Below are 72,089 nucleotides of genomic sequence, written 5' to 3'. Positions count from 1 at the left end.
CATTCAGTTCCTGCCTTTTTTTTATTTTTATGTAAATTGAAGAAACTTTACTATTTAGGTTAATGACCTCTGTCTCTGCTGTGACGTGCAGGTGAGCGATTGTACCCAATGATCCATGCCCATCACCCAAACTTGGCTGGAAAAATCACTGGGATGCTCCTGGAGATTGACAACTCAGAGCTGCTGCACATGCTGGAGTCGCCCGAGTCTCTGCACTCCAAGGTATAATGATGATTATATTTTTGCGGGCTGGTTAATATCCTGCTATCGCACGGTAACAGTCGTAGCAGTTGATCTCAAGCAACCCAATGGGAGGTGGTGATAAAACAGTTGCTACACATAATGGTTTGCACAGTTTTCTGTTAGTTATATCACCACGGTAACTACAGAGTTGAGTGTAAAAGTCAAGTTTTGCTTGACCTTGAAAATGGTAGTTTGACAAAAAAAAAAAAAAATCTTAACTTACCAGTAATTTTAACTACATCCTATGGCCTTCAACTTTGGCTTGTTCAGTTGACGAGGAGAAAGTGAGGACTGTTGACAGTCTTGACAAAAATTTAAGTTTAAAAAAAATGTAGATGGTATTGCAGTGTTCCTCCAGAGGATAATGATCAATTCTTAATGATTGATGTAATTGGGGAAATGCAAGAATATTCTAACAAAATGAGAATTGTTTAAAGTGTTTGAAACTTGGCTAATGGCTAAGAGAATACCACCCTCACCTGTGTGGCTAAGAAATAGTCTAGCATAATAAAACCCATATCATAACCCTTTTATAAAATTGTACTTGTTTTCACTCTTTGGTTTCAAGATTTAACTTGTTGAACAGTGAGCTTTAGCTGTTTCTTTCTTTGTGCAAAGTGAACTGTCGCCTGGATGTAGCTTCATATTTAACATAAACACATAAGAGTAATGTCAATAATGAGAGTGGCGTTAGCTTTCTCAACATTGTCTCTATCCTCTACTCTGGGCAGGTGGACGAGGCGATTGCTGTCCTGCAGGCCCATCAGGCGAAGGAATGCTCTCCTAAGAAGTGAAGGGCCCTTTCAGGTCAGCAGCCACTTGTGTTCCTATGTTCAGAGACCTTACAGCAGTGGATGGATCATTACAGCACATGCGATATTCAAGGTTTAGAGTTACTATAAATTCAAGTTGAAAGTGTCTTTTTTAGCATTATTGGTACTGATCATTTTGACTTAATCAGGCGGCTGGTGATTGTTGTGGAAAACCCTGTGCTGAGCTCCCTCGTGGTTTTGCAAATATCTGCATCAAGTTATAGTATTGGCTTATTTGGTTAAATGAAACAATTCTTGTTTTTTACTCTGTCAAGTCAATTCAGTTTGACATGCACAGCTGTGTTTCAGACATTAAATGCTAACATGTCATTTTTTTCCCAGATGTGAACGACTTTCTGCAGGAGGAAAAATATATTTACAGTAAAATTTTGAGAAAAAGAGAAAAATGTACCATGTGGTTTAAATAAGGGGTAGAGAGATTTGTGAAGTTTAAGCAATTTTGTTGTTGCTATATCTTTTGTTAGAAGATAAAGTTTACAGTATATGCATTAAACCTGTCTTGTGTCATTTGTTAATCACAAAATGTCACTGTTGCATTACATCTACTTCAGGTTTAAAATTCTTGGTCCCACAGAAAAGCTGCTGTGCGTTGCCGTTTAGTGGAGGTGGCTTAACCAGATGTACATTTGCCAGACCAACCAGTGAGTCTTTATCCTTCAATTCTTCTCTTTAACTGAAAAATAGGTCAATACAACCCCTGCAGCAAACTACATTAAAAAGTGTAACTTGTGAACAGCGACCTGTACATCTAAGTCTCTAACTCTGCAACTAAGATACTGGTCAAATCACGTGAGGGTGTAGTTTTGTTTGGCTCATAAAGTCAACTTTTTTTTATCGGTAGTTGAATGACAGCACTTTGATTTGTACCGCTCCAAAGTACCCAAGACTTTTTCATGCTGAATGAGGTGAGAAATTTCAGCAGCAAGACAAGCTTTAATAAACCCAATTTGCTGGGGGACAAAAAAAAAAAAAATAGATCAGAGAAACATGGGGTCCTTTTAATCACAAAGTAATTTATTTGAACCTGGAATTGACAAACTCCCAAAAAGGAGACAAAAACATAGAATGAATTGTCAAATTTGCCAAAGTTTATTGGGAGCCTTCATACAAAAAATGAAATTATGGCTGTAAAAAGTTACAAAGGATTATTGTTGACATTGATATACTTTTGGCATTAAGGCCTATTAACCTAACACATTTGTGTGATTCTTTGCAATTTATTTTAAATCTAAAACTGGATTTAAACAAGCAGATAAGACAGTAATATTTAAAAGCATACAGACCGATAGATACCAGGAGATTACTCCTCAATGGTAGTTTACAACACAAACCCACAAAAAATTTGAAAAGCAACTAAAAAAAAAAGCCTAATTTTCAATGGTGAACTTGTGAAATTGAGGCAACTTTTATTACACACAGCCAACTAATTTCAATGTGTCGGTTTCAATCACATCTCCATGAATGCAAACAAATGTATTTACACTGCCTTTCATTAGCACATCTCTGACTATCGACGTGCTGGCATTAGAAGTTGCTTTGCCGTTACTGAATCAGGGAAAAGGTTGTGGTAGGTGGGTAAGGGAACGTAGGCAGCCGTGATCATTTTGCCTGGGAGAGAAAGTGGAAAAAAAGTTAAAACCTGGAGAATGCTCTCCACATTGTTTTATTAATGATTCAAAACCAAATGGCAACATTACATACCTGCAAACCAGCGTCCATGAAGTGCATTTACAGTTGCCATCGCTGCTGGAATCGAGGGACACTTCACGTACACGTTACCCTGTGTGAACAAGAGTCGAGGAAAAGAAAAACTCTTTAGATTTAAGCAGTTCACAGCTTTGAAAAATGTCTGAACAGAAAGTCACAAAAGTTTTCCCCTCTGAGATTCACATTTGTTTAATGAATCCATCTATACTTGCTCATTGCTGCTTAGTCTCACTACTTGATTGATGATATAACTGTCTTATTGTTATACACAGCTGAGAAATGTCAAATTCATGATATGGCTCTCTATTGTGTCAACTGGTCAAAGTAAAGGCTTAAAGTGGCAATGTCAAAGATCTGTTTTGTCTTTGGTGACACCTATCACCATACATGGTAATTACAGGCTTGTTCTTGAGCTACACATCATTATGTTTCTTGACATGAACTGACACTCTATGCTTCAACTTACTTGAGCCGAGTTCTTATCAACATAAATGTGAACAATTCCTCCATGTTTGTTGCACTCTTCAATCACGTCATCTTGGATCTCAGAGGCCCAGCTGGGATCGTTTTCCCTGAAACACATTCAATAATGTTAGTATACCTCAGACAAATGGGACAATTTTCAAGACATCTTAAAACAATGTCGACATCTCCATATTTACACATTGAAAGGATTCTTGTTTCCTGTAACTTGCTTTGTCTAACTCAGGCTGCTAAAGCATCATATCAGCTTTGTGATGCATTTCTACTCAAAGATCCAGACACATTTTGTCCCCATCACTCACACTGAAATCTTCACAGCTAGTGTGGAGAGGAGCAATGATTAGAGACCAAAAACTCTTCTTTCAATGGGCATGCGAGTAAATTTAAGACAATAAAAGTGAACCCTAAATCTAAGTGATAATATCCTTACGCTTGTGGGTTGAACAGGTTGGACAGCTGAAGGCAGTGTGTGGCCAGTGGCTGTGATGGGAGGTTCAAGGCTTGGCTTGGAGCTGGAGTTGGAACAGCTGAAACAAAAAGAATGATTGATTGATTGATGTCAATGTCACTGAATTTTCTAAAAACAAACACACGCAAAGACACACAAAATGTTTTCCATCATCTAGCGCCTCACCTGCTGGAGCCCCGATGTTTCCAAACGGTATGGAGCCGGTCATCTGTAGAGCCTGCTGAGCAGCAGGAGGAATCTTCAGACCAGTTCCTGTGGAGGGAGAGAGAGAAATGAAAAATTGTTTTGCATAGGTACAACATATAAGACACCAAATCAGATGGTAGCTTCATGACACTGACAGAGATGGTGACATTTTCAGAAAAGTCCTTTAGGTGTGTCATGTCTACCACTGGACTTGTTTCTTTATAAAAATGGAAACATTTGTTAGTGTTTTGAGCTCTGTATGTGAGACGCCTCATACACATTCAGGCCAGTGGATTTCCACGACTTAACAGCAATTCCTATGTCCAAACTTTTTGTGATTTCTGTGTGTACATGGAAAAGTAGGTAAAATAAATTAAATTAACCACAATAGTTCCAAGACCATTTGTAGACAGTAGGAACTAGTGATAATTATTTCTATTAAGAGTATTGTTGTGATATGCTCATATCATTTTATACCCTTCTGCTATGAAGGTTAATAATTCAAATTGTAACTAAAAACTTAACTATGAAATAGATATTCAAGATTTCATTTTACTCACTTTAAGAGTTTCTGAATTCTATGACTTTTCCAGGTTTTTCATGACTGTACGAACCCTGCTTCAACAATGACAAGGTAGAAATACATTTATCAACCACCATTTCCTAAATTCTTTGCAGCACAAGTTTTCTTTGTCAGTTAGTAAATTGATTCTGGACTTTTAGTGGGCGAATCAAGTATATTGAGGATATTACACGACTGAGATTGTGAAAGCCCCTTTTCACTTTTTACTAACATTTATTAGACCAAGCTATAAAGACAATAATTTGCAGATCAATCATTACAAGCCTACCCCCTGATTAACAATTGTATTTCTCAAAATTGTGGATTAGACCTTTAAAGTAATACGCACCACAGCACAATTTTACTCAGTCTAATGAATAATTTCCTCTCCTGTCAGGTGTGATATGTATGCCAGTGATTTCGCTCAATAGAGTATTTGGTTAAATATCTGATGTAACATGAAGCCAACGCTTATTTTGACAATTTTTCAGTCCAAGTGAATAATTCATTTTCATTTAGTCCCCCTGTACTGTTGGTAGAAACACGACACAGGTTATTACAAACCTTCTGCTAGTCGAGCCATAAGCTGTAGACGCCCCGTGGTGCCGAGGTCGATGCCGGTTCTCTCTAGTTCATCATTGTCCAGGAACGAACTGGCCGTCGATGAATCTGAGCGCTCTGTAACATGCCCCACCTTCATTGGACGTCCAGCCAGTTCAAACCCATTCAGTTGCTCCAAGGCCTTTTTTGCACATTCTGCATCTGCAAACTTGAAAAGGCAAGGAGTTTAGAGTCAAACTAGCTGCTGGCACTACTGCACTGTTAATGAAATACAGAGGCTTTAATTACCGATATGAAGCCGTATCCTTTGGATCGTCCAGTCTCGCTGTCCATCATAAGCTGGATTCCCTCAATCTTTGGAAACAAAAAACACCAATGCACAAGATTGTAACAAATGCATCTGGATAACAGTAAAAATTCCCATGTATTTGTGAAACTTATTTCTGACCTTTCCAAAAGGCTCAAAGATCCCTCGAAGCATTTCTTCAGTAATGTTGAAATGCAGCGAGCCCACATACAGCCGCATCGGACCCGAACTGCCCTTCTGTAGATTATTGGCAGCGGCTGCTGCTCTGTTTTTCTCAGCCTGTAATTACATGTGGAAAGTGTAACAATTATTATTGTTCAAAATATATTAAACATTAGGAACTTTCATATAGAAATACCCCATTTATCCCAAACCACTGTAATCTGAGCTAAATTAGTTCATTTGAAAAATGAAGGGTGTTGGGGAACAAGATTTTTGTTAACAATTTAAGCTCTTTGCTGCATTTCTAGAACAGTTTTGTTTGATATTTAGAAACATTTCATAACATCACGGGCATGCTGACAGTAAGACTGGTCAGTGTTTGGGGCACAGACAGGCCTCTGCTGCTGAAGCACAGAGCTTTCTATTAATAAATTCAGTCACATTGGATGGAAATAATCCAGCCGCACTTTATTTAGATGAAGTTAACATTAGGTCAAGACACCCACCTGAGAGGCCTGGACGATGATGGGAACTCCTAAAAGCCTCTGGCCGGTCAATCCAATCGCCAATGGTACAGAAGAAGCCTCCACAAACTCTATGTATGCAATACCCTTTGATCTCCTTGAGTTCCTGTCTGAGATCATCCTCACGTCTCTGACCTTCAGAGAGAAATAGTGACAGTTTAACAGATAATTTATACATACAGGCTTGCTGGATTATACATGACAACATGAAAATCAACTGACTTTTCCGACAGCTGAGAAAAAATCTTCCAGGTCTCGAGCTCTGATTCTCGCAGCGAGCTGCATACAGAAGACTGTGCGGGCATCCCTCTCCTCTGGTGTTAGATTGTCAATTGGTTGCCTTAAAAAGACAAAAACACCCTAATTTAAACAATGAATACAACAAGCTGTTTAATGAATAACAGATGAAATTATTAATATGTATGGCACATTAAGTCATATTATAGACACCTTGATTTTGTTGTGGTGCCATATAGCACCCTCATAATCTAAATTTCTAAAATCCTAAACTGTGTAAACATGTTTGGTCAACCATGGTGTAATGTTTGTTTCCTGATGATAGAAATAAATCATTAAAAAAGACCTGTAAAAACCTCAAGAGTAGGTTGGGAGGACATCTTTTTGATTTGGCGGTGCTTTAACAACATAAGTGTACACAGCAATGTTCAAAATGTGAATATTCATCTCACCTGATGGGACTCTTGTCTTTTTTGAAGGGGCTCCGGCTTTTGGAACGTTTCCGGCTGAAATATTAGCAGAATTATTACTTTTTGTGGGCAAAATATGACAATGTGTCAAAAAAATTTGTCCTGTTAACCCTAACGTCCACAGCAGCATGTGAGCAACTACTAATCAATTAATTTCCTGCTCCAGCATGACAAATCGCTTTGCCTCTCCCAAACAGAAGAGCAACTTATAACAAGCAATATATGTACAGTATTTTTCAAACAAAAAGGAAATTCATTTTAGTGTTTTCTGAACTGTCTGAACCAGAAAGTTAAAAAGACAACATTCTGTGATTGAAAATACTCAAAAACAGCAGATGGATTGGTTAGTTATTGGTAACTACATGCACCCATTGGCCACTTTATGAGGTATACCTATACAATCCGGTGCAATCCAGCACAGCAATTCTGCCACATATCTCTCCTTTATGAAGCTTATAATGGTCAGTATTTGTTTAAGCTTTGGGAGAGATTAATTCAACACGGCTGTATGCAAAAGTTTGTACCCTGGGCTATTTAGATATTTGGTTGATTTCTGAGGAGAAAAAAAATAATAAATATGTTTATATGTTATATGCCCTGCAGCAAAAAATAATTCAAATGTTAATGCAACAAATGAAACCAACTGTAGCCTCTGCAAAGGTTTGGGAACTCTACTGGCAATCCTTTGGCAGATATCACAGCAATGTTTGATGCCAGCTAAAAGTCTATTCTTGATTTAGTCATTTTCACAAACTCTTTCTGCAGATCCCTTCAAGTACTGAGATATTTTTAGGCTGTCTTGCATGCACAGCATGTTTAAGATCTACCCACAGAGTTTAAATGATGTTCAAGTCAGTTAAGATCGTGAGGGCTGTTCCAAAAGTATCAGCTTGTGTTTCTTGATGTAGCATATGGTGGATTTTGAAATCTGCTTTGGATCATTGCTCTGTTGTAGAGGCCAGCCTCTTTTCAGTTTCACTTTCTTGACTGATGGCATGATATCTACATCCAGTATTTGCTGATATTTAATGGAATCCATTGTTTCCTGTGTCACTGGCTGCCACACAACCCAAAAGCAGAATATTTCCACCCCTATACTTAACAGCTACAAAAGGGGGTTACCTAAGTACTGACATAGTAGGGTGCCAAACTTTTGCACATGCCACAAATAGTTCATTTTTTTGTCTACCTCTATTATTTTAAGTTTATTAAAAAAAAAAGCAGCAGTGTAGTAGCATTTGAAGAGAGGCTAATATTTCATGTCCATTTGCTGCAGAGGTTGTATTTACTTCTTTTCACTTCAAAAATCAACAAAAGATGCAATTTGCATGTAACTTTTGCATACACTGTTCTTACTGTGGTTGTAGTTAGAGGTTGTGTTGTACTGCACAACATTATATTGAATGCCTTTCTCATATTCTTCCCTCATGTTTGTAAATAGTGTGGGCAAAACTTTACAAACCCCTCTCAGAATAACAGTCCAGTTCAACACCACTGCAAACTACAACCTCATGAAGAAACATATAGTTAAAGAAGGTGGAATGTTTGGCTGAATAGTTGTAGGGAATTGGATAATGTTGTACCTAACAAAGTGGCCTATTTGTATATCTCATTAAGGTTAACAAGGTCACATACATGGGGCTCCTGCGTGCTCTGTATCGCCCAGATCGTTCCTTGCTGCGGGAGCGGCTGCGATGACGCTCTCTGCTGCGGCTTCTTTTTCTGTCTCGGCTCCGGCTCCTCTTCTTACCCTTCTTTTTGTCTTTGCTTCTGCTTCTTCTTTTCCTAGAGCCTGGGCTCCGGCTCTTGCTTCGGCTCCTCCTTTTCCTAGAAAAAAACATGTTACAGCACTGCTATTGTGGTGCAAAGTGAACAGTTTTAAATTAAATGGATGAGTCCCCGTGGTTCAGTGAAGTAAAACTAATGCGAGAAATTTAAAACTTACTTCTTGTTCTGGTCGTCATGTCCGTTTGCATGAGAGGACTTGATCTCATCCTAAGCAAGGTTGATAGAAGAACATCATGAGGACGTAGATGAAACATTTCAAGTCGTCAAGGTAAAGGGGGTGGGGTGGGACAAGAGAAAATGCAAAATATTTTCAATTAATAATAATAATACTTCAAACTTTCTACTGTCATGTCTGGACAGTGTCCTTCCACCACCCCAATAGCTTCCCATCCCACTCCTGTTTTTTTATTTTTCTTTTTTTTTAACAAGACTGCACAATACTTAAAGCAAAGATAAAGATAAGGGAGGGAGTCCAACATATTAGCTGAGTTCAGGAAGCTTTGACAATTGTCAGGTCATCTCCACCATTCCCCTTCTAATAGATCGTACCAATGCCACTATTTGTGCCTAATCATGTGACCACGAATGGCCCACAGCCACTAAAAGAGATCCTGTGTAGTTGGTGTCAGTCCAGTGATCTTCACCCATTTTCGTTCTTGGACTGTAAGAGCTCGATGCCACCTCTGTCACACATCTTGCCCTGAAGCAAACAGGGATTCACACTTCTTAGTAATATTGACGCCCAAGAAAATAAATGAATAAAAAAAATAAAAAAAAATTAGAAAATCCATTAATTCAGCCACGTGTTACACTACCATTATTTAGTTTGCATTATGAAGTAATACTCATAACCTTTTGACTTGAGAAGGAATTATGAACTACTGAAAAGTAACTTACTTTATAATACAATGATGCTAGATAGAAGTATCTATTTACAGTCATTGTAGTAATATATCAATATCTGTGGTGTTGTGTAGCATGCAAAATCAAGATGCTGATTCACATTACAGTTGGCTATGGCAAAGAGGCAGTATTCATATTTACGAAAAATAGGAAATTATTCACCTGTAATTAGCCATAAAATTGTGCAATGGGTCATGTGTTTACACAGCCAAACTGTGCAACTGCAATCTTGTTATAAAACTACAACTTTTGAAATGACAACAGTTATAGTTTGATACAAACACGATTCAGAATTCCTTATTTTACAACTTCACACGTAATGGTTTTTGCGAAAGAGCAATTTGGTGAAAGTTGAATGACTTAAAAGGTGCTTGAGAGATCCATTCTTATCAAAGCCACACAAAGCAGGACATGTATTTTTCGATTTCAGAACAAAGGTTTAGATCTGCCTGCACATCCAGAGACAGTAACAGCATGCAGACTGTAAATCTGAATACTGCCTCCTTTGCTGGACAGGTAAAGATGGGCTTATCAACCATTGGCATTCACCTTGTTGCAACCGAATAGGGATTGGATGTTCTAGGTTGAATCTCTTTTAGTCCTAAGGTGAACCACAGTACATCAGTATATGCGCAATAACTACCTTCCTTTTTTTCACAGTTCACAGTGGAATCAAAGATGAATTCATGGGAGTAGAGGTGAGATATCATTAGGGAAGTCTATAAAGAGAGATAGATGTGGATTTATTTATAATTCTGTATTGCGTTTTAAATACTCAATCACACACCACACAACATTCAAGTAAACTTTGTCACAGTAGCAAATATAAAGGACTCAAGAGTAAATCATAACAGTGAAACAGGCCTCATCTCTGTAGTCCTGAACCCACCTTTCTGTATGGAGCCTCCAGCATGGCCTCAACGTCAAAATCATCAGCCATGATGATCCTGTGAAAAGGAAGCAACAATAAGTACCTCACAAGAAACTGTATTACTGTGCATAATCACATTAAAGCAAAAAACTGGATAATTTGTTTTGATGCAGTTGGTCACGAGGTTCCCTCCCTTCTACACAGAAATGTTTGGTAACTATTTTTGATCAATTAGTTCTTTAAGCCATATTAAGTAAAAACAAAAAAAAGTCAAACATCCCCACGTTACAGCTTGTCATTTGTGAGGGGGTGCTGATGTTCTTAGTCTTGTGTGATAGAAACATTTTTTGTTTTTTCTTCACATACACATACTTCAGACTGTTAGTTAGGCAAAAGAGGAACTTTGATGACAAAACGTTTAAGCAATTGACTCAGTAAATAATCTACAAATTAATTCATAATAATCATCAATTGCAGTCCTACATAGCATAAAGATTACACCCTGATACTTCTCCTATGTCTGAAATCCAGTGAATGGAATCTAGATTACAGCCTCGACTAACGGTTATCATCATTACTGATTAATCTGCAGATTATTTTCTTCATTACTCATTTGGTTTATATGTCTCTATAATATCCATCCCAGTTACTCAGAGTTCAATTTGACCTCTTCAGATTTTGTATTTTGTTGCAGCTCTAATCTAGATGAACATCATCTGAAAATAAATTACATGGTAACAATGTGCTTCAAGGAGTTTGCCTTAACTTCCTTCATCTTTCCCTCAATATCACAATTTTTTACATAGTATTTGATAAATTTAACTGGATATTAACCAATTAATATAACAATCTTAAGGTTACAGATTCAAAAGAGTTCAACGACCAACATATATTTAATGTTAAGAGCTATCATAAAGGATAAACATGCGTTGCACTTAACACGAAGCTAAATGCTAACTAGCCACATCCGTGGTTCAACGTTAGCTAATTTCAGTGACCCTTATTATTATTTAAGCCCCACATTTCACTTGATTGATAATACAGATATCAATAAACACGTACACCGGTGCGACAAGACTGCAACCATCCTTACTCAAAAATGTTTACAGTAAAACAAATAATGTTTACTTTGGAAAAACAGGCGCTAAGTTGTCAGTGAAGTGCCAATATGGCGGCAGCGAGCTAACTGCATTAGCAAACATCGACGTTACCGTTTGAAATTGACGAAATGGCGTGCCAAAGTCAAAATATCGCAGAAAATGTGCAGCTGAAGAGACTCCTCTCGACGTCTCCGTCTCGGCAGGTCACACAAAGCTAAGAAGAAATTAAAATTTTCTAAGTTATGTAACCTTTTTTCAGTAGCAGGTCGCGGCCTGGTATCAAAACGCTCTTTCCTTCCTTCCTTCTTCTTCGTCGTCTTCTTCTTCTGAGAGGTTTTTACGGCAGCTGTGGTATTTGGTGTCGCATCACTGCCCCCTACTGGAGCTAAGAAGCACTTCACCAGCTCCACCCCCACATGCAAACTATATGCCACATTTACTCAAGTAGTCTGCTTACGTACAATTCCTTGCATTTCACTCAAGTAGGCCCATTTTTGCTTCTTTATAGCCTACTTTTATACCACCACACTACAGAGAGAAATACTGTATTTTCGCTGCACTATCTACTACTTATGAGGAAGATTTTCCTTCTCATTGTCAAAGATTAACACAGTGTTTCCAAACCTTTTTGGCTTGTATCCCATTATAAAATAGCAGTGTCTACTTAGAGCCACTTGTCATGTGTCAGATGTCTATGAGTTGTAAGCAATGCCTGATTTCCCCTCTAAATGTGGGATTTATATTTATATTGTGAGCTACACCAGATTTGTTGAAAAATCGTGTAATGTTTTTGGTGCAAATTATAGGTACACATCATCTTTTGTCAGGGGGCTGGATTTGACCCATGGGCCAATATTTGCCTACCACTGGCCTACAGTAACGCAGCAGCAACCACTGATAAAACATGCATGAGACCAACACCATGGAAATATGTAAAATAATGTAACGTCCCCTGGTTTGCCTATGAAACACTACTGAGGGAACAAATACCCTAAATGTGTTTCATGGCTCTGTGTCACCATCTAGTGACTCTTCAAAAGAAAAGTCAACTTGTGCATTCATATCCCATGAATATCAAGAATTTGCGTCCCTGTTTCTATTTCCTGTTTAATATGTCCAGATTAATATGTTATGTTAATATTGTATATTTGTTACATATAATATTTGTGAATTTGTTTTGAGGTGTCTTTATTGCATGCACCACGCTTTCATGTATGATACAGTTAAGTGGTTAATATAATACTGAACTCTGGTAGAAATTTTCATTAGTTGCTTCATGTTTTTAAATGCATTTGTTTTAACTCTTTCAAATGCAAAACAGCCTTAAGCTTAGTTCAGCCCCAAACATCAACAATTTGTGAGACAAGCTTAGCTTTTAACTTAAAATTGAACCAATTATTGTATGTAGTATGTAGCCTAAGTTTCATTTCCCAGTGCTAATTCATTTTATTCAGTCAGTTTCATGCTGATACTGCTTGTAATAGAGATTTGAGCCCTGTTTGTGTACGGTATGAGTTTTTATGTTATTGCACTGATTGAAGTTCTTTTGTGAGATGCTTCATCTCATGTGGCTTATTCTCAAATTTAAATGTTGAAACTTCGAAGCTGCGGTTGATTATCTCCCTCTGTACTTGAATTATAGACATAATTACTATAGAAAAAATGCATACAGCTTAAAAAGAGTTTATTTCACATCACAAACTTGTGACTTGTTTGCCAAGAGAGCTACAACATTCAATTTCCTTTAATGCTTGCATGTATGACAATAAATAAACAGTGTTGGACAGTGTTACTGCATTGCTCGTCATTATCATCTATAATCACTAGTGCTTATTTACAATGTAATGGATATCAGCATTTGATTAATAGTCACTATAACGTACTGTTGATGAATGATAAATTCCATTACTTATAAAGACAAATACAAACACATTCTCATCTTCAGTCAGATTCATTGACAGCACTTGGCAGTTGCATATCAGGCAACAGAATCTTCAGTGGTAGTTGTGTCATTGAGTTTAAGTGGTGCATCATAGTCTGGGGGAACATCAAAAAATGGCTCATCGTCGAAACAGAAATCATCAGATGGTGGTGCGAGGTATTGCAGCTTTAAGATGAAGCCTGTGAGGACGCCTCCCAGTGCTGACACTCCTATGGTGGAGAACACAGCTGCGACCTGGAAGAGAGCCTGTTCCCGGGCAGTCCTCCCCAGACCTGGCTGTAAACCGGGGATCAACATCTGCAGCTCTTGTAGTTTAGGGTCCCCTTCCACTGGTGCTCTATGTGTAAAGATTTCGTACAAACTGGGGCCATAAACCTCCTCGTCAGCCATCAGTATAGCACAGATCCCTGCAGTACAGGATATGAGTCCTGTTAGACCGTGTAGGTTATGTATTCCACATTGATCCTGGATTCTCATGCGCCGTGCTAAGAAGGGGCTCAAGTACTTATAGCCCAGCATACATGCAGTGCAGCCCATTATACCCAGAGCGTATGCAGCAGCAGGCGATATCATCATATCAACAGATGCCCCTACTGTCACACCTCCAGCCAGGGTGACGTTCTGAACATCAGCCATGGTGAGCTTACCGTTTTTGTTCAGCATCGCAGAGAGAGCGAAGGCTGTGAGCGTGGAGGCACTGAGGCCGATGAAGGTGTGGAGGATGGCTCTGTGCTGGTCGTCTCCTTTCAGTGTTAATGCTGAGTTGAAGGAGGGCCAGAACACCCAGAGGAACAAGGTCCCCATCACGGACAGGATGTCAGAATGGTAGCTGGTGGTCTCCTTTGCATGACCTTCATTTAGACGAGGCCTGTACAGCACAAAGGTGACACCCAAGCCAAAATAGCAGGCAAAGAGGTGAATGAGAATAGATCCTCCTGCATCGTTGATCCTCAGATACTTCAGCACGGCCCATTCTGTGACTGCAAACATTGGCACTTCCAGCAGAGCCATGACCAGCAGCTGCAACGGACTGGTCTTCCCCAGCACTGCCCCAAAAGATATCAACACCACAGCACAGGCAAATTCTGCATTTATGAGGTTGATCACTCCAAGGTGTATCTTACCGTCATGGCTGAATTGGAAGTACCCCTGCACCAGAATGGCCCATTGGATTGCAAAAGTAGCCGTGAGGAAGTTAAAAACCATCCCCCCAAAGCCATACAGGCGGAAGAATGCCAGCAAGCATCCAAAGCCGAGAAATATCATGACCTGTATGTCTGTAAAAAAAGGGTAGTCCTTGTAAACTGCATTGTCCATGGGGTCAGTTTGGTTGGTCTGAAATCTTGCATCAGTGTGTTCATCATAAGTGACAAAGGCAGCATACAGGATAACAATAACCACCTCAATGACAAACACAAACACAGGTAACTTAAAGCGAAGGCTGGTCGACTGTGTCTTCATCTTGACGGTTCTTCGGAGCAAATGACAATCATTTTTTTTGCAGGCTGGATTATCTCTGTGTAGATAAGACAGATCATTGGTCAAGCCTGTTCTCTCTCAAACAAACACAAGCAATATTCCCCTCAGAGAGAAATACTGCTGTATGGACTTTGGCCGCTGTAATAAGACATGCAACATTTCTGATACATCAGCGTTTTTGTGGTTATTTAACAGCACAATACACCATGCACATGGAATCTATAAATTCACAGTAGCTTGTCTCATAAAGTATATATGCATCTGACATCAGAATACATTTTTATGCTGATAAAGCTTATGTCATGCTGTGATTGTGTAGTCAGTGCATGTCACTATCAGTGCAGTTCAGCAAGTTTTGTCCAGATCAATCACTTTGACTGAAACCTTTTTCAAGAAGTAGGTTAAAGTGACTGATGTAACAGTACTATGCATCAGCTTCTTTGATGTCAGCCGATGCTGACAGTCCTCTTACCATTTGACATACTGTGCAATGAAACTAGATACACCCCCAAAAATATGGGGGTCTGGTCATGTTAGACCAGTTTCTTTCTGGAGTAGCTTTAAGCTACTCATTTGTGATCTCAGTGGTTCTGGTCAGAATTTGATATGATCTTTTGTGACTGTACATCAGAGTACACAGAAAAAGAGTGAAAATTACTATTGAGCAAATTATTTTTGTTTTGTGAACTATTTTTATTTATGTCTCCTCTAAAATAGTAGCAGATGATCAATATTTTTTGATGTGAAATATGGAATACCTCAATACCTCTCAAATGATCAAATTAAAGGCCTGCTTGTCTGCTTTGAAAAGATGGATGTCGCACATTTCCTACTCCTACATTCTGATAAAACTAAGATGCTATTTATTGGTCCGGCTCAACATAGATATTTGATAAATTAACAAAATTTTCATCAATGCAACTTGCATGCAGAGACCTTAATTCATGCCTTTATGTCATCCAGAATCCATTTTGTTTTGAGGCCTGCCACATGTGGCCAAATGGTTCAATGCTAGTTACAATTTTAACAAAAACTAGAAAATTTAATCACATGACACCAGTTTTAGCTTCTTTTCATTGGCTCCCCATCCATGTCAGTTAAAGTGCTTTTGAGGATTTTGAAAATGCTCAATGGGCTTGCCCCTTCATACATGTCTGATCTTCTTAAAGCTTATATTCTATCCACTTTCAGTATACAATACTACATCATTCCTGTTTTTTTCTTAAAACTTGAAGCAGAGCAGAATACCAACTTGCATAGGTCTTTATTGGAAATATCCAACTAATTTTTAGGTAAATATTGGCACTTTTTCTTTTAAGAAATTAGCTGGAAACTAGTTACCAGTTAACCTGTTAGCAGACACTAAGAAAAGATGACACACAGATGCTTGAACTGTTACTGTTGTATTAAAATTATTTTAATTTATTGCATTTTGTGCCGACATAAAATGGTTTCTTTAAACCATTACTCGTACATAATTGCATAAGACATGGTAGAACATAAAACCATTACCATTTAAAAGACAATACAAACGGCCTATTTTATATCTATAAAAGCTGTATCGACACACATATTACACGTTATCTCTAAGCCTAAAATCACAGATCTATTTACAAATGCCCCATCTTCACTTGATAACCATGTTTAACTGCACACAATGTCCTCACTTAAACAAGTGTGCCCATGTCAGGTTCACACACACACATACATGCACAGCATAAGGGCATGTAATCATAACTTTTACACATACACTCTGGTTGAGGGAGTTTAAGAATTGTGACTAAACTTCTGCAGACCAATGACTGATATACAGTGCATTACGTTAATGTGATATTTGTTTTCCCCTTTTAATAAATTTGCAAAATTTCTAAAATTCAGTTTTCACTTCGTCATTATACAGTATTGAGTCTAGATTGATGAAGGAAAATACTTTTTTTTTTTTTTAATTTTCGCATAAGGCTGCAACATAATAAAATGTGAAAAACGGTCTGAACACTTTCTAAATGCACTGGATGTACCTGCAGATGTACACCATTGTCGTAAGAATTAAGAGTAAATGCAGAACTATTCAGATTTAGAAATTGCTGATGTAATCCACCTGCACGTTTCAGAATTGTGAGGGAAACACTGAGGGCTGTACATATATTTACCAAAAAGAAGACCTATTGATGTATGTATGATGAGGTCAGGATAGGTCAAGTCAAGCATTAAAAACACTACATGTAAATCAACAGGAAACATAGTATTAGAAGTCTTATGATTTCCTGGAAAAGATACTGAAGGCTAATGATTTTCTTTTTGCTAGAAATTGATTCAGAATTTCCTAAAAAAAAAAAAAAAAAACTTTATTGCACTAATAGGCCAAGGAGAAGAGGGAAATACAATCATATGACTGTATAATTACATGTTTGGATTAAAACTTCCATCATGACAAAACTAAATGCTTTGTTTGATAATGTACCGTGACCCGACTCTTACGCCTACAAAATGTCTACAGAATCAGTTGATTTTGAAGAACGTGAATGTCTATGACAAAACAGCAAGTGTGCATGAATTAATGTAAGTTCGAAAATTACTAAACCATACACAAATAGAAACTAAACATCCATTGTATACACACACACACACACTCACACACACAAAAACAAATAACAGAGAGGTACTCTACAGGTTAATCTGACTTGATGCATTCACCATGCGAAAACAGCTTAAAGGTCACATATTGTAGAAAGATTTCGATGTCTGTTTTGATAATAAAGAAGGTCTAGGTGCTGTATAAATAGCGTGAAACTATCAAAATGCTCAATCCACAAAGAAACACACACAGCCCGTATTCAGAAAGTGTGCATAAAAGCAAGCTTTGAGTTGACTTCCGTAATTTTGTGATGTCACAACTATACAGTCACTGCCAAAATGTAAAATATAGGACCTTTAATATGCACCTTACGATTCCTCTAAAATTCTTTGTAGTTATTAGTCTGTGCCTGTATTTTCCACATATGTCCGTCAACATCAAAACGAATTCCATCACATTTTAAAATGTACATTAGTGTAGCAGCAAATGGAAATAATGAACATTGAACATGAATAATTCAACAATTGGCAGGTACGCTGATTCGCTTACTCGCCTATAACTGATATCACTCTCATGTCTGCAGGATAATCATGAAGCTACAGCCAGAAGCAGATAGGTGGATTTTCTTTACCTTTAAAAAGAGCCAGACTAACTGTTTCCCCCTGATTGCAGTCTTTATGCAAATGTGAAAGTAATAGAAGGTTAGATGGTTGGGTTATCATTGTTAATACCAAAATATGGTTAAGTAAATTCATTAGTTGACCACTCACTCAGTTTCTCTTGTGATATGTATTATGAGAGGTGAATGTGCTCTTGTGATATGTTAAACAAACCCACTGTTCTCATCTTGTTTATGTAGGCCAAAGGGCTACATGTGGTTTAAGTCTTTATGTACCCTGTTCATTTGTTTGCCCCTTGTTCTTGTTCTATAAAAAGGTTGGTTTGACTTGGGTTGTTGGGAGAAGGAATGTTTATACTTGCCAGCTTTGTGTGAGCCTTGTCCCCTTATTGATCAATAATAATAATCAATAATATTCTTTTAAAAATTAATCTTTGGGTTGATCAGTGATTTCATTTCTGTGTTTGTGTCCAGTGTTTCAGAAGAAAATCCACCACACTAAGCTAAGCTAGCCGTCTCCTAGCTACAGCTACATATATAGCATGTGAACATGAGCGTATCTTTTCATTTAACTCTCAGTAAGAAAGTGCATTTCCCAAAATGTCAAATTATTTCTGTAATACTGTGCACTTACCATGCATTAATTACAGCATTTTTAAATTATTTAAATAAATGACATTTGTACACCTTTTTATCTGAACCATACCATAAGAAAAATTAATTATCTGCGATAAAATTTATGACGTACAGCTGACGTAAAACACAATATATTTTAGTGCCTCTAACACCTATAAACATCTTACACTGGTTCATATTGTATAATATCTTTTTACAACCATAACATAAATAAAATCCTAAGGTCTATTAACTTTCTCCTGAATAATTTACATTACATCGTACAAGTGGAGAGATGTCTGGTCTAAAATGTGTTTAAATTTCAAATTTAATTTATAAACAGATAAATCCCTGCCATAACAACAAGGACGATAAATGCAAAATAGTGGCAAATCTATTTTATCCAATTGGGTTTTGTCTGTTTCGAAAATGTATGGACATATTGACACACAGCTCCCACCTCTGCATTTTTAATTCTACAGTTAATTCATGTGAATGTTTTGCATGACCATAAGAAGATCCTCATCTAAGCTTTTTCCAATATGAATTAAAGACATTACTAGTGCTCTAATATTATTACTTGTGTGCTTCCAACCATATGATTTAATGCAAAAAACAGACCAGGACAAAGACAGACAGGATTAGATGAACAAATACATAAATAACATCTATAATAAATAATAGAAAATAAGAAAAATGGTAAAGAAAAAACATTCCTCTTTTACAAATAACCAGCAACAAAGCAAAAGGACAGAATGATGATTAAACATATAAGACGGGGAAAGAAATGTTCGACTGCCCTCCATTTTCTTTTTTTCCAATTCTTCTCTTATTAACCCTGTATTCTTAATTTAGTTTATTGCTCCACATTTGTATCATCGATTGTTACTCAGCTTTACTATCTATTGTTGCGGCAGTTTTCTGTGGATAAATTCAGTTTTTGGAGTCAAGTCTTGTTTTTCAATTCAGCTGTCAAAACTAACCACAACCTCATCTGCTGTTATCAGCTGACAAGCTGGGAACAGAAAGTATAACTGTTGCATAATTCTTGGTGTATCCTGCTGGTTAGAATGTAACAGATACAGCTAGGTCTATTAGATGTCACCTGTAAACACTGAAGTCTGAGCACAACATGTGGTGGCAGGTGACTGGACGGTTATGCGGGTATTTTCCTGGAATGATAGGGAGGCAGGAGAGGGCAGAGTCCATATAGGCGGCCATATTAAAAGCCTTTCAGGAATAGATGGTGATGACCTCACGTCCACCTCCACGCACTAGGAGGACCCGATTGAGACCGTCAGTGAGCACCTCAAGGAACTCCATGTCTGACATTCACAGTGAAGGAATCTAGTTTTTTACTTGACATATAAATGGAAAACCAAGCGATAGGTTAATACTGTTCACCATGTTGGTGAAAACTTTTTTGTTTGATGTACCTTCACAGGCCTGGCAGACGAACTCAAGTAACCTGACACATCATGACTCAAATGTGTGCATTTGAACTGATTTTAAGCTGGATGTTATTCAACACTATAAATTACATAAAAGGGGATATTGTTGGATTTTTTTTTTTCATTCTGTTGAAATGTTAGTATCTTTCAGTCAAGTCTTTTAGCAATCAAACATTCATCAACTACTTTAAACTAATTACTTCATCCAATTTTGACTATTATCCATTTCTTTTGGCAAATTCAACCTTTAAGCTAAAAAATTCATCCACTTGGTTTGGCATTAACTAACTTACAGATACTTCAACTAGCATACTTTCTGTTGCAGTAGCTGTTTCTATGATGAAGATTTTTAAGCACACTGATGCTAACTTAATAGGAAAGTGATGAAGGATCTTATGTAATTAACATTATTTACATATTTCACCAATAATCACTTAACCAGCTGATGTTGAATTTTTAAAAGTCTTTCCAACGGTTATATAAGTTATATTTTACCGATAATGTAATTTGGAATATTTAGTTTATTACAATCAATAATAAGCCCAAAATTGACAGTGCGTAATAGTGTGACTGACCAATTGAATCTCCACTGTGACTCTGTTTGGAGGAAATTGTATTAACACACATTTTTAATGGTGGCTTAGTCAACTTCTGTTACGACATCAGATTCTTATAAACACATAATAAAACACAAACAGTCACCATGAGTTTAGTAACAGTGAGATGAGCAGCTGATCCCAGAGCTGTGGAGGAGAACTGTTATTTAATCAAATGTAGGGGCAATGTGATCACAAGCAGCAGATGTCAATCGACACAATGCAACACATTCCCACTTTCGGTGTAGACAGGAAGTTTACAGACAAAACAGCGGGGCTGGAGACCTTCCTTGTTGTCAAAACACATAGAGTTAGAAGTACCAGCACTTTTCATCAGTTGTTAATGTGTATTTATTGTTTCGTGTTTAATGTTTTTACGCTGTCTTGCTGTGAAAAGAATTTCCTCTTACACTGACAATAATGATGTGAATTGATCTCAACACACAAAGAGAAATAAAATACAGCATGTAAGATGTAGGATACAGTTTTCAATGCCCACACGGTTCTTTGGTGGTCCAGGCATGTTGAGCAGCACAAGTTTCGCCTCCTTGGACTTCTTCATGATAACTTCATTGAGCCGCAGCGCTGTATGCATGCGCCTCACGTCAATCTGGTTCCTGATGCAGGAAACATTATGTCACGTTGGGTTTGGTTTACATATGAGTCTGTTAGCAGCTTGACTCAATTAGTTTAGTATGTCTCGCTACAATATGTTATTACTTACAGGTTTTCCCATTCCCTGCAGCAGCATGTTGGGAGGGAAATCATAATAATAATGATAATAAGTGAATTACATCTAGGACATGTGCTCATATAGGAAGCTGCATTTGTTAGTGGTTTAGGTTCAAAGTTTTGTTTGACACGTGCGCAGGAACAACGCGTATCTCTTCAAACCCAGGAACACGGGTCGATACATACAAATATTTACCCCTGACCTATGTCCTTGTGGGTATGTCATGAGTCAGGAGTCTGCTTCCTGTGCACATGCTGAGTGAGGCAAGGGAAACTGACAGGTTACTCACGGCTTCATGTTGAAGAGGTCTTTGCCCGGCTCTGGGTGTGCTGCTAGAAGGGTCTTCCCCTTGTCTGCACCCTTATTGTCTGTCCAGGCGGTAGCGCCCCCTGCAGGCGCAGCAGGGGACATGGGGCTCGTGGGGCTGGTCGGTGTGGAGGCGTTCTTACTGTGGATCAGCTGAACCTGTTTTGGGTTGGAGACAGCCACAGACTGAGAGGGACACCATGACATGACAGTGTGACAGGGTGAAAGAGAGGACAGAGACAGCTGTCAGCAAAGGTGAAACCTTGGAAGCCAGTGGCCAGCGGGAAACCACTGAGCAGCCACTGGGGAGAGTGAAAAATTGCTGTGATGGCTGCTTTTGTGATGCTTACTGCCACATAAAAAGTAAAAACAGAAGGTTCTGTCCAAGCTGGAGAACAGAGAGACAACAGGTATGGAGGGAACAAGGACAGATGTGCTACAAATAAACAGGCAATTGCTCCTAAAGGGGCAACAGCAGCATTACCTCCTCTTCTGGTTTCTCTGCCACGCTGGTTCCCTCCTCAGCACTGTGCTGGGAGCGCAAGGTAGATGGGTTTTTACGTCGAATGGACCCACGGGATGAATCTGTGATGCTCTGGATCTATAGTTATAAAAAAATAAATAAAGAAATTGATTATATTCAATTTGTAATTTCCCTCCAGACTTTATTCTCCTCCCTCAAATCAAGTCCAGACACAAACATCTTATTATGAACCAATTCTCTGCTCCAGAGCTGATATTCACACAATAATGTGATAATGAAAACATCAAAATTAATATCACATTCTGCAGTGGGCCTGTGTTGACTAAAATTTCTGTTTATCCTAAAACTCTCGGTCTTACTTCTCTCTCCATCTCATTCTTGGTCAGATGCATTTGTTTGAGGATCTGTGATCGTTGCTCCATTATCAGTGTCTTCTCATAGGTGTAGGCTGAGATGTCACCATCATGCTTTTAAAGAGAAAAAGAACATTTCTTCTGTGTTATACAGGTGTCATGTACTGAAACAGGTGTCATATAACAAGAGGGCAGGCTCTATAGATAGAAGACCAAACTATTTTTAAACAAAATTTCCATGCAGGATGTGTTAGTGAACTCAGATAATGTGGCAGACAAGTCTCTCACCATCTCGACCACTTCCACTTCAGCATCGATGCGCAGGTGATAGAGGAAGGTGATGAGGTCTTTCTTCATCTGGATACTATTATCATCCATCTGAGCTACAGTGAAAATGCGCATCTTGCACTTCCTCCAGACCTTCAGGACAAAACAGGAACACTCACAGATAATGAACAAAATGTTCTCAATGTTCTTTTAAACACACTGTCCCAGAGTTTCTTCAGACAAAGTCATATCAAACCTTCTCAAACATAAGAATTTCAGAGTCTTGTTTCCCACCTTATGTTGGCGCAGCAGGAAGGGCAGAAGCATGAGCATGCCTCCGTCGTGGACAATCCACCACACATCTATGTGACCTTCAGTGAAGCGCTCTCCGTTGGACGGGTAGCTGGAGATGTTCTTAGGAACCAACAAGGCCAGACTGGCCACAGTTGTCTCTCTGACCACCTCTGCAAAGGGACAGAAGAAATTGATTTCTTATAAAAAAATAGAGAAAGGCCTGAGACAGCATAGATGCTCTTCTTTTAATCAATTGGTTTAATTTGTCCTATTAAACAGGAGGGGAAAAATGAGTAGAACAAATTTCTCTGGTGATGGTGTTAACTATCAGCATTCATAATATCCGGAGCCTGACTGATGCTGGATTAATGAGGCCAGCAATGAAACAGTTTGAGGGTTAAAAAAAATCTGCTAATGATATATCAGCTGATATTTATTCTTTAACAGAAACACATAAATATCATAAGAAAATATTTCTTCTGAAGATCCATTAAATTTGGATATTAAAGAATTATTACAAAGAAATGAACTGAGCAGGACATTTAATAGTGGAAAAATTAACTTTGTTACTTACTTTTCTTACTCTGCTTTCTGCTGGACAAACTGTGTACCTCAAACATATCTTGTTACTCACTGAAACATGAATCATATATATTCTGATACTGATATATCTGAGGTAAGATAATACTGGCAGATAAAATTGACCGTACCAATGTTTTGGTTTGGCTCGAACAAGATTAAATTAAGTTCTCTAACTTGCTGCTATTGTATAGAGGCTTTCACAAGGCTTCATGTGGTAGGTTAGGTTATTAACATTCAATAATTAACATCAAAGATATCCTTCCTTTCACCCGGGACTGAAGACTTACCAATAAAGTTCCTAAATTGCTGGTGGTACTCGGGCTGTTTCCAGTTACGGGGCCAGCTGACCATCACAGTGTTGTGCTTCAGACCCCCCAGTCCTCCAACTTGGATCAGGTGGGACGTCCCATCTCGCAGGTTGGAGGAGATGACCACCTGAGAGAAACCTTTCACCTTCTCTGTCTCCATCAACTTACGCAACGACTGCAGAGACACAGAGAGGGGAAGACAGCTGTCAGTGGGTCTGTGATTACATAAGTGGTAATTGTGGCAATGTGCACTGTGTTGGGAGATTAATTAACATTGGACGGACCTGGTCTGCCCTCTGCGCGTCACTATGGTTGTCGAGGAAGGTTCCTTGAACCGCAGTACCAACGATGGTTAGACCTTTCCCTGCTTTCAGCTGATTGGTCAGAGACAACAGACGAGGCTGCTCTACGTTCTGCTCGTCATCCACATTCACCAGAACCAGGATCTGAGGCCTGACAAAAAAAAACAAAGCAGCAGGACACTGAAACAGGACAGTGTGAAAGAAGAAGAAGTGAAAGCCCACTGGTGATTAACTGTTTTAATATTATGACTCAAAATGTTCATCTCAAAATATAAACTTATGTCATAAGTAAACATATGTCAATCTGTTTTTCAAATGTGTGTTTTATTATGAAAAGAAAGAAAAAATGTCTTTGGGGAAATATTAGAAATACTTTTTTCATCTCAAGGTCTGTTTGATTGACAGCTGTACCATGTCAGTGTGTTGTTAGCTGTGATTTTGAAGCATCTAAAAGGACCTAAGTAATATTTGAAGGTAATTTTACGTGCTGTTTAATGTGCTGCAGCCAGGCAGCTAAATAGTTATCTAGCCTGCAAACTGACATTAGCAGTGCACTTATTCCCAGTGAATGTTTGTTTGGTCGCTTATTCATCAAGCTGAGGTGCAGGACACGATGTGTTTGTGTTTGTAAATTAGATAAGAAGAAGAGACTTTGGGCAGGAAAGTAATCTGCTAAGTCTGTGGTTTTTGTGTTGTGCAGACGGTCACAGTGACCGACCTGCTCTTTGAATCAAAGTGACTTTATTCAAATTAATGCAAAACTACAGGGTGCCATCATGAAACCTAAAAATATAATATAGAAATTTCTCCCATTTGATTTCTGATTTTTTGGTCAAAGGAGAACACAGGACAACAGAGAGGATTAACAGAGCAGATATGTATGTTGAAGCAGACAAACTGTGACTGTTTAAAAGTTGAAAATTGAGCTGACTAACCTCCAGTTCTTGGTGTGTGGTGGTCCCTCCTCCAGCCTCATGAGAGCGAAGCGAGCAGCGCTCAGCGAGATGCCGCGTATCCCATCACCCCACTCCTTCTCTGCTCTGTTATACAACACATTCATGAGTCAGCACAAGATGTATATATGTACTTGAAATGTATGAATATATGCTTATTAAAAATGTGAAAATAAAGCAAGCCCAATCCATCACTGTCATAAACTAAAACAATGACCACCGGCAGAAAAATTGGATTTATTGCAAAAACTGACAAGGACAAACAGGGTGACAACTCAAGGTGGAAGCTGCAATACGATCTTATGCTTGCTTCTGGTCCTATGCCGTCATGATGATTACTTACCCACAGAACTCAATGTATTTGTAGATGCAGGTGGCGATGCCCATGGCAACTATGGCGTAATACCAGGAACAGATGAACATGAGCGACAGGCACAAACTCATACCCAGGAAAGACAGAGCCCTGTGGGGGACAGGACGTCACATGAAATTGGGAATTTCGGCTAGCTTCACACCACTGGTTGAAACACAGCAGTGGCCACAGCTTGTAAATAGGAGGTTTTATATGTGTTGAACTGCTGCTGAGGTAAAACAGGTGTCTGCAGTTCCTGAGACTGATGCTGCACATTTTCACTTGTTGGAATTTGTGTCAAATGCAGGTAAGAGAGCATGTCTTTCCGCAGAGTTAAAACCAGAAAACCTTCATTCTGCTAAAAAAAACATACTTTGGTATTATTTAGTAAAAGTTTAACTTCTAGGTTTGTCTGCTAAATCAGGACTGTGCGGGTGGGGTTTAATCAGATTTTTATTGTGATTCAAATTTGCTAATTCTAATTTTCTCATGTGAAATAACCAAGATGGTTCAGAAAATTGTGTTTTACTGTTGGATCCTATCACTCATTGTATTAGTTTGTATTAGTGCTCCTCTATTTTGTTTGTCTCATTCATCTGCACAAGGACACACACATACATATGCAGGTGCCAGTGGTTTCACACAATTACAATGATCAAAAGGTGGAGATAGTGCGCCAAAAAAAAAAATGTGCCGATAAAACTTGCTAAAGCTAGTAAACATGGATGTAAACAATACAGGATTTAAAATACTTTTAAAAAATCAGCTTTCCAATGATCTATGACATGCATTCAACATACAGTACAGTATGTGTTAGACCTCAAGGATACTCCTCAGAGCTTATTTAAATGGAATACACTATATGGTCGGACACTGACACACTAACTCACCAGTGGTAGAACTTAAAGCGCGGCCTCCAGTTTGGCGTCCTCAGCAAAGTCTGCAGGGCACAGGCAAGATTGACAAACATGTAGCACATCAAGAAGAACCTGAAGAAAGACAGAACAGATGAAGGGAGAGAGAAACAGAGAAAGACATTAAAGAGAAAAAGAAAGAGGTAAGACAGTGAGAAGTCTCTTAACTAAAATGAGTGTTGATTAGCAATGAACATACAGTGTTGTACTCACATGGAGAGGATGGGTGCCACTGCATCCAGGGAGGCGATGATGATGCCAATCTCACAGATGCTGGCTGTGAGCAGGAGGGCCCAGGTGGGCTCCCCATTGGCTTTGCCATGCCCAAACACCTGCAGCAACATGAAAGCATTAAATCAAATCAGACCTTACAGTAATAGCTTATGTCATGCGTGCATTTTGTGTTATGCATACAAATACAAAAGGAATTCAACAACATTCAAAAATCACTCATGTATTGTATAATTAAAAAAACATAATGAAAAGTAATTAATTAGTCCATCTTGTCTTCTTTTCAGACTTTTGAGACAAAGTTAGAAAACTTCAAAATATCAAGATTGAACAAACATTTAATTTTTTGATCATCTGTGCATCAGAATACAATATGTCAGTGTGAAATCACTTTGAAATCATCATAGTATGTACAGTACAAAAGTAAACTGGACTTGCTTTCCTCTTATCTCAAATCACACAGCTAATTTCTGAGCCTGCCAACATCAGTAGCCAGATGAAGAACACCAGGTCCTAACTGTGTAAATGCTAGACAAGCGAGATGCAACATACTGTACGATTTATAGCCATACTTTTATTTAATATGCAAATATGTCCTTAGCTTGGCTTTAAAAAAAGATATTTTCAAAGCATTTGTCTTCAAAATTGAATGAAGCTCTTTAGACCATTGAGACCTGATGTACTCCACATAAACACGTAACTTATTCTATTCTCTGCCATTTAAGAATAATGTTTGTTTCTGCAGCTTTTGGTGCAGTTGTCTGACTTTGATAAAACACTTTTCTGCTGTTGTGATAGAGATGAATTTGAATGGTACATGCTGCATGTGTACTCACTCTAAGAAATGGGATGATGCCGTCCCTTGAGATGGCCTGTAGGAGACGTGGAGCTCCTGTCAGACTCTGAAGCCCAGCTCCGCAGGTGGAAAAGAAGGAGCCAAACACAATGACCCACGGAGACGGCCATGCCAGTGTACCAATCACCAGGTTACCATTGACCCCTTCACCAAACCTGTGGAGAGAGAGGTGAAGATAAAACAACTTAAGCTGTAATAACACACACTAACTTGACTGTTGACAAAAGTAGCCTAGTCTAGAAACTAATCTTAATTGAAGTTGCCCAAATTCTAATTTTCATTAAGGCAAGGTATAATTAAATTATTTCTTTCTACAAAGTCTTTTAGATAATGTTATACTAAATGTTAAGGATTCACTAATATGAACAGATGGAAACCGTTCCAAGAAATGGAAAGTATAAAGTTGAAGTGGACTACAATTTCCCTGTTTTTAGTCATACTTGTTTATATTTTGGAAAATTATGTACACCAAATTCACTATTAAGAATCATTATTTGCTATGTATCACTGAATGCACAAAAAGCTATCAATGAATTACTTTAACTTTTTACTTGCTGAAGAAAAATCAAAAACGTGATGATTCCCAGGCAAGTTCTGGAGTTACATAAGTTTCTTTTTTCTGATTTCTAAGCAGATTTATGGATGTTTATTGGCGATGGACATCGGAGATAATGATATCCTTGTAAAGAGTAAGTCACACTGAATCTATACATAAAGGTATCATGTTGTGACTCCAATTTTTGACTTAGTAAAAAGGTTTTCTGTGCTGGTTGCAGTTAGTGAATAAAGCTATCATTAGTTATAAAATTTGGTTATAAACGCTATCATCATATAAATTCATTTTATTTTAACAACCCTATAAAGAGGTCTTAAATATGCACATAATGGCTGTATACATGATATGATGCTAAAAAAGTGCATATCCCAGGCAAACGGTCAAGCATCAAAAATGTTCTAAGTAGTAAAGGTGATGCTATTTTTTTTTTGAAACTTAAGTTTTTATTGAACTTTTACAGGCATGGCACAAGACAATCTCAACATGGTACTCCACACATGGACAGATAGAATAGGTGACAGACAGACACTCGATACAAGAAAAATAACCACACACATCCAAGTACAAGCATCCAGAAATCCATGGTGATGCTAATTTTAACTATTTTTCATTAATGATGAATCTGAAAATTAATTGGTAACTAAAGCTGTCAAATAAATGTAGTTAGGTAAAGACTGTCCTCAAAAATCACATTTAAATTTACAATCAGACTTACTTGTCCCTGAGGACTACTCCTTCTATACAGGCACCGAACAGCACCACACAAGACATGTCTAGGGTGAAAATGATTAAGGAATACATCGTTCAGAATAGTTGACCCAATCACGACGATAACATGAGAAAGATAAACTCATAGTCATCATCCAGCACTGTCAGAGCCACACCATTTCTCTCTATCGACCTTGGCTCATTGAAGGATACACACAGTAGATGTGGTGGTGATGGCTGCAATGGTGCCGATGGGGATCGACTTCTGAGCGTCACGCAGGTCTCCGGAGCGGTTGGAGCCGGCCATGATACCTGTGAGTGGAGCAAGATGAAATAATTAAGATGTTTTATGCTTTTACACCTGCATGGGAGGGTGATATCTCTTTTTCTTATCCTCCTCTCTGTCCACTGACGTCATATCACCAGAAACAAAACACTGAATCAAGACAGCTTGATGAACTTCAGTAACTGCTCTGTCTAATCAAGTTAAATTTATGGAGGATTCACAAAATACACAGGAAGATCTTATAGAGAGCTGAAGCAAAAACTGGAAGTCTTACTTTGTCTGCTGTTCGGTGCTGAGCAGATAATAAAAAGTTTTCCACTGACAAAATGACTGAGTGATAGTGAACAAAAAAAAAAGTAAAGCTTTGGGCCGAACTTAAAAGACACTGATATGCTCAGCAGATCTGAGGGGGACTGCCAGATCTATTGTTGATGTAAAAATATTGATTAGAGCAGCTTTAAAGATAGTTTTGATATGGACTGCCCCTCATCCATGTGAGGACCTCCTCTGTTCCCTTCAGATGTCTCTTCACTGGGCCTGTCTGATGCCAACCTGTGACAGATGGGAAGTATATCCCCACCAGCAGGGTGAAGAAGCTCGTGATATCAGCCAGGACGTAGCGGTTGGAGCTGGTTATGGGACTGTCTGGATCCATGTCTGATGCAAGTCCACGCTTCTCCACGACCACCCCTTTTTCCAGATAGTTACCAAACAGGTTCTCTGAAAGACAGACGAGCATGTGATCCTTTTGTCACATTGAGTGATAGTGGGTATCGTCATTTACACTGCAAGGCATCTCTTACCTGCCAGGATGCCACTAGTGACCCCTGGGATGCCCTGTATCTCTGTGATGTTGTTGTTAGTGAAGTAATCATCACAGGTGGCATTGAGGTACTCAGAATCACAGAAGGACCTCCACAGTTTGGTGGTGACAGTTTCGTTGTCTATTTCAATGACCTTTGCACACACATCGTATCCTTTGGAGAGAAGAGTTCGATTCCCCAGGATGCATACGCTGCAGAGAAAGTCAACAAAAGCCTCACTGTCACACACACGGATTTGACATCACCGAAGACTTTGACCAGTGATTCAACGAGTCACCTACGGGAAGACAGGGGGTTCAATGGCGGTCTTGATAACTCCAGCATAAACAGCCAGAATGGAGAGGATGACGCAGGCCAGGAAGACCAGTGCCAACTTGTTAACATATTTGACCCCCACAAACACCACCAGTGCCATGAAGCTCAGTACGATGGTGCCGTACACCCGCATGTTGTTGAGGAGAGCCGCTTCTGCCTCTGGCCCCTCTAGGCCCTCGATCTTGAAGATGGCTGCCTGAGGAACAATGTAAATCTGAAAGAATGGAAAGATGGAGGGATGAATGTGGATGAAGGTCAGGTAGAGGGAAGAGAATAAGATGAGGTGTGGTTGAGTATGGCGGAGAAGAAAAGAAAATTAAACTTGTAAATTAAACTCAGTACACTCGTATCATAGAAAACTGTGAAACTTTTTTTCCAATTGCTAGTTGCCAAATAATTTTCTGTTAATTGACTAATTGATTGATCAACCAATCATTTCCGCCTGAGAGTAGTCATTAGTTTCTGGGTTCCTGAGTTCCTGAGGCTAATGATGATTTAATTAAGAGAGTTTCACAGCAGACATTTTGACGTTTTCACAGGATGATCACCAATGTAAAAGCAAAACAACTAATAATGCATCTGTTACATTTAAGTATCTCTGTAGTCATAACAGTGACACAGCAACAAACACAATAACAGTTTTTGTGTTATTGTCTGTCATGTCTTATCAAAATATCTGCAGGGAATGAGGCCTATACAGACCAGGACAGCATGCAACACAATTAACATGTGAGTTGTTTGATAATTAAGGCGACTTACCAGCAGAATTTCAATGCAGCCAAGAATGTACATAGCACCTGCAAAAGTAGTTCCTAAGTAGAAGCAGATCCCAACAGCTCCACCAAACTCAGGCCCCAGCGAGCGAGAGATCATGTAGTATGAACCTCCAGCTGTGAGACACAAACACACAGAAAAGTCACCGCTCTGTCACACACAAACACACCTGTACGTCCCCTTCGACATCCACTCACCTGGCACAACTCCATTTGTTGCAATGGCACTCATGGAGATGGCTGTGAGCATGGTCTGGAGAAAAACAGCACACAAGAGAGGAGGGTTACAGGACCATGAGAGGCAGCAGGTGGACACCTCACATTAAATATGGCTGACAGAGAGGTTTTGATGAACTCAGGGACGAAGCAAAGAAAAACATCCACAGTCTGAATCATTTGGTCATGAAAAATTGATCATCGTGGGGATAACTACAGCTGGTTAAGCACATACTGTCACTTCAATGACACTGTCTGCTACAACCAGAGGTGGAAAGGGACTGATTACATTTAACTAATAATTAATCTAATTTATTTAATAACAAGTACTGCATTTAAGTACAATTTCCATTTTGAGATTTTGATTCCACCTCTTTGGTTCAGACTGAAGTATCTCAACAACTATTGGATGGATTGACATGATATTTTCTACAGACATTCATTGTCCCAAGAAGATGACATCCACAGACTTTAGTGATCCCCTGACTTTTCCTCTGGTGCCACAATGAGGTTCACATTTGTGGTTTTCAGTTAAACAACTACTGGATGGATTCCCATGAAATTTCAATATGAACATTCATGTTTCTGTCTTTGTGAAATCTAATGACTTTGACGATCCCCTGACTTTTCATCTAGCATCATCATCAGGTCAAACTTAAAATTTTTTAATTTCTTCAGTTTATGATCGAACACCTGCAAAATGAAGGACATTCCCATCCAAAACTTATATGTTATGAATATGTAAGCAGCAGTGCTGGGGTGTTAGTAGGTTTATTGGCAGTGTGCCTCATGCCAGGATTTACTATGTCACCTTCACCATCTGCGCAATTCAAATTATAACTAGAGACAGTCTTGTGATGGGATCACATGTTTCCGTGAGTGCTCAGTAGTCATTATTACATGTGTACTCAAGCACTCACGTGTTGGACCACACCCATCTTTGAACTGAGCCTTCATTTTGATCTCAATTACAAATGTGAAAGGTTTTATGACTGTATCTCTCTGGGTTGCAAAGTCTGTCCACAGACAGAAACACAGACATAGAAACACCTGCCACTATAGTAGTTGTCTCCAGGACCACATTTTGCCATGATGACACACACACACAGACACACAGACTCACGCAAGGTGGAAACAATAGCAGACATGCTGTTGCTGCTAATTACACACTATGTTCTATATTATAACAGCCTGTAGCTTAATCACAATTGGTTATGTTTGTGCTAAATAAGCACTTTACACAGATATAATCGTGTAGATTGAAGTTTGCAGGTCTGTGGTACTGTATTAAATTTGACAGGCATAATTTAATTTAATGTAACTGGCTGTTTTCTGAGTGGACAGGGGTCACATTACACAGAAGATCTAAGATAGCAGGGACATCTGCAGTTTTACTCACCGTGGAGCAACACATGAAGACGATTATGAAGGAACCTAAAACGCCTCCAATTCCAACCATCCAGGTCATCCGCAGGAAGAGAATCACCCCAAAAATGTTCTGGATACATGGCAAGTATACCCCCATCAGAGTGCCCAGCTGTGGTGCCTGGAAAAAGTAAAACAAAGCGTCAAACCTGATTTCAGATTCTCAGTTTTCCAAATTGCTCATCTTACTTTTCATGTGAATGAATGGAAATGGGGGTTATAATCTGTTATTTTGCACTTTGTTGTTCAGTCCTTGTCTCTTTAAATCTATTCTGCCTTTTAAATTCATGGAACGAGGTCCAACTCTGTCATTAGAGACATAGGGGTTTATTCTTTTAAAACAAAGAGAGATGGTAATCTTGTTGAAAAGATGAAGACGAGCTTCCTCTTTGACACGAATGTATTGGCAGCAGCAAATTCAACCATTTCCCAGTGATAAATATCTACACACATTGATCCATAAATCCAGTGCTGTAAAACAATGAACTACAAACTATAAACACACTTGACTTTTGTTTGTGTAAGATGAATGTCTCTTTTCAATTATTCATTAATCACTGTATTTAGTTACACTTAATAAATTGTTTCTATCAATATCATGTGATTGTGCTTGTGTCATTGTGTCTGTTTTAGATCCTCAGGGCCCATCAGTTTACATTTGGCCCTTTGGCTTTGAAGAAGCAAGCAGGACAGAGCAGCCAAAGTAAACAATAGTGGAGAAACTAGAGTAAAACCCAGAGAGGATGCAGGTTATTGTGTGGTTAACCCTGTCTTATGCTCCACTGAACAAATGCAGGATAACCAATATAAGCCCTGATAAGGCCCAATGAATAATAAGCCTGGAAAAAAAAGGGAAGTACTGACAGGTGTAAAAACAGGATTTGATACAACTATGTTAAAAGGTCTTCAAAGTCAAATCATGATCTATTGTTTAATTTATTTGCTCAGTTCCCCAAATTCTCTCTGGAAATCAGATGTGTGAAAATAAAAATAAAATGCAGACTCAGATCCATTTCCCATCAGTACGTGATGACCCATTACGTGAGATCTCCATAATAAATGATTGCTTTCTGGATGTCTGGGGAAATAATTAAACTGCCATGTAAATTGAGGGTCAATAGGTGCCCAAGAACAAGTTTTCGCCCTGGGTTCTCCTAGGAGGTTAATCCGGTCATGCAGAGAACAACCACTTTACTCCAGACTGCAATATCTCAACAGCTACTAAATAGATTATCATAAATTGTGGTATAGATGTCCAGGATGAATACCATTAACTTTGGTGACCCCTTAACGTTTCCTCTGGTGCTATCACCAGGTCAAAATTTTAAATTTGGTTTAGGACCAAACACACTATGTCACAACTGCTGGTACACACGTTGAATAATTTAACACAAAATGTATAAGTATTTTTAAACTGCCAGAAAGTCAATATTAATTCACAGTGTTACTGTATGTATTACTGGATAGTATTGATTTGGTATACAGTGATCACTCTCCTACCTCTTCCAATTACAAATCCTCCTACATGATGTTGAAACTTTGCAGACATAAACATTAAACACATGTAACCTTTCCTCTTTTATGCCTGTAAGTTTCATGATTTTGTTTTTATACACTCAATTATACATAAAGCTGATCCTCTGGTTAAAATTGCTGCAGGCTAGGTATGAACCCATCGCACGCAGTACTATACCTTGACAGGTTTTTTAGACGGACGTGCCCCCTCCTCGTTATTCTCTTCCTCTTCATGCTCTTTGCTGCCTGTGGGTAAGTTGGAGTAATTGGCCAGAGTACTGAGCAGAGAGGAGACCATTGGACTGGTATCCATCTCCTCCTGCATCACACACACAGAAACAGAGTCATAACGGATCTGGACATTTACTCAGGACAGCAGTAAGAACTGGTTTCACACTGATTATCCCAGTATGTTTGTTACTGGCTATTGAAAGCTGTGCCCACCTCAAACAGAGCCATGTTCTTGCCGTCATACTGCTGGCTCTTCTCCACATCGCTGGCTGCACTGCTGTTGATGAAAGGACTGCTCTCTTTGGGGTTCCCATCCCCTGAAACACGTAAACACCAGGTTTATAACCGTTAATACATTATGTCCAAAAATTATTATTATAATTATTATGTCCAAAGTCATTTGGTTTTTATTTGGATCGAATAGTGCTGTGAACTCTTCACTGGAACAAAGAAGAATTCAGACAAAACTACCTTAACAACCTTGACTGTTGCAGAACTTTTGACCGTATCACAGTCTTTATCTGCATGAAGCCACATGAAGCTTGAAAGCAAGCAGGCAACTTTATTTATACAGTACTTGTTAAAACAGAAATTACAAAGTGCTTTACATAAGAATAAAAAGGAACGAGGGCATAGGACAGAAGGAAAGGACAATAAAAACAAAAAGGAGAAATAGGTATATGTTGTAATAAAACAAGGAGAAACTTTGTTGAAGTTTGTGACCTGTCTATGTTTCATTCAGGCTCATGATGCTCAACGAATGTGTCTGATCCCTGCTGTGGTTGTGCTGCCTGCTACATACACTCAGTGTTGGTGTGTTAATTTGCAGCAGCAGAGATGGGCTCGGCCTGCTTTTCCTCCACATGAGTCCCAGGAAAAACTTTCCTTTGAAGAGCTGCTACAGTGCTTCAGAGCCACTTCACAGGCGTTGGTAAGCTAAAAGGTCAAGGTTACGCTTAACCTGAGCTAGATACGGTTAACATTCATCCAGCATTTGTTTAAATAACTTCATACTCATACATTTTTGCATGCTTTGTAGTATATTCATCAGAAGTGGAGAACGATAGCAATAATCCAGTCTTGTCTTTTTCCTATATATCAGGAAAATTACAGCTGGAGTTGAATGAGTCAAACAAGATTAATCTTTTTGTTGCAACCTGTATAACAGACAAAGTAAGTGATTTAACTGAACAGCTGAACACCAAAAAACTTTATTTATTTATTTTTTTTTAAACACAAATATATATATATATATATATATATATATATATAATAATATATATATTATATATATATATATTATATATATATATATATATATATTATATATTAAATATATATATTATATATATATATATATATATACTATATATATATATATATATATATATATATATATATATATATTTAGGCCACTGGGGGGCAGTACAACAACTTGTAAACACAACACTTACATCTTGTACCTAACTTGTAAAGACGATACAACGGACATTTTAGTACACAGGCAACCTGGTGAATGTAAATCCAGTATTCGCTCTTTTTTAGCTCTGTGTTTGGTCTCTACCGACTCCTGAGGGAAATAAAAAATACTAAATGCTCTACTGTGTTCACCAGCTAGTTGTGCCTGTCTGCTGTTTGCTGCTGAGCGGGTAGTATACAGTGGGTTTTTAGAGCATCTTCACTGACATCTCCCTCCTGCTTCTGAAAACGATGTGAATGGTGAAAGTGAACCAAAGCAGTAAAGTACTTAGACACTGTTTCCTCACCCCTCTGACCTTTAACCATGGGACATCCTTCCCTCTTCTTTACTTTACCTCTAAATCACTGAGTGCAAAACCTGAAGAATCTTGTTCCTCCTGTAGAATAATGGAAACATTAAAGTTTCTTCTAATATCTGAGAGTACACTGGCATTTAAAAGCCAGTCATGAAAAGAGCCACATGAGGCGACGTCCTACAGCACAGTAGCTCCTGGTTGTTAAAAGCAACACAATCAAGTCGCCTCTTCTGATTCCCCAAGCTGCCACAGTATTACACACTAATCTTTAAAGCAAAGAGGAGAGTCAAATGGCAGCCAAACTGCTCTCACACAGCACATAATCCTTTGAACGACGGACTGCTCTTCTAAAGATGCATTGCCTGTAAAATTGGATTAGAAAGCATTTCAATTTTATGTCCTTTAGAGTTTGCATGAAGGATAAGACTTTTTATCAGGGTTCTATCACTACCTGAAAATTATATGAATTACACTATGCAAATTACTTTAAGACCAACATTAAATCCTTTTTTTAAGACAAGTAAACACTTTACTGTAGTTTGTGCAGTAGTTCAGTTGCAGGAGAAGCTTTTTCACAGCTGCTGTGTATGTCAGATACAATGAGGACCACTTTCTTACCTGTTGTGATGAAGCCAGTCAAACTACATTTGATACTGTTGAGACTCACAGCAGGTCTTTTTTTCTCTACTCTTACATGTAGTTTAGATTATGATGAAGCCAACCACCTGAGTATTCTGTAATCCACCACAATTTTTAAATCTGCATTTAAAGCTCATTTCAGCTCTAGGCTTAGAGTGAAATCAGCTTTTAAAAAATTGCGATTTAACCATGTTTTTCTAAATGCTTTTGTGTGTGTGTGTGTGTGTGTGTGTGTATGGGGACTTCTCTCTGTGCAAGTTACATATTTGATACAGAAAAAGTTCGTATTTCTCATTTTGACAATCGTATAACTGAAAACGACTCGTGTTCAACAACACAATCTGGTCACAGTCACAGTCACAGTCTGGTATGTATTCTGCCTCTTGACTCTCAGTGAACTGCTGTAAAACATTTTCATGTTTCTCACGCAACAAATCTCCGTGTCAGCTTCAGTGAATAAGCAGTGATGGATCTTTGCCGCCGGCCCTGTGATACTGCCTATGAAAGTAGTAGTCGTATGAGTGTTGTATGTGTGTAGTGAGTGTTGTATAATAATTATCCTCCATTACACAGCAGAACGTTCACAAAAATACAACAGCTGGACTGTATTTCCAGAACTAGCAGATCCGTGTATTTTATTCCCCAGATGTCAACAATAATCAACCATCCAACTCACTTGTTTTTTCCTCAGACTGGAAACCACATCCCCTGTCCTCCTCATCCTTCACAGCAGTCATACTGAGTGCCCCTGAAATGTAGCCAACCAGAGGACTCCCTTAAAATGATCTCCTGATCCATCATAGTGACAGATGAGGTTACAAAAGCCACCAGTTTAATTTTGCCTGCCATTGTTTTGTTCCTTTATTCTACAAAGATCAAACAAGTTGTGCTGCATTTAGAAATGCATGGGTAACACTTTATAATTAGGGGCACGTTGCAACATGAGATTTGCATTTGACTACTAATCAATGAATAAAAACAGCTTCATATCTCCACAAGAACAGATACTGTTCTGCTTTCATCAAAAGCACTGGTCTGAAATCCTCTTTTTTATGCAACTGGATAAGAGCTAATATATGAAGTACCTGTGATTTAACATTCATTAACTCATCATTTCTTAATGTCGAGCAACAGGAATTCAGATTTATACACCTATACAACCCACTGACTAGAAGATGAGCTGCTCACACACGCATGTAAACTGATAGTATTACAATTCCAGGAAAAGGGGCCTAGTGGCACAGAACATATGGTTATACTTAACATGGTAAATTCACATTCCTCTGCTACATCAACAGTGTGAATAAGTGATAAACTAGTAATTCATGCAATGTCATAACAGATGCCCTGAAAGAACTCAAGAAAGAAGCAGCTGGTTTTAGCTCCCTTGCTGCATGGTGGTAATCCTGCACAAATAAAACAACACTGTCTAGAGTCACTTTAATCCAATTAAAGCTGCTCTTTACCCCTCTCTTCACAAATCCTCCTGCGCACAGGGGAATGATCTGCTCTCTCCCTGCGAGGACTCTGCTGTGTGAAGCCTCATGTTAGAACCTCGCTGCCTCACCACGGCTGACACAAATTAATATGTCATTGATTAAATGTCCATCAATCGATGTGTTGATTTGTGTAAGCAAAACTGAATTTATTATTGATGCTGCCCTGACTTTTTGCAGCCCTGTTACCAGCACCAAATCATTCAGTGATTTGAGTTACATATCCTGAGGATCTTTGCATTAATTTAAGAGTTTACTCTCGGTTTACGAAGCTCTTAATGGCACTGCAGTACGTATCAGTCATGTTTACTCTTTACAGGAAGGCAGATCTCAGTGGTCAGTGGAAGGTCACATCAGTTTTAATTTTCTTTTGAAATAACAATACAATACATATTCAAATTTTCTATAATTATTTTCATTTTTTTTTTAACATTTCTATTGTTTTCTGTAGCAAAATGATGCATCTTTGATCAGGATAAATATGCAGACCACAGTAGATGTAGAGGTCATCATAAAAAAAATTGTTTTTGTTTTTAAGAGAGAGAAATGAGTCAGCTACTCTGGTAGAACTACTTGAGGCTGTAATGCAGAAAGAAAAACAAAATTTTATTCTTGTTCCTGCTCTGCCTAAGAATTTAGCTTGAGCTCATAAATGGCTAAAAGATCTACGCAGCTTCAAGACCCATAAAGCAATATTCCTGTCTGTCTGTGGCACTTCGGATGACTTTACATCTAGACAAATGGTGTGAGATTATGGTATCACAGGTGTGATGAAACCAAAGGAGAGAAAATCATTTCCATTTGGTTACACAACACAGAAGAATCATTAGCTGGGAGCGTAATTGACCTACATAGATAGAGCCCTGCAACTCAAGAGAACTAAGAGATTTATCTGTGTCAGTTGTAAAAGCTTCAGATGCCTGTGATTACCCAAAAGGTGTTATGAGGTGGCCACAGAGCTAAAACCGCCAAACCTTTCTTTGAAAACTAAAAGTTGGGTGTAAAATATAATCTAGAAGCACCAAACAGGGATCAGACTCAGTGAGTGAGCTGACAGGTCACTGTGGGGATGATGTAAACATGCGAAGCAATATCACAGTGTACTACTATGGACTTTAGTGTCTTTAATGTGTGGGTCACACATTAAACACACCAGGTTGAATCACCTCATCTGACCCATATTCATCATGTTCACAGCAAATTACTGCTCCAGGATGAGCATTTTTTTATTCTTTGAGCTAAAGCACTCACGCACGCACGCACGCACGCACGCACGCCACATGCTAGCACAATCATGTTAACCAGTAGCCATAATAAACTTGTGAAAGCTTAACGACATGCTTTGAACATATCACAGTCCAAGTTCATGGTTCAGGTCAGGTAAGGTCAGCCATTTTACTGTGCTGTTTATTTTAATGTTAATATATAATCAAAACTTCAGGTTAAAAAACAACAACAAAGGGAGGTATAATAAAACGAGTAAAACAAAGACAACCCTGGTTCCTAGATATGATGTAAATATAAAACTAATTTGACGTCCTGGCTGTCCACTCCTCTGAGAGGCAAAGGTGAGTCATTCGCGCTGTAAAATGGATGGACATAGAAGATCTCCATATTTTGCTATTGCAAAAAAGTTCTTGCACACCTTGGATGATCAAAAACTCTAGACTTGAACAGTAAACCAGAGAACCCAGAACACTGTCCATCACCTGAACTTATTTTATGAACAGAATGTTTCTACCCTCAGACTTTCGTACGACAGAGTTAATATAGAGAAACACCATGCATACAAATTTAGTTCAACGAGTTCTTCAAATACAAAAACAAACGTGATATTGAGCTCTTACAATTTAATACAATTCTACAATAGGGGCCTCTGGGGACATTGGTAAGATCTAGTACTCATAAAAATCCCAACTCATTCATATTTATGAGAAAACAGTGCAAGAACATATTACAAGACAAAATTCAAGACCTTTGTATTTTATCATGTGAACTCTGTTGTGGAGAGAGAGGTGAAGAAGGAGAACTAAAGGTTAATTACCCAGAGAGGAGGAATAAGCCTCCACCTCAGAGTCATGTTGAGTAGCCTCACTCTTATGATTTAGTGTAGACATTGCTTGAGGGGGAAGGGGCATAAAAAATTATTAAAGTAAAGAATTGAAAAAAATAAATAAGCTGTCATTACAAACTGTTAAAATCCCCCGACTGTGTGAATAAGGCTTACAGAGTTCAATAACCAGAGCCTGACTCTGCCTCTGTATTGAACTATGACTTCTCTGGAGTGGGAGGTTTCAGATTTTTAGGGGAAATTTGTTCAAGCGGTTCATTATAATGTTTGAGGGAGATTTCTGTGTCTGTCCAAAAACACATTCACACAAGAGCAAATTGCTAAATTACAGCAGAAATGTCCCAAATGCGCCTCCTTTCTTTCAATAACATACTTGTCCCTGAAAACAAGACGCATAAGTTTGTGACAAACTCAAAGGCTCAGCCGCTTTAAATCATTTGTTTGCCAAAAACGGATAATCTTTCTGTCTACATCCCTGTTTTAGCCTCAGGACAGACAGTCATGACTTATTGATAAGAAGCGATCAGCTCAGAAAGATGAAGATCTGAACATGTTTATGTTGATGCTGCTGCAGCAGGCAGACCGGTGGCTGCGACTTGACCACAGCATGCAGATGAAAGGCGGTGGGTGGTGCAGATTTGTACCCTTGATGTGACATGGCTATTACAAAATGGACAGTTTATACCGGCTTTTAAAAGCTTAATAGGACACAGGCTCAAGGGGATTATCCAGCAGCTGCTGGAGGCCACAGAGACAGGCAGAAATTAACTTCTGCATGTGAGAGTACTGCATCAATCAGCTGCACAGAAACCTCACACTCATACCTCATTCATTTTCACCTCGCCTGCTGTAACTGAGGAATTAAAGCTAATTCCATGAAGTCATTTGTTTAATTTAAATCTATCTCTTCACTGACACTCGATTTCACTGTGTCAAACACACACAGCCTGTTGCCTTGCTTGTGCTTCTGTCTCTCAGGCAGACCCTACTCAGCAGGGGTGACACTGAAATATGATGCTTTCCGCCAAAAAGTGGATTGAATTCAAATGTTAAATTTTCCATCAAAACAGGAATGAGAGCAGAATACTGAGTTAAGGAAGGAATTTGCATTTTCTGCAGCAGGAGCAATATTATACAATGAATTATGTTATCACTTGGAACACTATAGCCACAAATATCCACTGTTTGTACTGTGTGTGTGTGTGTGTGTATTCGAGTGGTAATAAATTCGATATAGTAAAGTTGCTTGCTCTGGACTCTGTTTTGAGCCACATGGCTTTAGGGATGACAATGTTGGTCTCTGTCTGTGGGTCTGTCTGGACTAAAATATCTCAACAACTACTGGATGGACTTGTGTGAAATTTCTGTAGAAACATTCATGTTTACAGAGAAACCTTTGTTGAACTCATGGAGTGTCATCATCAGGTCAAAATTGTATTGTTACCAATACTTTGGTTTAATTCCAAACACCTGCAGAACTAATGAAAAGAAAACCATCAGCCTCAGGTGTACTTTCTGCTAATTTTGGCACGCACGCACACGCACGCACGCACGCACGCGCGCACGCGCACGCACACACACACACACACACAGTAAACACTATTCCTGGTAAACATCTGTATCTCAGTTACAGAGTGGTTGATGTGGCTCTAGACTCTTAGTCTTGTTTACTTTATAGTATGATGTAATAAAAATAGGACAACAGGCGATCATTGTAAATCAGACCTCAATGGCACACTCCCATCAACAGGGCTGAAGCCAGGAATACAACTAAAAGTAAAGTGAGCATGCTTTCAAAAGTGATGCCATAAATCGTTTTTATTTATCTATTCACTTCATACAAAGTGCAGTAAACAGAAGTCAAATTGATGTTTGGTGTGACCACCCTTTGCCTTTAAAACAGCACCAGTCCTCCTGAACTTTTTCAAGGTTCATGGCAGGCAGGTTGTTCCAAGTATCTCTGAGAACCGGCTACAGTTCCTGTGGATTTAGGATGTCTCAGTATCCTCTGTCTCTTCATGTGTTCCCAGACTGACTCCATAATGTTGAGATCAGGTCTCTGTGGCGCCAGACCATCTGTTGCAGGACTCCTTGTTATTCTTGATGCAGAAGTTGTTGTCATTCTTCAGAATGAATTTGGGACTAATGGATAAAAATCTACACATCTAAAGTGCAAAAAACTTTTGCAGAGTACTAATATTTCTGTACTTGCTTGTTTGATTTCAATTGTTTTGTCACCTGTCTCCTGTTTTCTACAGTTTATGCTTTATTTCCCAACATGAAGGTCTAAATGCTGTTTCAAAGTCTTCCTCACACAGCCAGGAATTCAATTCTGGTTCGCAACAACATTCTCCTTTATTTCATTAGATTTTGTTTTAGTAAAAGTATTGAAATACATACCACAGCAGTGCTCTGAACTACATGCAATATAATATTTCAGCCACATCCCAGTGGTTGTTATGATATTTCAGTCTGGACCAAAGTGGTGGACGGACCAACCATTAATAAAGATGGATGGGACACTAAATCTATAGGCACTTACACTTTCCTATAGTTTTGAAACTGTATCATGTCACTCCCCCACTTTTGTTATAAAAACATCTCAAATCTCAGAAAGAAAGCAGCTCACCTCAGTGGCTTCACAGCTATACAGCCCTGCTCAAAAACTTTAACTGTGTGTTGAAATAAGATGAACCATCGTTTCATCTGACAAGATGCCACTGACAGACTGATTACGGCTAATGACAGACTTACAGGGATTAATGGAGTTACAGGCTGCTGATATGTCAGCTGGCAAGTACTCAGCAAAGATGTATGGGGATCATTCATAGTCCTGACTCACTGCTTTTAATTTAGAGTAATGCTGCGCTTGACACACAGATGTATAATCCAGCTTCGCTTGTTCTCCTGTCCCCTGCTTCTCCAAAAGCATGACATTATTAAACACGGCTCTCACCTTACAGTATTCTGTAGAAGCCATTCAATGTACAAAAATAATTTGGAGCTCCTTCAGTATTGGATGTTTGTAAGATACAGGAAGCTAGTTTCTCAAAAGCAGCCAGACATGAAAGTAGCTACGTCAAAACCACCCATCATCTTATTTACCGCACTTTATGCAAATCAGGTCAACTGTGGGTCATTTCCACTTGCAGTTTTACCCCAAGATTTGTGGTGATGCTAAATTTTGCACCCCTGAACTGTAAGCCATTACATGCAGCAAATCTCAGTGGTTCTTCAGCTACCTCATGTGCTACATTTGCACATAGCCTGGATGTTTGTGTGATGGCTGCTTAAAATGGTATCACCAACACACCAACAAATCCAAGATGAGCACATATCTAAACTTGAGAGTAGCCATCAAGCTGTCATCAGATCTCATCACTCAAATCAAAATAAGAAAAAGAAAAGGAGGTGAAAAGCTGCTGAAAACCCAAACCAGCCTCAGCATTTCCAGATGTGAAGCTTTTTAATGTTAAACAAAACAATGTTGTTTCCTCTGAAATCAATTTACACTTCTGCTGCTCCAACACATACAAACATGTTTGCCAAAGAGAATATGGCACCCGATTAGTGGTGGAAATTGGCATTCCCTTCAGCTAATGAGACCACCCTGCTCCTGTTTGTTCATATGTTTGTAAGACATCAGAGGCTTTGATGAGGTAAGGGGATGCAATGTGATAAACTGCCAGCACAACACCCGGAGAACAACATAAACTGTATACTGTACACGCAGGTTGTAGATATACGGGTGGTAAAGCCTGTGCACAATCAAAGATATTTGGAATTGGCTCAACTACAAAATAGCAACATTATATTTCTAAGTTGATATTGCACATTTTTACACTTGTATAATCTGACGGCTCCATCTGTTCGATCCACTGTGGCTTCTTCTCCCACATAGTGAAAAAAGATGCACTGGCTGCCAACCCTGCAATAATGAGCTTTAGCTGCACAAGATTCACACCCACTGAAGAACATGCAACAGTGTTCTACTTTATAACATTAACGAGATTTACCGTGTTATTTAATGAGCTTTAGAGGTGCCGGTTGTCTGACTTTGTTATAGAGCCAGGCTAACTGTTTCCAGTCTTTGTGATATGCTAAGATAGCTGGCTGTAGCTACATATTTAGCATGCAGCGTACATGACAGTGAAATCAATATTTTCATTTCACTCTTAGAAATCTAATAAGAATATTTTGAAAACATAAAACTTTTCATTTTAACCTGCAATAACTGATTGTTTTGGCCACTTGGGGGCAGAGGAAACAAGCTTTTCATTTTGAATTGTGTTGTCTCTCTGTGTTCACTCTCATTTAGCTCTGTTTAAACACCAACTCCGGGGAGAAATATTATTTGTCTCTTTAGTTGTTAAATGCTCCACTATGTTCACCAGCTATAGTCGCTGTCTGTCTGCCATCTAATGCTGTGCAGGTAGTGTAGGCTACAGTGGCTTTTTTTTTTTTAAGAGCTTTTTTTGCTGAAAACAGCTGCTATGACAGAGGTAAGAGTAACACTCTCACATCATTTTCACATTGTCATTTTATAAGTTGTCAGTATAAAATATAAAAATTATGATTGCTTTAAATTTTAACCAGAAGTGAAGGCTCAAATGCTACACGATGGGATGATCAAGTTGACAACAAAACCAGTCCTTAGCTACTCAACAGAAAAGATGGTTGATACGACATTGTCGCATGACAACAGAGATTAAATACTGGGTACAACCACTGTGTAAGATCTTAGCAATGAGGTTTATTTTTTCAAAACATACTTGTACTATTAATGGTCAAGAGTTTGTACAGACACGATCCGTAACACACCATTTATAACTGAGGGAAACGGACCTGAAAGCAGAACTGTGCAAAAGAGAAATATAGTTACAGTATAGTAGAATAGCTTATTTATATAGCGCCATTCAGACACAAGGCAATTCAAAGTGCTTTACAGAGGCATCGAATAAAAGTTTTTCTTTGTCTGCACCACACTGTTATGCTATTATAAAAATTTATCTGATAATATGTTAAAATCGTCAAGCTCTCAATCACTTTGTGGTCTCATTCATGCCTTCAGACAGTAAAATAAAAAGCAAATGCCAAAGAGAGGAACTAAATATGTGTTCTGAGTCACAGAAAAAGCAAGAAGCCCTTATACCTAAATGACAATGTTGTTTTTTTTTTTGTTTTTTTTAAAGTGTAGGAAACTAAAACTACTTACAGTTATGGAAAGATTGTCTTCATGGTTAAAATAAATAGACTAATTGTGGTCTGTTGCCCCTTCTTTTGTATTCAGTATCACGCCAGTGGTTGCTGAGTGAAAACATTGCTGGTTTTAAGCCATTTGAACAAACAACCAATGTTGATTTTCTGGTGAGGATAATCTAAAAAGAGAAAACAACAATGAAAACAGAGGGTCTTCCAGCCCCCAAGTCACTGTGTCAGACAGATTAGAGTTCCTCCCTCTGAGCTTTAGCCGGTGATAAAGCTCCGCAGGGCAACAAACCACAAACATTACTGACTTCTTTTTTTTTTTTTTAAGTTTCCACTCTGACATCGACTTTTGATGCTAGCAAGCAGGATTAGAGCTGCATACGTCAATGGAAAGAATCATGCTGATTTCAGTCAGATCACATAAGTGTGTACGAGTCACAGTGTGTTCAGGTCTGCAGCGAAGCAACTTTTCACCTTGCATCATTTGCAGGGATTTGTTTATTCGCACAACCATAAGTAGCACAGTGAATTTGCGTCTAATCACGTCTTCCCATTGACTTTGAATGCAATCACACCACCTCTGAAATTTGCTTTGTGCTCTGTCTGAACACACAGTGAGTGATTTGATAAGAACCACAAGCCAAGAACAAGACTGTGGGGAGCAGATTTTGTGGTACTTTCTTTCTTCAGATTTAGATTTTTTACCAGAATGTCATTACATGTGAAATGATACAAATGTTTCATATTTCACTCTATTGAACTTTAGGCTACTATGCATTTTAGTTGATAATTACGTTCGAGGTGTGTTTCGGAGCCATAAAAGTAACAGGAGGTAACATATAATAGAATTTACCTACTTAACTAAAATGTCTGTGACTCTGTCAAATGAGGTGAGTCACCTTGAGGGTGCTCACAAACAGATGTACATACAGAAACTTCCAAAGACCGGACTGAAACAGCATCCATACTTGATGCCTCCTGGGATGTTTACAGATGTAGTTAAAACTCCTATAATTTCACACCACACAACTTATATCATTATGTGGTAAACAGCATTTCTCTGTACACAGGCAGTGATCTTAAAGCATACAAAAGCCTTGATGTCTACCAGTATTTTGTGCAGGCTGGGTGACATGTCTGCAGTGCAAGTACATAGACGGCAACAACTACCTCGTCATGGCAAAACAGGACAGGCTACCACTTCTTGCCTAATGTTATGTTTCCCTCAAGATGATGTTTTCACACTCTCACATTCTGGTCACTTTTAAAGGTAATTATTTTTGTAGCTTGGCTTGGCTAACTTGGCCCTAAAACAGGCCTACTCAATCACCAAGGCTCACACAGACATGACAGAATGACCCTAAAGTACAGGAGAAACTAGGCTATACCAGCACCCTGACTCTTAATCGCTAACTAAAAATATATGTAGACATTCATAAGAAGGGAAACCACTATGATCAGAGATATTAAACAAAACTAAATTATCTAGTTATGCCATTTCTGTTGTTTTAGGTTCACCATAGTCAGGCATTGTCTGAAACGCCACTAAAGCCGTGGGTATCGGTGAAGCAGGATGGGACAGTCATGTGTGGCAACTGCACATGTAAAGCAGGACTTGGGGAGGTCTGTTCCCGCATCACAGCACTGCTGTATGCACTAGAATCTGCTGTTAGACATCTGCAGAATAAAAGCTGTACTGATGGACTGAGACAGTGGGGACTTCCCTCTGAGAAACCAGGTAAAGCTCTCTCTGAGGAGGGATCAGGGCTTGACTTCACAAACCCTGCTAAGCGGTCTGCAGCTCCACACAGAACCACTTCAGGTCCATCTGGTAAATGGTTCTGCATCAACACTCAGGAAGATACCGAGAAATTTTTACAGGGACCCAGACAATGCAGCCACAAATGCAGATCAGAAAAGTGGCCTGTTACGGACACTTCCTGACTACTGCCACCACTTGCAACAAAAGGTGGTGTCTTGAGGTCTACCTGAAGTGCTGACAAGTTTTTATGGGGCCAAAACCACAAGCTGTCCTACCCTGACCTAATGACAAAATGTAATGCAGTCTTCAATGACATTAAAGTCACATCAGAACAGGTACATTCAAGACAAGTTCAAAAAGCCCAAAAAGCCCCAGCTTAAAGGGATATATTGTCATATTAGGTATGACGTTTGTGCCATGTATATAGACATAACAATACTGATTTATATTTGAAGTGATTTTAATATATATGATACACCTTTTACACTCTTGGATCAACTTTAACATCAGCTATCAAACTGATTTCAAACTTACAATGTAAAAAATTGAAAGTGTAATAAATCAAATCCCTGAGAATACATAAATGATTGTAGTTGCACTAAACATACTGGTTACATTGTACATGGTACAGGTTGTACAGGTTTGTTTGTTGACTCATCATAGTGAAGCAATGTGATTGGAACAGGTCCTTGTAACATTTTGTATTTCATTCGAGCCTGTCCAATAACTCTACGTGAATGCGCAGGGGTGCTAGTTTTCTTGTGTCCTCAAGTTCAGTAGCACCCAGCTGTTTTTTGCCCCGTGTAAAAGCTGGTGTTTACACTTTTGCGCAACAGAGACCAACTTCATACTGAATGGTAAAACCTTGGTCTGCCAGGACCAAGTCTCCTGGTAGTAATTTGTCTAAGAAGCCTGCGTTTGCCGTTATGTGAGGGTCAGTTGTTCGGCCACCCCAGCCCTAAGACATGAAAGAAATTGTCCCTTGTGGTGTAATTCCTTTGAGATATGTCCAAGTGTTATGCGACTTATACTGTGAGTATGTTTGTGCCTTTGCTTTTAACTCTTTAGGTTTCTCAATAAATATTTCAAAACAGTCAATTATTGACATACACTTCTTAAGGTTTTGGCAAAAACACATTGGCAGGGAGACTTGCACATGTTCTCGTTCAGGCCATACAACAGACACACTCCCTCTTTTTCAGGGCAACCCTCTTATGGTATTTTTCCATGTTCCCTTCTGCTATCCTCTTCTGTGGGGATTTGGTGAAGGCAAAGATGGTTGGTACATAGTCAGGTGACAATGCATCATCACTTTTATGACCTGGAAATAAAACAGACATTAAAATGTTTTTTTTGTGAGATTAACCCTATGTGCACTAGGGTATCATATCATTTTTTCACAAGAGTCTAGACTATCCACAGCTTCCATCATTAGATATGATCATGCTTTTCTCATTTTTATATTAAGCATCTCACCAGAAAATGCTGACAGTAGTTTCACATCAAGGAAAGAGTATATTGCATCTTATGAATTTGCTCTGTTTTTCATGCATCTCACCAAAAAAATGCTGGCAGTAAAGATATCTGACTGCATCACAAACATGATGGTAGGACCCTTGGCTTAGCCATTTTTAAAAATTATGTGTTTAGTGCCTGACAGAAATAAATGTGGGATAATACCAGCTGCATATTGGAGATGGAGAAATTTGCTGATTGATTGCTTTCAAAACCAGATTGCTTGATGCTTTGTCACACAGATAAAAGAGTAACCTAACAATTGATTGCTTTGATCTGTTCAGCTGATTATTTTCATATGTAGTATGTTGTGGTGGACTTCATAACTTATTCAAAAGAGAACGTGTGAAAATGGATGAAGATGGTAATAAAGATATTTCTTTGCAGAAGTTTGATTAATCATCATAACATGATTACTTCAGATGGTGTACAAATATGTGTTTCCTTCTGGATTTGCTGGCGTTTGCTAGTGTTAGCGTTAGCTCATTCAGTGCTGCTGTTGTAAATGAGACGATGCTATGGAATATACTGTGCTTTACGCTTTGATTTGCAGGTATTTAATACTGACATTTCAAGCTTTCTAATTAATAACACTTAATAACAGAAACTTACCTTGTACAAAATGTGCACTACACAGCCTTGTGTGTTTTGATGGTTCCCAATTCTTTTGATGTATGGCTGTGATCCACCTCTTCCTTCTTTCCATGTCTTTTGGCGTATGATAGAAGGCTATATTAGTCGTGCCTTGCCTGTTAGTGCACCCCACTGCACAACAGGAGATAACCATGCCAAAGGTCAATTGTTATACTGAGAAGTATTAATGATTGTATTTGTTATAGAGTATTGTACAAATGTTTTAGGGGCTTTAGATGTTTAGATTCTTATCCATCACACAATACTATCAGAGAGACATCTGATCCATCCCAAAGTCATTCTGCAGCAATATAATGTCTTCAAACATACAGCCAGAGTCAAAAATAATAATTTATGTTTTTTCTGTTTACTCCACTTTGTATGAAACTGATAAATGAAAACTATTCAAGGCATGATGTATGAATGCATCCCCACTTGACCTTTAGTACATAACACGTTTGCTCAGTGCTGTACATTCAAAGCTGGAGGTGACTGTCAATGGTATGCATTGTTTTCACTGATGCTTTTAGTTATCATTTTGTCAGTGGACAAATTTTAATTATCTTTTCTTTTGGAAAAAGCACCAATCCAAATGCTTTTCACACTTCAGCAATCTTACAGTAGTTTTGTTGTAAAATCAAGCAAATGATTCATCTACCAGGGTGTATGAGGATTTCACTGCCTCACCATGTTGTCTTTCTCTCTTTTTCTGTGTCTTTCGGACTCAGGTCCAAGCTCATTAATTCACACTGAACATGTGAGTCAGGAAGTTATACTGTAATGTTTAAACAAAGGTTAGGAATTTCCCGAAACTGCTGGGCATTGTTGTTCATAACAGATGTTAGTCAAACAGAATTAAACAAATATATTATGTTGGAGATTGTTTTCAGCTGCACATTTGGTGCTCTAATGAGGATTTCCAGCAGCATGACGGTATATGTGGGATTGATCTAAAATAAACCAGTGTCCATGTCACCAATTGCAGATGTGTTTTTAATAGCTTTTGGACAAAATGGAGGTCTATAAATAAGCTAGAACAACCTTTAGCTACAGACACAATACTTGTTAGCAGGATAAATTTTGCTTTTGCTCTTTTCATGAAATATATGAACAGCAAGAAAAAGTTGAATAACATCAGACTTATCCTCTAAGTACTGACTCCAATATAACTCAACTGGCAATCAGCTGACACAAAGTTTTAGCATTAAGCATTTCAGATTTTACCAGCATTAACACTTGACAGTCAAAATGAAGTCAAACTCATTAAGTATATTTGAACACTGGTAACAGGCAATCTGTGATGGGAAATGATGTGACACGAGTCTGCGTTACCTCCACAGACAGGGTGATGTGACTGGACCGCTGTGTGCGGGCTCTGTGTCTGTGGGAGGAGAAGGAAGGGGAGGCAGGGGGATTGATGAGGAAGGAAGGATTAGATCACACTGTATTTCATAATCTCCAATCGAAAAAGACTGGGTGGGAAAGATGATGTAGCTCTGTGGGAAGATTAGAGGAGAGCTCTATCACTATCCGCTCTTCTCTTTCTCCAGTTCAGCCCTGCTTCTAGATTCAAAGTGTCAACATCTGCAATGTCATCATAGTGTTGGTAAAGCTATCAAAGCCCCAATAAGTCATATAATTGTGTGTATCAAGTGAGCACAGGAAAGATATGATAGCTCCATATCGTACTGTTCCCTGGTTTGAGACTGTCCTCATCAGAAGAGTGACGGCACTGCACTTTTCTCCAAACACTTAAAAATGACCTATGTCAGCAAAGATAGAGGTTGCATGATGTTATCTGCTGCAAAAGGTCTCAGGAGGAGGTCAGAGTGGACACACTGCCTGCCTAGATAATGGAGATGCTTCATGATTAAGGGTGCTATAATCTATATTTTCTATATCAACAGTGGATCAAATGACAATGTGTAATGTGAAGGGATTGTTCATTGTGACAAATCCACGTACAATTTCCTGTCAGCTCTACAGCGCTTTAAAGTGTCTTTTAGCTAACTGTTTTAATTTTTCGCTTTCCCTTTCCCTCCCCAAATTACAACCCATTGTTTTACACTTAAAACTGATCTGTCTAATGTCCAGCCTAAGAATGTCATTACCTCTTTAATACCACTTATTCAAATTAAACTTGCCAAAACATATCAACACCTGAACCACATGGCTGGCAGAATAGAAAACACTCATTTGTGGTAGTGCTTCCTCTTACATATTTTCATGACAGGAGGTGATTTAACATAAACTGAAAATGAAATGTACTTACAACCAAAAGAAAAGCGCCAAAATAAAGGAAAAGTTTAGGTAAGAAGCTGAAGCTTAAGTTATGATGTAAGGCCTAATTCCAGCCTTTCTCTGAGATGTCACATATTAATGTTATAGCATGCAATGACAACAATGCAGTGATGTTGCATCATCTATATTGAAAGTGTTAACCTGATGTACTGAGCACATGTGATGTAGGTGGTTTTAATTTGGAATAAATGGATAACATACATAAATTAAGTACACTGAATCGGATCAATCCATATAAATATGCACAAGATGTCAAGACCTTCTTAATCCAACTTCACCACTCTGACCTTCTCATTCTATATGGATTAAAGTCAGTTTGTGACACACTCTTCATTCAGTGTTCAGTAATTGAAGAGCCAGGACCACACATCAGAGGATTACTGACAATCACTGACATGGTTTATCTGTTCTGAGCCAGTTTATTAAAGCTGTACATCAGCTGAGGATACATCAGTGAAATTACCAGGAAGCAGGAATATTAAAATCCTTTATATGGCAAGAGGGCAGCTTTACATAATGCAGTGCTCCTTTGCAATGAGATAATACCTGGTGCATAATTATATTACTGCTCATGTCCACTACAACTCGGCCATAGACACAAAAGATGAATGAAACACAAACTGGACAGTTATCTGGTCTGTTTTACCTGGACCACACACACACACACACACACACACACACACACACACACACACACACACACACACACACACACACACACACACACACACACACACACACAGATTTACAGTATACAGTGTATCTACACTTACAATGGGGGAGGCATGTTTTGGTCAACACCATGGTGGCATTAGAGGAAAGGTCAGGGGATCACTGAAGTCAGTAACATTCATGGTCTGCGGACCATAAACCATGGTGGACCAACTGCTTCGACCTTGCTTTATTTGAATAGGCCTGAAGAGGTTAATTACCCACAGGAATAAAGTCAAACATGAGAGAAAAGTCTTAAAAATGTGTATAATTTAGTGACACAGAAATGTGTGTCTTTCTGCTCTCATTTCCTGTTAGGTAATTAATCATCTCATGACCCCTTCAGGTTTGCCTTGTGACCCTTTGGCTGGCTTTGACCACTCAGGTTGGGAATCACTGCCTTACAGCACAGAGTATTTCCCGCTCTCCATCTTTCAGGTGAAAGATTAATGGCTGACAGAGCAAATCAATAAATTCTACTCAAAGAAATACTCCAGCATGTTGCATAATATGTTGCCCTATAAATAAATTGACTCGACTAGTCTTTGTGCTAAGCAACAACATGCAAATACATGCAGGACTTACAGCATCAGAGAACAGGGCTCAACTCCATCTGGAGAATTAAAAAAAACCCACCCATCAGCATTTCTAAAGCTCACTAATTAACTAGTTATATTTCATTTTTTTCAGCCATACAAAAACCAAAGAGTAAAAACGAGTTGTGGTTTCACAGTGGGTTTTGTGCTGGACTATTTCGTGACAGAAGGGCTGGTAGTTGAATTTTGTTACAGACAGAGCTAGGCTAGTTGTTTCCCACTATTTCAAGTCTTTATGCTAAGCTAAGCTAACATTATCCTGGCTGTAGCTTTTTGTTTAACAAATAGATATAAGTGTGGTATCAGTCTTCCCATCTAACCCTCAGCAATAGTGCAAAAAAGCCAAAATGTGTCCCAAAATGTCAAACTATTCCTTTAAAGTTAGTCAGATAGGAATGCACCTCCCGCCCTTTCTGACACAACTACAGCTTGGTGAGATGGATTTAATCTGCTTGCCAGATGTCGTTAGCTCATCCACTGGTGTTTGAATCTGAATCAATTTGTCTGATTGCCCATACGTTAATGCAGTGTCCCCTGCTGCAATTTCACTGAGAGAGAAGGGCCACCTAACACATTAGTATAGGAGAATGAATGAACCTACTTCTGCTCCCAATGCAGATTCATTGTCTTTGCTTGTGTCACTGATGTAGGTTACAGAAGGACAAAAACGTCACCCGTTACTATATTATCACATCATTAGTATTGACCACAGCAACAGAAGCAGTGGCATCATTATGATGATTGTATTGTAAATACTCAGGGAAACAACAGCAGTTACTGAAAGCTTAAACATCTGAGCGTGGATGGATTATGAAACACTGTTCATTTTGCATCTCTTTCTGGTCAATTTGCATCTTGGTGTTTAGGGTTGGGGTAACTCTCCAGGACATGAATGCGAGTCTATGTAGTTTCCCCAAAAGTGACAAAAGAAAACGCGTGTGTGTTTGTGTGTCTGTGTGTGTGTGCACCTCCAACTAAGGTTTAATATCTCAGTCTAAATAGCCCCAAGAGGGCAATTCTAGACCATCTGACCCCAGAGCTCTTATCGACCGACCAAAATAAGGACACGGACAACAAGCAGTACCTGCAGTGAACAACCCTAATAAAAAGTAGTGCATACAAACCTCTAAAACACATACGCACTTGATAAAACATACTAACATACTGACATATACTGGATTACTTAATGACTATCACTCAATTGTACTGATACTGAATTATTATTTTATCATTTATAAATGTACTATTATCAGTATAAGACCTGACAAAAGCACTCACTTCTGTGATGTTGCATACCACCTAATGGCTCAAATTACTTAACTCTTTTTCCTGTGGGTTAATTTGGTTGCCTTTTATTCAAACATGTTTTTTGTGCACATGTATTTTCATCTATCAGCTCCAGTTTTATAATCGAATCCTCACCTTTGACCCTGGCATTACTCAAACACGGTGTCAATTTTGCATTTAGAGAATTGCCGCCAAGAATTTAACATTGACATGACCTTTGTTTATCTCCTGCACCAGCTGCTCCAGATGATACAAACAGTATTTCAGTGGCTATAGCTCCATCGTAAACCATGTGACACTACAGTAATGTGAACATGTGTTTGTGTTTTTTTCTGTCTTACCCACTTCCTGAAATAGGCTACACTGAATTCATTGTTCATGAAACCAATTTGAGATGACTTTTGCTTTGTGACATGGTGCATTATAATACTGGAAGTAGCCATTAGAAGAGTGTTGATTGATTGGTTTTAAGAGGCCCAAAGTGCCAAGAAAACAATCCCCTCATCATTACGCCACCACCAGTCTGGACTGTTAACAAAAGGCAGGTTGGGTCCATGGATTCATGTTGTTGATGGCAATTTCTGACCCTACCATCTGCGGGCTCAGGAGAAATCCAGATTCATCAGACCAGGCTACGTTTTTCCAGTCTACAACTGTCCAGTTTTGGTGAGCCTGTGTCCACTGAAGCCTCACGTCTATGTTCTTGACTGACAAGAGTGAAACCCAACGTGGTCTCCTGCTGTTGAGATGCTTTTCTGCTCCCCACAGTTGTGAAGAGTGTTTATCTAGTTAACGAAGCCTTTCTATCAGCTCCAACCAGTCTGACCACTCTCCTCCGACCTCTTTCATCAACAAAGTGTTTCTGTCCACAGAACTGCCACTTACTGGATTTATTTTTGTTTTTGTACCATTCTGAGTAAAAACTCTAGGGACTGTTGTGTGTGAAAATCTCAAAAGATTAGCTGTTTCAGAATCTCAACAACCTCCAGGGTTGCCAGGGTCAAAGTCACTAGCCACATTTCCATTAACCTGCTTAATGTCCAATTTGAAATTGCAAAAAATGAGTAATAAAAATACGTGAATTTTGGAAAATTTGTCAAATGTCACCAAAAAATACGCTCACATGAGGTGGTTTTTCAAACTATTCAACAAAGCAATAATTTACAAAAGTTAAATGGAAACACTTTTTCTGCATTTAAATCACATGACATCCAAAAACTATTATTATCTACTACTATCTACTATTATCTCCCAAAAATTCCTGATACTCCATTTCAGGAGGCTGTACTTTTTACTCAAGGATATTTATTTGACAGCTATAGTTAAGTTTTATATCAACAAAATTGGGAAACATTTGTAATGACGCATCTCTCAAATCACTAAATGTTACTATGTCACTGACTATATTTGCAAAACTCTTTTTGTTCAACATTTATGAGCCAAAATTTCGTACTGATCAGGATCCTTTACAGTTGAAAAATAAACTTGTGCTACTTTCTGGTGGACAAACTATGATGACAGTTTTTAAAGCATATCTTTGGAATTTCTGTACTTCCTTTTCTTGTCATTTTTTGGCTGATGTATATGGCGATACAGTCTCTGTCATTAGCTAATATTGGCCGATATATTGGCCTGGGCAACTTACCACCCATATGCAACTCAACTTTGACTAGTTTGTACATCATGATAATGAATTCTTAATGGATACTCCAGGATGATCAAAATATACTACAAAGTAATCCATGAATTACATGGCACAGCTAAAGGTGCAGATATTGAAGATGATATGGAAATGAAAGGGGAAAATAATTTTACAAGAAAAGTCAAAACAACATGAACTTAAATGTTTGTAGGAGCAAACCTGCACCACGATTGATTGATTTTTGACAAATCTATTTTTACACCTCACAAATACTCCTGTTCTGTTGAACTTATTGATTACAACAGTTTGCAGCCTCCTGGGATATCACAAATCTGTCACCCCTTGCCCTCTATTTTAAAACAGACAGAAATATTATAAGATTGTGTTTTTTATCCAGGTGTGATGCCAGCTTGGCTAATCAGCTATACTCTTGTTCTGTGTGCTCTGCATATTGTGTTCACACTCCAATGTGCCTGCACTTGCCACTCAAATGCCACCTCGTCATTCACCCCTGTGGTGTGATGCAGCTCAAATTGTGACCTTCTGCCTCATGCAACCACACTGTGCATCAGGGTTGTAGTTCAGTTTTTCATTGACATCTCAATGTCTGGATTAAGATGTAGACTAGTATCCCAGGCACATTAATTTTGACAGACTCAAACCACCACAGCAACTATCAAACATACGAAATAACTTTAGCCAACCAACACTAACAAATCAACACAAAGGTAGCTTACACAGTATGTCAGTAAGCATACAAAAAATAGCCATCAAGAAAAGCGCAGCTGCTCATTATAGGTCTACACAGTATGAATGAGTGGATGACTGCACCTGATCACACAATCATTTGCTTTGATAGAATTCATCATCAATGGCACTGCGGCCACATATTATCACACACACAGATCACAGTAGCTACGCATTTTCCAACACATGAAAGGTAACAGTTACGTTGCTACATATTTAAATCCCTGATCCAGCTCCATAACAGAGAAACCTGTACTCACCCATTAGAAGTTCATCCGGCGGGCTTCGCGCTCAGTAAGTCAGTAACAACACTGCTGAAGTCCAAATTCCTGCCTCCGCTGTTCTCCATTGAGAGTGCAGCCAATCTAGCTAACGTTAGCTCCGGCCGCACGTAAACATTGCTAGCATTGGATGAACTTGAAGCATGGTGAGTAAAAACTTTCCTAATTTCGTCAGTTTAGCAGTAAACTCATCCTGTTCTCTCCTGTCCTTCCTCCCATCACCGCTGCTTTTTGGTTGGACTTGCTAAACATTATGTTGCTAAGTGAGTCGTCCATTTGCTGAAGAAAACTAGCTTCTTGGTGAACGGTTGAGGGGAAAAAACTGACGTAACACACGCAGGTTATCTCAAATGACAGGGAGCGAGCTCATTGGTCAGATTAGGATTTCCCAGCAAGCCTTAACCTCGTAATTCTTGGGAAGAAAGTAACCAAATTAAAGTGGTAAGTAGAAATGATAATTATTTCTATTAAACATGCAGTTTTAGAAAATTTCAATAAGGGCAATAGAAATATAAAGGACCATGATTCAAAACTTTAAGTGTGATGGGCCCCTGACAGCTACTGGGCCCCGGTGCAATACTGTCCTTGACAAATGTAGGTAAATACGCTGTTGCATCCCACCATTTTATAGTTACACCACCATATCTATTGATGTAGTATGAATTGTCACGGGTATTGCCTGCCATTTCCTGTGCATATTTCCTATTGAGTAGATGTGAACATGTTAGAAGAAATATACAGGTTGATGAATAACAATAAGAATGGAGGAGGATTGCTGCAGACTGAATTTCCACTCAATATAATGTAACTGTCCTTGTAATCCAATTTTGTGCTTTAATCCATTTAAACAACAGGCCTTGAGGGGGGAATGCCAAGTCAGTCAGTTGATACAATGGAAAAGAATAAAAGTCCTCCAGTGACAGAAAAGTTTTCGTCCTTAAATTATACATTAGACTTTGCTGCACATGTGTGGATTGCCAAATGGATCCTCTTCTGTGATGTGTTAGCAAAAAGAAAATCTAAATCTACTTAATCTGTTTACAGTACCGGTGGATTTCAGAGTTAACCCTGTTAAATGTGAAAAAAAAACATTTATAATAACAAGGGTTGCAATGAAAAATGATTTTTACTGTAGATTAATCAGTTGTTTTCTTTATTAATCAATTCCTTGTTTAGCCTACAAATGTTAAAAAAGAGAAAAAAATGCCCATGGTGATATCTTCAATTTACTTGTTCTCTCCGACCAACAACTGAAATCCTAAAGATATTCAATTAACTGTCATATATGGCAAAGAAAATCAGCAAGTCCTCCCATTTGAGAAAACAAAAAAACAGTATTAAGTTATGAAAACAATTGGAAGGTTAACTGAATTTGGGTGCATTTTCATTTTAAACATCATCAAAGACATATCTGCATGCATACTTGGGCACACTCAGACTGTATGCACACACACACACACACACACACACACACACACACACACACACACACACACACACACACACTTGGACCATTATGAAAGGCAGATATTGCCCCAGGGTGAGATGTTCTTGATGGGAGAGACATGAATGAGTTTGAGAATGATGCTCTGCAGGGCTGCACCCAGTCCTCTCTGAACCTTTTTTTGTAGAGTGCTGAAAGTATTTGACACAGACATATAAATCCACCGGTATAGGATGATCCTCTGGCAGACCAATACACTTGCCAAATTCATCCGTCCCTTCACCAAAAGAGCTCATTTTGAAAAATCAGCAGTGAACCAGGGGGAAATGAGGAGAAGAGGTTGAAATATGCAACCCCAGGAGCACATCACCTAGCTGTTTCCCGTCTTACAGCATGTGGAGCATCAATATTTGAGTCTAACCAACCTTTAGGTAATACCCAAACCTGAAACCAAAACTCAAAGAGTTTGCTGCTCCAAGAATTCCCTCTGTTCATCTGTCTTTCTGAGTTCCTCACACACAAATGAAGCAAATTCAAGGGCTAAACATTTATCTCTGCATCCCTAAAAAGACATAACCTGGTTTCCCTAACTTTTCCCAAAATCACACATGTGCATTCACACCTTTAGCACCCATGCTGGCACTCACAGGTAGACGCAAATTGACGCACCCACATCCACACACTGCCTCACACACTGACACACACTCCTATCTCATCAGTTTGCGGCAGGTTTCATCACTCACCCTGGCTGTTGGGCCCCCCCTCTCCCTCCTCGCAGTCCGTCATGTTGTTCAGCATCCTCTCTCCTCCTCAGGCTGTGCACACTGAGCACAGCTCTTGAGCTTGTTGCTGAGAAAAAAAGCTCTGGGTGGGCTGCAGCCAACGACAAGATGTCCTTAACTTCTGCTTCTAAAAAAAAAAAAAAAAAAAAAAAAAAAGCAGTGGAGAAAGAAAAGCTATATAGTATCCTCTCTTTTACTTGTCTCGTCTGTTGCGTGATCCCCCCTGTCTCTCTTCAGGAGGAGGATGGAGAGACTGAGAGCGGCTGCAGGGGAGAGTTGATGATGGTGCTCGGTGTCACTCACATGCACGCTCTCGGTCTCTGTGCGCCACTCGCCCCCCAGTCAGTTTAAGCCCGATGACTACATTCATCATGTATTCAGAAGGTATTATCCCTCTCTTCCTCCCTCCCTTCTCCCTCACGCATGTTCATCATCATCCATCTCATCAGGAGAGAGGGATGGATGGAGAGGGATTGAGAGACAGAGGGGACGCACGTCAGATGACGGAGTACTGCCTCCTGAGATTAAGCATCTCCTTTGATGTTCTTTTCAGATGGAAGCTGAGATTCCATTTCATTACTGTGTATTCATCCCTCTTTTGTTAGTTCCCCCCCACCCTGCTTCACTCTTTTATATTTTCCTGCATGGTCATGGCCCATTATCTGTAGAAAGGCTGCAGGCTGCGCTTGTATAACTCTTTCTTTTCATTTCAAATCTTAATCTAAATTTTAAAAAAAGAACTGAAATACAAGCGCTTAGCTTCTGCTCTAAGTGAATTTGTAGGCAGTAGCGGGAGAGCCATCATAGTAGTGCTGTGTCCTCTTAAGGTTTCATCTCTGAATTTGGTAGATTCTGCTTAAAGGGAAAAAAGAGGGGAAAATCAACTTTGCATTAAAAGGTTGTGTCAGATGACCCACACTTTAATTCTACTGACATTTATGTCAATTTTAAACATCACAGTGTTTTAACAAGACCTAACCTCTCTGGCTTTCTGACTGTATCAATAACTAGTAATTATTGCACAAGAGGTCACTGAAAGGACCCAGAGCTCCAGTCAAATTGCAATTTGTGAGGAAGGAAGCGTCACACAGCCAAGGACAGGTGGCTTAATGAATAGAAAAGATAGATTGTGAAAGGAGAAGATGAATGAGAGGCAAAAAAAAAGAGAGGACGAAACAGAAGTGGTTAATGGGGAGGAGAGGGGGAAACAGGGAGAAGATTAAGGGAGTAAAGGTAGGAGAGGCTAGAGGATGAGGCAATTATGGAAAAGATGAAGAAAGAGACATTCAGGTGGCTGTTAAAGACTAAAAAGCTGCACACTCATGGATTACACATTCTTGTGTGGTGTGTGTGTCATCCCATACTGAAGTTTAGAGAGCATCACTAATCCACACCACCTGCCGAGTGATAAAGATAGCATGGCCAAAATCACAACAGGCATTTAATGGATGAAAAGAGAGAGAGAGAGAGAGAGAGAGAGAGAGAGAGAGAGAGAGAAAAGCTTTTTTCAAACCATTAGTATTTGTATGCTTAACATCATTTCACAGTGACCTGTGTGCCCATCTCTGGTTAGATGATCTCTGAGTTTTGGCAGATGTTCAGAGAGACTTTATCCTGACTGACTGAAACCAGCTACAGACTCCTTCATGCTCACTCATGTCACATCTTGGTGCGCAGGCCTGTCAGTTAGTATAAATATCATGCACTTTTCTATAGCTCCACTGTAATTACCACAGGACACATGAGAAAGTTGTTGATGATGTTGTTGGCAATGCTTTATTTTATGGGTGTGCAAAAAAGTTTATTTTTCAAGAAGAAAAAGGAGTAACCCTCAACTTTTCAATTCAGCATAAGTGAAAAAATTATAAAAATTATAAATGGGTTTAAATAGAGCAATGTCTTTCATGGAAATTCATCTGGAAGCCAACAATAAACCCAATACAACTGATTAAACTACCTAATAATAGCTGAAGCCTCAGAACATTGTCTGTTTTTTTCCTGAATTACCAAACTACTTTGCTCTACTTGGAAATTGCTAGGAGAGAGCAGCCCTGTAAAATAAAGCCATACCGAAAACTGTCATCGTATATTTAATGTTTTCCACTCTGTAACCCTGGCCCTTTTTGAACCCCTTGAACCCCTTTTAACTTGAAGACTCAATAATCATCCCTTAACTGCCTGTCACTGCTTTAAGTGAGATGGTACCTTATCTACTGTCTGTTCTATTAAAGGCTTTTCAGTAGTTTGTGTTATTTCATTTCTGAGTGTACCTGTTAAGAGTGTGTTGCTGGTAATAAAGAGCATGCACGCTATAAATAATAATTAATTCACAATTTCTTCACATGATGGACAACTTCTTTAAAGAAGTGATAATATGTCAGTGTTATTGTCACTCCCTGCAAGTGGCCAATAGAGCTGTTAATATGAGTGTAAATTAATGAAACTTTAAATTTAGTCCCTGCTCTGTATGCTGTAGTCTGCATGTGCATCCAGTAGTCGTGTGGTCTAACTCACCATTTCCCTGCCTGGTCAGTGAGAGTGGGGTGTTGGCTTGGCTTTGATTGGCAGAGAGCCTGAGAGCCATCTTCATCTGGGCCAAGCGGCTTTAGCTCTTAACCCTCGAGCACCTCCCTCCCTCCCTTCCTCCCTCCCTCCATCCCCTCCTCGCTCCCTCCCACCCCGCCTGTCTGCCTGCTGATGCACATGTGGCTCTGGATACGAGAGTTTACAAACTCATTCACACCTCTGTTGGTATACAAAAGCATGCAAACGTGCGTTACACACATGTATGCTACCTACAAAGAAAGCACAAGCACACAAACACACTCGTAGGCGCGCAGACACAAACACACCGGAGTGGACTCTCTGATGCTCTAATCCTGCAGATTAAGGCCATGGAGCGATGGGCTGAAATCCACTTTTTCTTTTTCCTGATCAAGCACATGCAGGGCCTGCTCTGCTGCTCTCCTCGGTCTTGATTCAGCTCCTCTGGCAGCGAGCTGACATCTAACCCTCGTCACACCTATTCATCTGGAAAACTTTTTTACCAGCTGTTGGCACAAGGAACAAAAAACAGACCAGTTTGATCAGTGCAGTTGGCTCTAATTAGATTAGTGGTTTAATTAGAAGTTTTGTTAAACACCAGCTTGACCCATTATTTAGTCCAGTATGGTTTGAATTGACCAGAAGCAAATGATCCACTGATTCATAGTCATATTTTTATTAGCAGAATGGTTCTCTCTTCATCTCCATCATGAGCATCATCAGCAGTGACCAATTTAAACCTTTCTCTTCATTAGTGGCAACGCTGCAGCCACAGATGGGACTGCAGGTCATGAAGTTAATAGAGAACAACATGCAAAATTCCCTTAATATCTAAAGGGGCAGTTTTGTCATTATTGGCAATGCTGTCCTGGGAGATTTAAGATTTACGACTGATATGGGGCTCTGGGAGCAGTCGGGAGGAAGGATGAGAGATAGAGCTGTTCTGAATTTGTCTCCAAGCGGGACCCTGCCAGGAAATCCAAAGGCAGAAATGATCTCTAGTCCTGCCCGCCAAACCATCTGTCTGTCATCACACGCGTTCAGCAAAAGGGGGAGAGATATATACAGTATATGCCCCTCATGACCCCGCCACCTGCCAAACACCCCTCCTCCCATCCACACAACCCAAAAAGTGCTTTCAGAGGAGGATTCAGGCATGGCTGTCATTTTAGACTTGGCTGTATTTGGATGAACAATTTCACCTGGTTCCTTTTTCCTGTTATCCCAGTGGAAAATGTTAGGATGTGAAGGTTTCTTTTACTTTAAAGGAAAAGTTTGTCTTTTTTTCGCTTTTTTGCCAAGATTTAATTTCTGCCAACAAAAAGTCGAGACATTTTAGTCTAGTTTTCATCTGTGACATTTTAGACTAATTTTGGTCATACATCTTGTTTGTTTAATCTGTATAAAAACTGAAGTGTAAAAATGACAAGTTGTGGTTTTAGTTCAGTTTATGTCCTGGGCTATTTCTTGGTCTGAGAGCAGTAACCGTCTTGAAATATTTTCATGAAATAAGAATACTTCCCAAAATGTTGAGCTATTTGAATATGAGGTAGCTTACCTGCACTGCTATAATGATAGCTATTTCGCTATAAAGTCAGCATCAAGATCACAAGTACTGACAACAGCTGCTTCAAACATTCACATATAACAATCAGGATTTTTTCCCCAACTTCAGTATAACAGCTGCAGCATCAAAGTATCATCTGTAATTCCACTTTTCTTCTGCACCAGCCTTATCAGTTCTATATTTTTTCAGTTTTTAGTTCAGAGTGATTTTCTTGGATATACAAAAACTCCTTTCACATCATTTAAATGGAAAGAAAGACAGTGACATTACAGTTTCATGTGACTGTTGAAACCTGTCACATTAAAATCATCTACCTTCATGTAGACAGAATGTATGGGATCAATAAAATGTCATATCAGCAGTGTGTGCAAATCTAATTAAATTAGGTGTAAGGTTGAATGTTGGTAAGTAGATAAGCAGCTCTGAGTAGGTATGAAATTAGAAGATGACAGATAAATAGAAAACACACTTTCTGGTCAGTCTGTGTTGACTTAAATGAAAGAACAGACTTCACACATGATATATCTGCTTCACCATTCCTTAATCCACAAGCCTATCATACCGAGCTGTGATGAGGACAAGGTCACAGTTTGTCTCTTCTCCTCTCTAAAAAAATCCCATAAGCAAAATTTATAATAAGCATCGACACACGTTGAAGTTATCAGGTGTCTTTATTGTTTTTGGTCCCCATCAATCCCTGAGAAAAACATTTAGCTCTGCAGCTGCAAATTCACTTGCTGGCTGCTAATTTTGTTTGTCTGATGAGCAATAAGTGTACAGAGGGTTTTTGGCAGTTCTTCACTAAAAACATCTGCCTACTATGGCTGAAAATGAATGAACCAGAACAGTTAAGCTGTGGGCTGGTGTTTTATTAAAGTCTGTTTTCACACTAGTTTGTGTTTTTCCAATGACCCTATCCTGAGCACAAACATACCCAACGTAAGCCCTAACATCAACAACAGAAAGTAACAGTATGAGAAATGGTATTTCAAGGAGAGAGAAATTTGAGAGTAGAAAGACATGAAAACCAAAACAACAAGCTGGAAGATGCAAAGAAGCTGTGTAGAGCTGAGGTGCAGAGTCAGAGGATAAGTCTCTGTGGTTTTGTCACTTAGAACAGCTTCTTTTATTTCTACATTGAGCTGTGATCCATTGTTAAAACAAAAAACAAAAAAACAAAAAATCATTATAGCCTCTTTAGGCAAATGCAAATACCGCAAATTCAAATGCAGTTCAAAGTGATTTAAAAAGTAATTCAACTTGCAAAATGCTCTAAAGTACTTTGCTTTCTTGTCTTGGATGGTTTACACACAATACATTTTTCCCCCTCACCATTTTTTAGATGAACAGGAAAAATGGGGGGAGACGTGGGACAGCACAGTCTGGAGTAAAACTGTGAATGTTGTGATTATGAAGGGTGCATTGAAATTCTTTATCACTATCACTGGTCAAGGAGATGGACTCAACATGTGCATCTTATCACGTTAATAATGACTAAAGATACTACACTACAAATGTCCAAAGATGCCATGTTGACACTTTCACGCAGTAATTGCACTTCCACCAAATTGATTTTTGCTTCTAGTCTCTGGGAGAACCACACGTGTACAAGTGTCCCCCGTGTCCTTGAGAGTGGCAAATACTGAATCTCAAAGTGTCATTTGAAATATCTTCAATTTTCTGTATAGCTATGGCTGCAGCCTTTGAGTTTTTTATGGTTTTGTCCCCAGAGTGACCCCAGTTTAATCTCTGCCATTTGGATTCCACAAGATTTGCCCCAGGGCATTCAATAAAGCCAGTGGTCGCTGTATTGACCAGTATGGATTTCACATATAAGTATAAAGTGGGCTTTAAAAAAGGCACTGCGCAAAAAAAGGAACAGTATTTTGTAAACTCAAATGTAATGTAACTGAATGAAATGTGTTTGTACAGTCTGAAACTGAAACTGATTTGGCAAATATATTTGTGTATATGACAAAATTCTAAATAAGGATTGGACAAATAATGATTCATTATACTGTAAATTAGGCTTGAGGCTGACAGTTCCTTTTTACTCAGATGTTTAAACTGATTTGACTTCTGGTAGCTTTACATCTATTTCAATTACAGCTAGCATATTCATGTTGAAAAGACTCTAACACACAATGTTTCATCTCAGCTGTCTAGAAAAACCATTACATTTCCACAGGTATATTTTCCTCTTCAGCAACACAGCTGTTATGGGTTGATGAGGAAATCCAATGCAGTTTTATCTTGGACGGTAGATCTATCACACCATTAGTTCCACTGAGCAGGAATCGGACAGCAAAGAACAGCTGACAGAGAACAGCAAACAGGCAACATTTGGAACAGATCAATGCTTCCACTCACATGTTGTTGAGCGCCAGATGGGTACAGTTATATCATGTAGCTGGTGGATAATAGATATGATGATATATAGATTACTGTTCAGGGATATTGCAAAGGAGCCTTAAAGGAACTGATGTGTTTTGGCTCACAATCCTACTTTAGAGTGACCGCAGGGCAAGACAGAGAGAGAACATTAATAGCGCATTATATTGTCTCCACAGTGTGTGGATGGTGCTACATCTCTGTCCTCAAAAAATCTTCCATCCATCCCTGATTCAGCCGCATCAATCCCACAAGAACATAATCAGCCTCTAAAAATATTCTGAATTGATCTGCCCTCGTCATAAATTTATTTTATTTTTTTGGGTCTCTAATCAAAGTGGTTAAGCACTTTTGGTAGGGAAAATGTCAAATGGTGTAATCCTTTCTAGCAGTGCAATCCTCTCAGCATGATGACGTGCTGTAGCCTGTCTGATGGATCAGCGACTGGCAGCAGCATCTCATGAGTTCATTCTATGTACCCTAAAGCTCAGAGGGCACCACCTGAATTGTTAGTTGAATTACATTGAGGCATTGCTAGTTTTACTGTTAGTGTTAGTATTGTCATGCTTTTATTGAACACCCTTCATCTCTGGGAGTAATTCAACAGAAACCTGCCAGGGTTAAGGAAGTTTGCTCACCAATTATGCTAAAATTAAGTGAAGGTTATTCATCATTGTGGTCTTATAACAATAGGGTGTCCATATATTCTGGGGACATCTGGTGAACTCCTACACAAACATATACTCCTAACCATGCCCTAGCCGGAACTTTAAAAAATTGTTTTTATGTCGGAAAAAGTGAAGAAGAAGGAGTTGCCCAACTGTCTGCAATGGACTTCACATGACAATATTCACAAACTTTTATGAAAAATGCTTTTGATTCTTTTGATCTGTGGACCCTTACAAGCGAAAAAAATATAAAAAATTGAGGAATAGATAGACAATATGACTTCACGACTGCTTCAAAGGTAGGGAGTTGCATTCTCTAGTTTATTACAGTACAGTTATCAAGGTCAAAATACATGAAACCAGGACTGTCCCCCTTTTTTATTTCATATCATCATGTCAAAAACATTGTATATTTTAAGGGTATATTGACCACCGAACTGGAAATGTCCCTGGTTTACATTTCAGATTTCTTGTCATCTTATATAACAAAAAGTTCAGTTAGCTTTGTGTTTAAAGAAAATAGTTTGACATTTTGGGAAATAAACCTATGTACACAATACATTTTTATATGGATTAAACAAACATGTTCGTTAGTGAGCTTGAGAGCCTCCCCTTTCCTTTGACAGGCTAGCTTTTTTACACCAAAGCTAGCATGTGCAGGTAAACTTGCTAAAAAGGCATCCGACTCCTTTCACATTACCAGTAGATGAGACTCAGAGTGACTTGCTAGCCGCCATGTAGACTGGTAAAATGGATCCATTGCGTTTCATCTGCAGAGTTGGTGTTCCTGTCAGTGTTGTAGCATCTTGTGAAGCGGTCAGTAGCCTAAATGTGTGTTTTTAAAACTTATACAGCAAGCCTGCACAGTGGCTAGCAGCTAGCTAGCATGGCTAGTATTGTTAGCATAACTATGCTATGCTTAAGCCCCTTTCACAAACTGGCTCCTTTCAATGTGGAGGAGCAGTGGCTTCATGTAACTTGAAGTGGTCGTGACTTGAAGTGGGTTTAACTCTAAGTTGGTGTAACTAAGGGGGTGTAACTGTAGGTAATGCAGGCTGCAGACGGATTCTTTTGCCTGGAATGGATTTAATTACTATTTAGGCCTTATAAAATGTAACCCTGCTGCACTAGTGCTAGAGATTTTTCCCTGCTGTGCTGGCTGCTGACCAACAGAGGGCGACACAGACTGTGTGTCTGCTACGTCCCTGGATAATCAACGTTGATTATTTGCACCTTTTTATTAGATTGATTCATCATCTGGGTGTAGGTATATAGCACTATATTATACTTGTCAGTTCCTTGTCTTCTTGTCGTTTTGTCAAACAATTCCAGGATTTAATCCTTTCTTCCTTTTTTTTTTTGTCTTATTTGACATCTGCCTCCTGTGAGTTTCTGCTTTGAGGTTTTCTCTGCTCTGCCCTCATGACAGCACACTGGAATTTAAATTTGGATGCTCATCTGGGCGGACTGTTGTGATTCACAGCTATCATACCCCAGTTAGCACTGAAACTGTGAGAACAAGTCCTGAGAGAACTTTTCATCTCTGTGTTGTTTCATGACAAGCCACAAAGACCTGGCTGTCATCCTACCATGATATAATTTCATCACCAAAGGGTAATAACATTCTGTAGGTCAATAAAAAAGAACACTGGTTTGCTGGTTATATGCCTTTTTGTCATTTTCATGAGCCACATTGGAAGTTCAAAAGATTACTAGTGGATTAACAGATACTATAAAAACAGATGAATCAGATTCATATTTTCTGTAACTATATCTAAATCACTTAGATCTTCTCATCCTCTCAGCTTGAAATTGGATGGGCAGCGATGTATGATGGCCTCAGTGATCCTGACGTAAGCACAAAAGAGGCATTGCCACACACTGGTTATGCAATCTGCAAATCTGTTATCTAAACTGAAATTGATGCAAGGAAAAAAAAACCATATAGATATAACCTAGTGTTAGACATGCAAAAGTCAGAGTGACAACTCAAAATATGAGCTTGTTTACTCAAAAATATGTAATCATCTTGATAGTTTAAAATGCATAGCAAGTGGGTTTAAAATATGGGAGGCAAATGGCGACAAATTTGCAAATTTTTTTGGTTTTTTGATTTGATTTTTATTCAATCAGCATGTGAATTTTCCAAGAGAGACCCAAGAAGAAGAAACAATCACAAAAACACAAAAAACAAAGACAGCACAATTATACAATAAAAGAAATAAAGGAACAAGGAATTAAGAAGAAATAGTTACAAGAATCATAAAAACATCAGACAATAAAGCTTTAAAATCTCCAAGGGAAATGTAGACTCTAGTTTGAGGGCAGTTTGCAGTTCATTCCATTTAAATGGTGCATAGTACTTGAAACCAGTTCTGCCAACATTAGTACATGAGGGATATCAAAGGTTGTAAACTGTAGATTTAAATGAGAGAAGAGATGTGAGGGAGCTTCAACAGTGGAACTATGAATGAAAAACATGAGATGGCTCTTTCTATGACTATGAGGAGGTCCAACCCACTGTGCAATGCAAGCCTATTTATAAGCCATAGGAGCCTATTTTTATTTCTTGATTTTTAATCAAATGTTGAATATGTCTACTCTCAAGCCAAATTCCTAAGTATTTGTACGACTCAACAGGAGCAAAAGCTTTAATGGCAGGGTGGTCAGAGTCAGTGGTGGAGGTGTAGAAAACCATGTACTTGGTTGTTTCTGCATTTAAGAGTAGTCTGTGATTAATGAGTGAAAATTGGAAGTCTTCAAAGGTGAAAATGAGTCAGAGCCTGGGCTGGGATGGAGCCTTCGGCATATAAAATTATATCATCGGCAAAAAACAATGGACACTAATTTAAATGACTTCAAAGTTGATTGATTTTATTGGTAGCAAAATAATGTCTTCAAGCCTACATGAATTGGGAATGGCCTGCAGGCAGGAAAGGTGAAACAGAGATAATCTGCCACAACAAAATTACACCAACATCATTCACTAACAGGCTGGTGAGTGCCAGATACAGATTTCATGTTTATAAACATCTTTCCTAATGACTGGCTTATAGCCTTATGTAACCTCTGCACCACAGAGTAATCACAGTCATATTTTTGTGCAGTGTTGCTGGCATAGCATCAGTAAACTCACATATCTCCTCAGGGGATGGCTGCAGGGTGGAGCAGGGACCCCTGCTGCACGCTGAGCTAAGTAGAGCCAGATCGCTGTGGGCAGCCTGGGAAGACTCCAGTCGCCTACATGTGAATTATTAGATGACCCTCCATGCAGCCAGAGACATGGAATCCTCTCCAGATGAGCCCTCTAACTCTGTAGACAGCAGATAATAGAAACCTGGTTTCCATAGCAACAGGGCACCATGTCTAACATAGCAAGCAGTACACGTGTCTGAGGGTGTTTTTCTTTCTCTATGTTCCCTCATACTTTTTTTTTTTGTTCAGACAGACACATACCTCTGCTGCGAAATCCTCGACCCCATAGAAACAATGGAAACCGTGTTTTATGTTATAGAAACAGACAGAATAGAACAGATGGTCAGATGAGAAGATTGATGCTGCTCTAAAATTAAGTCCATAAATCTAGAGCCAGAAGACAGTCCTCACTAATTGACACGTTAGCTCTAGTTTGTTTAATACATACAAAAACAGAAGGACAGAATCCAAAAAGAGATGCGAAACAACTACAAAGACATGGAAAACATCCTCAAAGAGATGCTAAACGACCACAAAGAAACGCAAAACAACCAAAAAACAAGCAGAATGACCACAAAGAAACACAAAACAACAGCAAGAGTCGCAAATGATACAAAACCACCACAAACAAATGCTTCCAAAAAGAAGGAAACATCTACAAAAAAACCCACAAAATGTTTTTAAAAAAATGACATTGGTGTGTGGTTTGTGGTTGTTTTGTGTCTCTTTCAGACTGGTTGTCTTGCTTTTATGTTGGAGGGGTGGGGGCCTTTTACATGTCTGTGTTCTGGGGTCCATTGCGTCATGATCTGTCCATGGCATCATGGTCTGGGCCTTGATGCCATGCAAGTATTTCTGGTGTTTTCCCTTTTCCTTGTGTTTCTTGTCCTCCCTTGTCTGTCTTTCTCTGTGTGTCTGTGTTGTGGATGTGGCGCTCCTCTCTCTCTCTCAGCTACCTGATTGCCAATCAGTATCTACCACACTTCTGCAGCCATATGTCACCAGATTGTTGTTTAAGTTGGTTTGGTAGGTCACGTTCAGGCTACTTAGTGTTGTGCAGTCTAAGTCCTTCCCTCATGTTTTTGCTCCATGTTAATAACTATTTCCTTGTGCTGAGCACCACTGCATGCCTGTCAGCTTGCCCACCCACCTCTCAGCCATATCAACCAGCCAGCCTTGCTTCACCGGTCGTTCTCCTGCCAGCTGGACATCCAGCTCCGTTCTCCGCTTTGCCTTCCCTCCCCTTTCGGCTGACTCTGCCTGTCCGCTCCTCAGCTCATTCCTCGGCATGCCAAGTTAGTCATCCAGCCCTATACTCACCACCCAGTCTCTATTCTCCACTCAAACCCTTCCTTGTCAGCCCCTTGCTCCCCTCTACATCAAAACTGCCAGAACCCTCATTCCCCCTCAACCTTTTCTTCCAGAGTACAAGTAATAAACTTTCTCTTCCATGTCCTGAGTTTGGGTTCACCTGTTGTTCATAACATAAAGTGCTCAATTATTTCTTTGTTGTGCTTGGGACTATGCACCACGCTACCCTAAGTTAAGATGTGGTGGCTCTAGGATTGTATTTCGTGTGTAGAAGGAATGTGCTGTCACCACTTCACCAGCCAACTAACTGCTCAAGTAACAAAGGACCAAATGAAAAACACAACTCGGCAACTCTAGCTAATTAACTGGAAGAATCTTCTTTATTTCACCAGGAGATTCTTTCAACTCGTCAGCTAGTGTTGCTGAGTTGGTTTTTATTGGCTTCATATTTAACAGACAAACACAACAGTGGTACTGACCTTGTCATCTACAGGAAGAAAGCGTATTCGTATTTTCAAAAACATCAAACTATTGCTTTAGAAATGAAAAAGCTAAAGACCACCGAAGTTGCATTTTGGGAAAAGGCACGATAACCTCAGAAACTAATAAAACTATTGTTATTTCAATCAGATGCTCTTGACATACAAATGGTTGTACTGACCTGAGATCAGACTCTCTGAGCTTGTTCAGGCAGACAATTAAAACTTCATAATTTTGTACCCTATTAGTCACCACAGTGATTGGACTTGTTGAAAACACATTAACACATTGCACATGTTGTATGTCAGTATAATTTTGCTTTTGAGACAGTTTATATTTCCTGCATATTTAATCTATTAGTCAGAAGACATTTGAACATATTCACAGAGAACAGTCAGAGAGTCTATGCGGCATCACAGCAGGTGGGACATCTGGAGAGGGAGCGATGGCGAGCCTGGGGAGAGAGTTTCTTTTTCTCAAAAGAACGTGCGTAACTGGTATGACACTGCTTTGACACTTAATGTAAATTATAAGTGTTGCTCTATTTTTCTCCGAGAAATTATTGACTGCTCAGTC

At 39.0% G+C, this 72,089-nt stretch overlaps 4 protein-coding genes across 8 annotated transcripts in view; 1 reads left to right on the top strand and 3 right to left on the bottom strand.

Moving 5' to 3' along the window:
* Window positions 1-1,037, top strand: part of LOC111217376 (embryonic polyadenylate-binding protein-like) — a 14,251-nt gene extending 13,214 nt beyond the window's left edge. For both annotated transcript variants that reach the window (XM_022739213.1, XM_022739211.1), the window contains exons 13-14: window positions 92-222; window positions 975-1,037. In XM_022739213.1, coding sequence (XP_022594934.1) covers window positions 92-222; window positions 975-1,037 — 194 coding nt within the window. The remainder of the gene's footprint in view (window positions 1-91; window positions 223-974) is intronic.
* A 1,032-nt stretch (window positions 1,038-2,069) lies between these two features.
* LOC111217377 (RNA-binding protein 39-like) lies at window positions 2,070-11,716 on the bottom strand. Of its 4 annotated transcripts, none has more exons than XM_022739214.1 (16): window positions 11,518-11,716; window positions 10,325-10,382; window positions 10,083-10,154; window positions 8,690-8,739; window positions 8,380-8,571; window positions 6,727-6,780; window positions 6,260-6,377; window positions 6,020-6,172; window positions 5,493-5,630; window positions 5,333-5,398; window positions 5,048-5,252; window positions 3,901-3,987; window positions 3,697-3,793; window positions 3,250-3,355; window positions 2,778-2,856; window positions 2,070-2,684 (listed from the first exon to the last, which is right to left on the bottom strand). In XM_022739214.1, exons 2-16 carry the CDS (start codon window positions 10,373-10,375, stop codon window positions 2,584-2,586), a joined length of 1,569 nt encoding a protein of 522 aa, XP_022594935.1. In that variant the 5' UTR covers window positions 10,376-10,382; window positions 11,518-11,716; the 3' UTR covers window positions 2,070-2,583. The 4 variants fall into 4 exon arrangements, with proteins under 4 accessions (XP_022594935.1, XP_022594936.1, XP_022594937.1 ...); XM_022739215.1 differs by having other exon boundaries at window positions 11,656-11,716; XM_022739216.1 differs by lacking the exon at window positions 10,083-10,154.
* Window positions 11,717-13,199: 1,483 nt separating this feature from the next.
* Window positions 13,200-14,912, bottom strand: LOC111217325 (ammonium transporter Rh type B-like). Its single transcript, XM_022739140.1, has one exon. It carries the CDS (start codon window positions 14,807-14,809, stop codon window positions 13,385-13,387), a length of 1,425 nt encoding a protein of 474 aa, XP_022594861.1. The 5' UTR covers window positions 14,810-14,912; the 3' UTR covers window positions 13,200-13,384.
* Window positions 14,913-19,869: 4,957 nt separating this feature from the next.
* Window positions 19,870-71,012, bottom strand: LOC111217281 (solute carrier family 12 member 5-like). Its single transcript, XM_022739064.1, has 27 exons — window positions 70,873-71,012; window positions 69,664-69,767; window positions 34,681-34,784; window positions 34,415-34,555; window positions 32,696-32,842; window positions 31,279-31,333; window positions 31,067-31,197; window positions 30,274-30,521; window positions 29,972-30,183; window positions 29,721-29,888; window positions 29,096-29,194; window positions 28,890-28,947; window positions 27,599-27,773; window positions 26,745-26,863; window positions 26,508-26,606; window positions 25,609-25,728; window positions 25,248-25,352; window positions 24,295-24,463; window positions 23,990-24,185; window positions 23,121-23,290; window positions 22,848-22,979; window positions 22,566-22,673; window positions 22,207-22,323; window positions 21,706-21,908; window positions 21,408-21,422; window positions 21,167-21,300; window positions 19,870-19,961 (listed from the first exon to the last, which is right to left on the bottom strand). Exons 1-27 carry the CDS (start codon window positions 71,010-71,012, stop codon window positions 19,870-19,872), a joined length of 3,561 nt encoding a protein of 1,186 aa, XP_022594785.1.
* Window positions 71,013-72,089: the final 1,077 nt, after the last annotated feature.

This window comes from Seriola dumerili, unplaced genomic scaffold, assembly GCF_002260705.1.
Source record: "Seriola dumerili isolate Sdu_G_001 unplaced genomic scaffold, Sdu_1.0 BDQW01000043.1, whole genome shotgun sequence".
Taxonomy (NCBI): Eukaryota; Metazoa; Chordata; class Actinopteri; order Carangiformes; family Carangidae; genus Seriola; species Seriola dumerili.
The sequence above is the reverse complement of the archived record's forward strand: the minus strand, read 5'-3'. Positions and strand labels throughout refer to the sequence as shown.

Bases quoted from the DNA above. Each gene is read 5' to 3' on its own strand.
- LOC111217281 (XM_022739064.1), bottom strand. From the start codon at position 71,012: ATGCCGAGGAATGAGCTGAGGAGCGGACAGGCAGAGTCAGCCGAAAGG. The intron at 31,198-31,278 runs GTGAGTGGATGT...TGTGTCTCACAG, and splicing joins AACAAATGGAGTTGTGCCAG to CTGGAGGTTCATACTACATG. The intron at 26,607-26,744 runs GTGAGTACAACA...GTCTTTCTTCAG, and splicing joins GTGGCACCCATCCTCTCCAT to GTTCTTCTTGATGTGCTACA.
- LOC111217325 (XM_022739140.1), bottom strand. From the start codon at position 14,809: ATGAAGACACAGTCGACCAGCCTTCGCTTTAAGTTACCTGTGTTTGTG.
- LOC111217377 (XM_022739214.1), bottom strand. From the start codon at position 10,375: ATGGCTGATGATTTTGACGTTGAGGCCATGCTGGAGGCTCCATACAGA. The intron at 10,155-10,324 runs GTGGGTTCAGGA...CTCTCTTTATAG, and splicing joins TGGAGGCTCCATACAGAAAG to ACTTCCCTAATGATATCTCA. The intron at 2,857-3,249 runs GTAAGTTGAAGC...TTGTTCACACAG, and splicing joins TTGATAAGAACTCGGCTCAA to GGTAACGTGTACGTGAAGTG.